Source organism: Prunus dulcis, chromosome 1, assembly GCF_902201215.1.
Source record: "Prunus dulcis chromosome 1, ALMONDv2, whole genome shotgun sequence".
In the NCBI taxonomy this organism is placed as follows: Eukaryota; Viridiplantae; Streptophyta; class Magnoliopsida; order Rosales; family Rosaceae; genus Prunus; species Prunus dulcis.
In genome coordinates, this window is record NC_047650.1 from 33,574,478 (window position 1) to 33,630,841 (window position 56,364).

The 56,364-nt window shown below is 37.4% G+C and overlaps 7 protein-coding genes and 2 long non-coding RNA genes across 10 annotated transcripts in view; 5 read left to right on the forward strand and 4 right to left on the reverse strand.

Annotated features, from left to right (window-relative positions):
- LOC117614227 overlaps nt 1–372 on the reverse strand; it is a 1,966-nt gene extending 1,594 nt beyond the window's left edge. The window contains exon 1 of the long non-coding RNA XR_004583838.1: nt 1–372. This exon is cut by the window's left edge and continues 104 nt beyond it. This is a non-coding gene — a long non-coding RNA (uncharacterized LOC117614227).
- A 9,595-nt stretch (nt 373–9,967) lies between these two features.
- On the forward strand, nt 9,968–12,382 carry LOC117618738 (putative receptor protein kinase ZmPK1). The gene has a single exon (XM_034348451.1). The coding sequence runs from the start codon at nt 9,968–9,970 to the stop codon at nt 12,380–12,382; it is 2,415 nt and encodes an 804-aa protein (XP_034204342.1).
- A 1,607-nt stretch (nt 12,383–13,989) lies between these two features.
- LOC117615342 (putative receptor protein kinase ZmPK1) lies at nt 13,990–16,383 on the forward strand. Its single transcript, XM_034344410.1, has one exon. It carries the CDS (start codon nt 13,990–13,992, stop codon nt 16,381–16,383), a length of 2,394 nt encoding a protein of 797 aa, XP_034200301.1.
- Nucleotides 16,384–18,098: 1,715 nt separating this feature from the next.
- Nucleotides 18,099–19,580, reverse strand: LOC117615343 (transcription factor MYB44-like). The gene has a single exon (XM_034344412.1). It carries the CDS (start codon nt 19,418–19,420, stop codon nt 18,482–18,484), a length of 939 nt encoding a protein of 312 aa, XP_034200303.1. The 5' UTR covers nt 19,421–19,580; the 3' UTR covers nt 18,099–18,481.
- Nucleotides 19,581–24,462: 4,882 nt separating this feature from the next.
- On the forward strand, nt 24,463–26,947 carry LOC117615344 (probable carbohydrate esterase At4g34215). Its single transcript, XM_034344413.1, has 2 exons — nt 24,463–25,214; nt 26,521–26,947. Exons 1-2 carry the CDS (start codon nt 24,573–24,575, stop codon nt 26,821–26,823), a joined length of 945 nt encoding a protein of 314 aa, XP_034200304.1. The 5' UTR covers nt 24,463–24,572; the 3' UTR covers nt 26,824–26,947.
- An 887-nt stretch (nt 26,948–27,834) lies between these two features.
- Nucleotides 27,835–29,508, forward strand: LOC117615345 (probable carbohydrate esterase At4g34215). Of its 2 annotated transcripts, XM_034344415.1 has the most exons (3): nt 27,835–28,517; nt 28,761–28,981; nt 29,095–29,508. In XM_034344415.1, the coding sequence occupies exons 1-2, from the start codon at nt 27,927–27,929 to the stop codon at nt 28,962–28,964; spliced, it is 795 nt and encodes a 264-aa protein (XP_034200306.1). In that variant the 5' UTR covers nt 27,835–27,926; the 3' UTR covers nt 28,965–28,981; nt 29,095–29,508. The 2 variants fall into 2 exon arrangements, with proteins under 2 accessions (XP_034200306.1, XP_034200305.1); XM_034344414.1 differs by lacking the exon at nt 29,095–29,508 and having other exon boundaries at nt 28,761–29,084.
- A 23-nt stretch (nt 29,509–29,531) lies between these two features.
- On the forward strand, nt 29,532–30,052 carry LOC117615346. Its single transcript, XR_004584000.1, has 2 exons — nt 29,532–29,593; nt 29,697–30,052. It is a non-coding gene; the product is annotated as an uncharacterized LOC117615346 (long non-coding RNA).
- Nucleotides 30,053–33,444: 3,392 nt separating this feature from the next.
- LOC117615347 (probable isoaspartyl peptidase/L-asparaginase 2) lies at nt 33,445–35,625 on the reverse strand. The gene is made up of 4 exons (XM_034344416.1): nt 35,310–35,625; nt 34,723–34,956; nt 34,294–34,380; nt 33,445–34,189 (listed from the first exon to the last, which is right to left on the reverse strand). Exons 1-4 carry the CDS (start codon nt 35,469–35,471, stop codon nt 33,692–33,694), a joined length of 981 nt encoding a protein of 326 aa, XP_034200307.1. The 5' UTR covers nt 35,472–35,625; the 3' UTR covers nt 33,445–33,691.
- A 13,887-nt stretch (nt 35,626–49,512) lies between these two features.
- LOC117616376 (cyclin-D3-1-like) lies at nt 49,513–51,613 on the reverse strand. The gene is made up of 4 exons (XM_034345679.1): nt 50,770–51,613; nt 50,478–50,679; nt 50,201–50,331; nt 49,513–50,089 (listed from the first exon to the last, which is right to left on the reverse strand). Exons 1-4 carry the CDS (start codon nt 51,307–51,309, stop codon nt 49,832–49,834), a joined length of 1,131 nt encoding a protein of 376 aa, XP_034201570.1. The 5' UTR covers nt 51,310–51,613; the 3' UTR covers nt 49,513–49,831.
- Nucleotides 51,614–56,364: the final 4,751 nt, after the last annotated feature.

Below are 56,364 nucleotides of genomic sequence, written 5' to 3' on the forward strand. Positions count from 1 at the left end.
GTGGAAGAGGAAATCAAGGTAGATGTATATATTCCATAAAACATGATAAAGGAGCAGTAACAGATAATACAAACAGGAAACATAGAAACAGGATTATAAGGTTTGAAACTGAAAAAAATTTGTTCTTCAAATCAATTCCCATTCCAAAAGTCAAATATGCAGCTCTTATAAGCTCAAAATAGAATAAAACAATGGTACTCCGTAATATTTCTATAGTTATCGTTAAATTACAAAAAGCTCTACCCTAAAATGAATCTCAACAAAACACCCAAAAGATTCAACAATATACTCAGATATTAGAGGGTTTAGGGTTAGAAAACTCATTTTTTTTTTAATTATCAAACAACATAATTGATAAACATTTTTAAGGAAGAAATACCTCATTTCAAAATCTGTAGCTTCCAATCAAATCAGTCATTAGAATACAACACTTCAAATCTCATGAGTAAATAGCAAGTAATTCAACCAAGAAGATATCAATTCCATACTATAGATGCCTATAGTAATACTGTAATGGGATCAGAAGTCAGAACCTAAAAATCAATTCCATATCTAACACTATAACTAACAATCACATCGTGCAAAGAGATCAGAAGTCAGAANCCTAAGAAATCTATTGCATATCTCAAACTATGATATTAATCAGATAGAGAAATTTAAAGTGGTATATCGTTAAACCAAATTGAATTTCAGATACTTCACTGCAGTTTCATGAACCATTAAGAGCAAGTCCAGCAGATGCAATGGACTCGGGCTGGGGAGGGGTTTGGGAAAAAAACGGAGGTCCAGCAGTTGGAAGCAGCCCGGGCGAGGCGTGGGGTCCACCAGACTGGGCAGGCCCGAAGGCAATTTCGGCTCGAGCTTGGGCCCGAGGGTGATGACGTCATTGCTGACGCCAGGCTGGCGTCAGCCCTCCCGAATTCGAATTTTTTTTACCGTTGGCGCGTGCATTGCATGCCCCAACGTTAAAAAAAAATTCGAATTCACAGCTACAGTAGCTGCCAACGGATACTTGACACGTGGCAGCCTCTGGTCGCTCCGATTCAAATTTTTTCTTCAATCCAACGGCAGCCAATTTTTCTGCAATAAAAAATTGATTTTTTGTATAAATACCAACCAATACTCTTCACTTTTAACACCAAATCCTCATATATTTTCTTCTCCTTCTACTATTGTTCACTTTCTCCTCAAAATTTATTCACTTTCTATTCAATATTTTTTCACTTTGAAGTTGTATTTTTTTCTATCATATTATGGGTTCTTCTAATGAAAATGGAGGGGCATGGAGCATGATGGAAGATTACAAAAAAACAGGCTAGATGCGACGCTAGAAACCCGTCGTGAAAGATCAAGCATACGTCGCAAATGCCTTTTTACGACGGTCTTGCCGACGCTTGTTCACGCGTCGCAACCAACTGGTGTCGCAAAAGGTTCTGATGCTTATTACGACGGTTTTATCCGTCGTGAAAACCAATTACAACGGCAAGCCTAGTGTCGCAACCGTTTCTTCGTCGGATTTAAAAATAATTATTACGACACTTTGAACCCGTCGTAAATAGTAATAACGACGGCTATTGAATGTCGTAAATACAAATACATATCCAACAAAAACTAAATTTACGTCATTTGTTTTTTATATTCACAATAAGAGTAAGACACTCACCAAAACTAAAATAACATAGTGTATTATGATACATTCAAGTATTCTTACTAATTACTAACATTAATATAATAAAAAAAAACCATTCATGTATCACTGTTACATTTGATATATTAACTAAATGTAAGTAACAATCGCGGAAAGAATAATTTAAAGTCAAAGGGCGAACAACATTGTCTCTAAAGTGAATAAACACATTTTTGGTTTCAAATGTCCAAACAAAGTTCACAAGATTATACTAAGAGAATTATGATTGTATTTGATCCTTCACCCGAACCTGAAAAAAGAAATTTAAAAACCATTAATAAATTATTTTTAAAAATTACAATTTTTCTTGAGTCATAAATATTTGTGAACACACCTTTTTCATGCTTTTATGCTTCTGGGTCAAATTGATGCTGTTGTTCACCACTCACACTAAGTCTTCGTTGGTGTAGGCTTGATGCATCTGGAATCTGTAACTCACCAATATATATATACACACAAAAAGTTAGATGGAAATCAATATTAATTAACTCTTCACTATAATTTATTCTTTATAATAAAGTAAAAAGAGATCAAAGTTACACTAAAACATATTATACCTGTTCACTTCCACTTTCAGTTGGGTTAGCTTGGAAACCAACATGAGCTTTCATGAGATGGATTTGCGAACTCAGATCCTCATACTTGGATTGGAGATCTCCAAGTTTAGATTCATAATGAGATTTAAGATCATCTATTTGGGATTGGTATTGTCTCTCTAGCTCCTCTCGTATGCTATTCTCATTAATGTCAGGAACTCTTGAACTTTGACCAAACACTTGAGATGGAGTAATACATGTCCCATACATACGAACACGTCCATGTCCATCAGGTCCCATAACTTTAGAAAACACCTCTTCTCTATAATCCTCGTCTTGTTCATGCTCCTCCCTTTCTTCTAAGTATTGATTGAATTGATTCTATAAAATCATAATGCAATATTGAACTTAGTCAAGAGATACAACATATGCACAACCCGACATATTCGTTTTTTCTTCTTTTTTGGGTCAATATTCCACATATACTTTTAGAAGAAAAAAAAACTACATCATACTTACAATAATATTTGCACTCTCATAGTCAAAAACTTCCTCATCATCATTCTTTTTTTTCTTTTTTCGCGTCTGCATAAACAAGCTCAACCGATCTGTTTTCTCTCCTTTCTCTTCCATCTTAATAACAAAGGAAATTAAACCATGTTAGTAATAAAAAATTTCTTTATAATAATGTTGTCAAGTTTGGCCATAGATTTTTTCCTAGATAACTAGATTATACTCACAAATGAATGAATAATGAATTTAAAATCTGGAACCACTGTATGCTAAAAAATAAAAATAAAAAATTCATATTAGTACTCTTACCTTATTTTTCACTTGAGCAAAAGAAGTACGACCGGTCCTATGAGGGGCACTTCCTAGTGCACGATTAGCCTTATTTGCTTCAGAACATTCCTACAATATGCTTAATTCGGTCAACATTCATTGCTACTATTAACTCAGTAATTGTATCTTATGTCTATGTACCTTAACATCAGGCAGACCCCAATACTTTACAAGTATCTTCCATTGGTCTGTAGGGACTTGAGGAGGAGTGATGGCTAAACGCTCTTCATTGGTCTCATATTTGTCATACCATTCTTTCTTAAGCCGACATTTCCAATCTCTCCATCTGTTACCAACAATCTTTAAGCAATGGGGTCTATATGCGTCAGGGACATCCGTGTTATCCTACAATTAATAGATAGCAATCATTAAAAATACTAGCATTTAACCAAAAAAATAATACTAGCATGTTTGAAATTAGTGTTTTGTTGTTTACCTGCACATCTTTCCAAATGTCATCTAATATATGATCAGACATACCACTCCATGAAACTTTTGTCAAAGGGACCTTTCGGACATTTCGTGCTATAACTCCCAGTTGTGTACTAAATTTTTGTGCATTTTCTTTTATTGGCTTCCATTTCCATTTAGTATCAAAATCAATGTGCAATTTTGTTCCAGTCCCCCACTCAGCAATAGAACAAGCAGCACCCCGACCGTTCATGGTAGGCTCAATTTCACCTAGAGTAAAACATTCAATATGATTTTAATGATGAAATAAATCACCAAATAAAGAAAAAAAACAGTGGTTATTTGGCCCTAATAACCTGTTTCATCTGATGGCGTTATCAAAGGCTCGTCCTCAAGACTAGGAGTAGACAAATTGGGGTGACATTGTTGTGTCTCTTGAGACCGTGTCAGTCTCACAGTTGATGCTTGTTGTTGAGATTGAACAGACATAGATGGTGCTTGTCGTTGAGATTGATTCGATGTGGTAGGTTGAGGCCGCCTAGATGCAACAAGTTGAGGCTGACTCGAAATTGATCCATGTAGTTGAGATGATCGTGCTTGTGACCTACTCTTTTTAGCTCTCACAGGAGATGCGGGAATCAATTCCTCCATTGATTGTTCTCTTACTCTCTTGGGGGCCATAATCTGTTGCAATAAGAGAAAAAAAAAATTAATATACATAATGATTCCTCTTAAAAGAATTGACATGTATAACCAATTACCTGTTCAGAAAAAAAAAAAAAAAAAAAAACCAATTACCTGTAAAAGCTAGCACACTTCATATGTAGTTTGCTGTTCTTACATTTTAAATATATATATTTATACATATAGATGAGCTAGCATTATATAGAAGAGTAACTACTAGAATTATTGATGAATAATGTATTATAATAATTAGAAAAATTTAGCAATAACCAATGTCAATAAACTATTTGAAGAAAGGCATTGATAAGCATTTTCAGTCACATTCTTCCATCTCAGCTTCTTCTATCTGAACATTCGTGTCTACTGTCGTTCCATCTACTCCTTCCCTCACCCAACCAACATCTTCATCATTCAAATAAATAGTTTCATCCAATTGCTGGGGTGCATATAACTCAACTTGAGGCACCATTGCCGGACTGTGATAAGAATCTTTTGAATACATATCAAATAGATCTCTAACAGTCATATTAAGAACAACATGCCAATTTGGATCCACTGGGTCCTGTACATAACAAACTTGCTTTGCCTGTTGTGCTAAGATGAAAGGCTCATCCCCTATTGCATTATCTCTGTATAACAAATGATTAAAATTCACTAACGTGAATTTAAACTCATCTTCTTTCACTCCACCAAGACCATTAACCCAATCACACTTGAACAAAACAAATTTCATGGCATTGGTATATCGAATCTCAACCACATCTGTCAACACACCATAAAAGATGACATCACCTAAGCGAGGATTATTGTCCCTAGCACTTGCATAACGGGCAATGAGATTAAAATATGTTTCATCTTACAGTAGGTGGAAAGTTCTTAATAAAGAGTTTGGGAAATGGAGAAATGCCTTAGCAAAAGCGATTGACAACCATCGAAGCGGAGAAAACCTTAGCAGTGAGGTAAATTATTTGTCATTTTCCTTCTATTAATTTCTATGTCATATTAATTTTTATTTAAATGTTTCTTGCAATTTATATATTTTTTTAATATATCTCTAGGTTTTTTTAATACATGTTGCATTTTTTTAAAATTTCTTTAATTTCCATTAGTTTTTTTTGACATGTTGCATTGCCAATATTTTATAAATTTTCTTGCATTTCCATTTAATTTTTTTTATAGATTATGCAAGCACAAATGTGGTTTGGTGCTACTGGGCAAGGGAAAAAAAAGTTTCAACCATACCCATTGTTGGGAGGTGGTGAAGACTTGTAAGAGATTCCAAATTATTCTAACCGGTCCGACGGTAGTCTTGAACGAGACTCCACTTCATGAGACGCCGGCATCAGATTCACCTATGGATTCCCCGATGAGTCAAGACTCACCCATTGCAAATGAGCCAAGGCCTATTGGGAGGAAGGCGGTGAAGGCGAAGAGAGGGAGTAATTCTAGCAAGAATGCATCTCAATTTTTGGAGGAACTTTCAAAGCACTAAGCCATGAGAATTGAAATGGACTTGAAACAACAAGAGCACGATATGGCTATTCAAGTAGAATATGCAAAAGAAAGGGAGTATGTACGCAAAGAAAGGGAGTATGTACGCGAACAAAACATTGAAAAAAAAAGATCGGGAAACCATGGCCATTGATACAAGCCATATGTCCCCTGAAACAAAACAATTTTGGAAGCTAGAACGAAGGGATGTTATGAGACGAAGACTTTTTCGTGACGATGGACCTAGTAACACTGATTGGTTAAATGATGGAAACCATTAAAATAGTTTGTTTGCCTTTCATGTCTTAGTTTACTTGCCTTTGATTTCATGCTGTTTTTTGTTTTGTTTAATTCATGTATTTTATTTTATTATTAGTTGTATTGCTTTTCTTTTAGTCAATAAAGAAAATATTCAACACAAATCCTTTTTATTCAAAACATTCCATACATCAAAAACAAACCACAACCAAAGCATAAAAAAAAAAATAAACAAACCACAACCAAAGCATAAAAAATAAACAACCCACAACCAAAGCATAAAACATAAACAACCCACCCACAACAAAAAATAAACAACATACAACATAAACATAATAAATTAAAAACAACTTCTTCACTTCACTTCATTCACCTTCATTTCCTTCATTGCCTTTCACCGCCCATAAATGCTCCATCAAGTCAACTTGACGGTGTTCATGAATATATGACGATTGCATCTCCATGTAGCGATCAATCATACGGGGCATGAAACTACCGTCTCTAACCAACGGTTCATGCTGCACTGGTTCTCCATTTGGCCCCACTGGTTTTTCATAAATTCGTGTTAGGGCCGTGTCCATGAGATTTGGTTCATACACGTCATCAGCATCGTAATCATATTCATCTTCCACAATCATGTTATGGAGGATGATACAAGTCATCATTATACTCCTAAGCACCTCCTCGTCAAATAGACGTGCCACGCCCCTGATAATAGCCCACTGAGCTTGAAGGATACCAAAGCACCTCTCAACATCTTTTCTGTACCCCTCTTGATAGCGAGCAAAAAAAATTTGCTTATGGAATCGGGGATGTGGAATTGTTTTCACAAATGTTGTCCACCTCGGGTATATGTCATCAGCTAGATAATACCCGTTCTGGTAGATGGTATTGTTAATTTCATATGTGATATTTGGGGCTTCACCTCTCAAAACATCATTGAACACCGGGGATTGACCTAGGACATTCAAATCGTTTTGAAATCCGGCAACTCCGAAGAAGGCGTGCCAAACCCATGTATCAAAACCAGTAACTGCTTCCAGGATGATACTTTTCTGCCCTTTTCTATTTCCGTAGTCCCCTTGCCAAGCAGTTGGACAATTTTTCCACTGCCAGTGCATGCAGCCAATGCTACCAATCATGCCAGGAAATCCTCGAGACTCAGCTTTTTGGAGAAGCCTTTGCAGGTCCCTGGGCGTAGGTCTGACGAGGTAGTCTCTGGTGTACAGAGTTTCCACTGCATCACAAAATCGCACCAAGCTCTCCAAAACAGTGGACTTCCCCATTCGAGCAATCTCATCCACCTGATCAGCAGATGACCCATACGCCAACATTCGTATCACAGCTGTGAACTTCTGCTCTGGAAGAAGTCCCAAATTTCCAGCACAGTTTCTCTTTTGAACAAAATATTCATCATAATTGCAAATATCATGCATGATTTTATTGAACAAATGGGGTTGCATTCTATATCTCCCTCGAAAATGAACATCAGAGTACAGAGATTGTGAGATAAAATAATCTTCCATAAGATTCTTACCCCGGGAATGTCTATGTCTGTCCACATTTGGGCGACGGCCTTCTCGTGAACCACGGCGACCCTGATTTTCTTCCTCCAGCAAAGCAACTTCTATGCCAAGTTGCTCATCTAGTTCTCTCTGCGCCCTTTTGCTTGCAGCTCGTCTACGCATTCTTTCTCTAGTTTCTCGCTCTTGCCTCTACAAAACCTCTTCCATGTCTGCCATTGAGAATGGAGAATGAAATCTAAAATTTGAGAAATGGAAATGTAGAGAAGAACTGGTGTGGGAGGTATGAGCTGAACATCTGGTTTTATAGAAAAATGTACACAGATAGATATGACACGCGGCGCAATCTTAGAGGGTGAAAATCTTATCTGAAATTTGAAATTCAAATGAAATTTTAAATTTCAAATTTATCTGACATTTGAATTTCGAAATGTATCTGAAATTTGACATTTTGAATTTATCTGAAATTTGAATTTTGAAATGTATCTGAAATTTGAAACCGAAAATCTTATCAGATATGAATAGTATTGACACATAGGAATCCAAAAATCTTATCCGAAAATATTATCCAAATTAATTGTTTAAGTAAACAAAGTTGTGAAAAAAACAAAAAAATGAATAGTATTTGCCATGGCAAGCCCCAACTGCTGGAAACACATTTTGTTGGAGGGGGCTAGGGCAGCCACTATTCACGTGAATAGTGGCTGCCCTAGGGCTCCCCTTGCCATGGCAAGGGGCAACTAGTGGAAATGCTCTAAGAGAGTACACAAACAAGGGAAGATGGCACTTTATCAGTATGGTTGCTGGTTAATCATTCCCAATTTCTATTTTGTCAAAACCTGATAAATCTTCACTTCCTTTTTCCTTGTGTTTTATCATTAATTTTTTTCTCCATATTTAGGATACAGTAACCAAAAGCAGATTAAAAAATGAATTTTTTATTTTATTTTTAAAGCACGCTTGGTCTTTGCTTTCCAGTGTTTTATCGGCAACTAAAACAGAAATTGGGAATGATTTCCATTTCTAAAATTTCTCCAAGAGAGCAAAGTCACTGAATCGACAATTGATTAAAAAAAATTAATAATAAGAACGATGGAAATACTTGAGCTAATCTGTGAAGATCAAAGCAATGAAAAAGAAGATGGCAAGGAAGGAAGTCGGTGAACAATAAAAACGCAAACTGATGGTCAGAGCAGATGGCTGTGTAAAACAGTCGAAGCCTCCACATGTAGACGTCGAAGAACCAACCTGGCCCTCCCATCTTTACCCTTGAAACTCTCCAACCAGCCAGTTGAAATCGAACCAGAAACCTCTCCCTAAACAGCCGCTAGTTACATCCGAAGGAAAGAGATGGCAAAACGAGAAAAACACAAAACAATCAACCAAGGGCAAAACCGTGATTTTACTATACAAAGGGAGAGAAAAAGCTGGCTGAACAGTTAAAAATAAAGGTATTTTCGTACATTCACTGTGTTTAGCTACAGTGTTTAATTGCATTGGGTTTTGGTATATATAGAATTTGTGGGTCTGATCCAAAAGAACCTTGGGCTGGATTGAGAAAATAACAAAGACAGAAAAGACCCAAGTTTATATAAAGTCCAAGCATATTGGGCCTAGGTGATAAAGCCTTAATTTTATTTTTATTTATTTTTTAAGTTCTGGTTTTGAACTTTGGCATGTTGAAGTCTGGGCGAAGTTTTGCATTCTGGCGTTCGAGGTCTAAATTTTGACATTTTAGAGCATGAAGAAGTATGAATTCTCAGTCAAATTTCCTTTGAGGGTGCTGCCATGGTGGCTACTGCGTGGTCTCTTGTAGCACCCAAGACCAATTCTTTCTTCTTATTCTTAATCTTATTAGTTTAATAGAAGCAAATGCAATTGGGTAGTTTTCAATCATATCAATGGTAGTTAGTTTGTCCCAACCTTAGTTTTTCTACGCTGGCGGCAACGACCAAGCAGCTATAGAATTTCTTTCGTTAGCAGCTTCGTTATGAGCAGGAGATCAATTATTTTAATGTTTTTTGGATAAAGATGAGTCATGTCACAAATACTATATTTATACGTCTGATTGTGCAATTATGATATCTCATTTTTTATCTAAATCAAACAAAATAGTCCAGTGGACCAAGTCGAACACATCGTGACATACATTATATCATATCATCAGTTCCGATCTCTTGGACCATAGGAGTTCAAGAGATTGTGGTCACATACCGTTGGATATTAATCTAATGGTTCAAAATGATATATATAAATGCAATATGACATAAATGATTATTACCCGATTCAAGTCATAAATGAGTGAATCGTTGAATTTACATCAAACGATGAATTACCATAAATCTCTTGGACTACAGAGGTCCAAGAGATCAGACTGATCATATCATATACACATATAAGTGTTTGACCTTCCAGACCAATCGTCACAAATTCATACAAGTTGTAACCTTCCTTTTTATAAATGCAACTGTCTTTGCTTCTTTGGGGATCAGAATATTTGGCAAAAACTCTGTAGCACCGTTATGTGATCAATCATGGACGCCTATATGGTGTTTTTGTTTCTTTTGTTGACACTATTTTCTCAATTAGGATCATCAGCATCCTATAGTACAATGAGCATGGGCTCATCTCTCTCTGTGGAAAATCCAGCTGATATTTTGATCTCACCAAATGGCATGTTTTCAGCTGGGTTTTTTCAAGTAGGTGAAAATGCATATTGCTTTGCAATATGGTTCACAGAGCCATCCCCAACTCACAACCTCACCGTGGTTTGGATCGCAAACCGTGATGAGCCGGTCAACGGTAGGAGCTCCAAGCTCACCCTCCAAAAAAACGGAAATCTTATTCTCACAGATGCCGGCAAATCCGCCATCTGGTCCTCCAACACTGTTTCAGCTTCATTAGCCCAATTGCGTCTCAACGACACTGGCAATCTTGTTCTACTCACTGTCAAGGGTGTTGCTTTGTGGGAAAGCTTTGCTTCACCAACAGACACCCTTTTACCTCACCAACCACTTACAAGGAACACCAAGCTTCTCTCTTCAAGAAGCCTCACCAACTATTCTTCTGGCTTCTACTCACTCTTTTTCGACAATGACAACACTCTCCGCCTTCTCTACGATGGCCCCGAGGTTTCAAGCATTTACTGGCCTGATCCTTGGCTTCTAAGTATCCAAGCTGGGAGGTCCACTTACAACAACAGTAGAATTGCCAAGTTTGATAACTTGGGCAATTTTAGTGCATCCGATGATTTCACCATTTTGTCATCGGATTATGGTGCAAAGCGGCAGAGAATAGTGAAGATGGATGCTGACGGTAATGTTCGAATGTACAGTCGAAAGCAGCCGGGAGATACTTGGGTTGTTACATGGGAAGCAGTTTTGCAACCATGCAAAATTCATGGAATTTGTGGGGCTAATAGTTGGTGCAACTATGTTCCAAGTTTTGGTAGGAAATGCTCATGTGTTCCAGGCTATGTGATTAGAAATAAAAATGATTGGATTTATGGTTGTCAACCAGAATTTAATCTGTCCCACAACAATAGTATTGCTGCTCGTGATCAGTTTGATTTTATGTTCATTCCTCGCGTTGAGATCTATGGGTTCGATTTCGGGATCTTTTATAATTACACCTGGGAAAAGTGCAAAAATTTCTGCCTGGATTTAGGAAACTGTACAGGGTTCCACTTCAAATATGACTCAGGTGGTGGTGGTTTTTATAATTGCTTCCCAAAGATGCAATTACGAAATGGATACCGTTCGCCTGGTTTTGATGGAGACCTGTATGTGAAACTACCCAAATCAATCCTTTCTGCCTATAATGTCACTGAAGCTGAAGAATCCAACAATATTTGCTCAGACAAACTTACAAGAGAGCTGGACAGAATATACCAAAAAGGCAACACAAATCAGTCTGTCAAGTTTATGCTGGAATTCGCATCTGGGCTAGGAGCACTTGAGGTTGTTTGTGTCTTTCTTGTTTGGTTTTTTCTGACTAGAAGAAACGGTGGAGATCAATTAAATTCAGATGATGTGGTCACACAAGGCTACCTTCATGCTGCCACTGGATTCAGAAGATTTAGTTACTCTGAGTTGAAAAAGGCCACAAGAGGTTTCAAAGAAGAGATTGGAAGGGGAGGGGGAGGAATTGTGTACAAAGGCGTATTGTCTGATCAACGAATCGCGGCAATCAAGCAATTGAATGGGGCTAACCAAGGGGAAGCAGAGTTCCTTGCAGAGGTGAGCCTTATTGGGAAGCTGTACCACATGAACTTAATTGAGATGTGGGGATACTGTATGGAAGGAAAGCATAGGCTTTTGGTGTATGAGTACATGGAGCATGGTTCCTTGGCTGAGAAGTTATCTTCCAATGTGCTTGATTGGAAGACAAGGTTTGAAATTGCAGTGGGCACAGCAAAGGGACTAGCTTATTTACATGAAGAATGTTTGGAATGGGTTTTGCATTGTGATGTGAAGCCTCAGAACATACTCTTGGACTCTAATTACAACCCAAAAGTGGCTGATTTTGGTTTGTCCAAGCTACTAAACAGAAGTGAGTTTAGCAACTCAAACTTCTCAAGAATAAGAGGAACTAGAGGTTACATGGCTCCAGAGTGGGTTCACAATATGCCCATCACCTCCAAAGTGGATGTATACAGCTATGGGATTGTTGTGTTGGAATTGCTCGCAGAAAAAAGCGCAGTGGAAAGTGTTCATGGAGTAGAAGGTGGAGGTGACACACAGAAAAGGATGCTGGCTACATGGGTTTGGGAGAAAATGAATGAAGCATTTGCAGATGCAAAGAGCCCAATAGGAGCTGAATATGAAAAGGGTGAGCTGGAAATTCTTGTAAAAGTTGCTCTTCAATGTATAGAGGAAGACAAAGATGCAAGACCCACCATGAGCCAAGTGGTTCAGATGCTTCTTCATCATGAAAACAATTTACTGTAATTATTAAGGGTGACTTGTTCATAATAATGGTTTGATTTCTTCTTCTGCTCACATCAATCTGACCAGCTGACTGTGATGTTGGTAATAATACATGTATATATCTTGATTTCTTCTTTCTGCCCAAATCTATAAAATTTGCATTATTGAAGTATGATAATCTATAAGCTCTTTGTTCTGGTATAGAACGAATGAGCTCATTCTCCTTGCCTAAATTTTACATGCAGAAGCCTAAGAATATGCATCAACGTGTAATTCAAACAATGAAATGGAGGGCTGTTTGTCACTTTCGTTAAAACTTTTAATTGACACAGTATTGAGGATCAATGAACCTTGAAAGAATAGGAAATTAACATTAAATTTTCCTACACCCACACATATCAAATGTGTGAACAAGTTTGGATCCCCCTCTTCCTTTGCCCTCTTCTAAAAGACACGTAAGGGTAAGGCCCATCACCCTCACCATAAAACAACATAGAACGACTCTATTCATAATAGACGCACAATAAGTTTATGGGCTTTTGTAAACTTTAAATTAGACCACTCTACAAATAAATATTAAAGTTCTTAACCCACAATTAGTTTGATTCGATTTGATTTAGCATATTTGGAAATCGTTTAAACCAACCAAATCACTTATATTAATTTCATTATTTTTTACACTGACAAATTTTTTTTATTCGTTATCACCTATATTAACGTGTGACTTAATCAACTATTTAATACCAAAAACCAAAATTCCTAAACCATTCGAATTTGACTATAAGGTAAGAATGAAGTATTGTTCAATTTGCAGTATCAACTTTGGTTTGATATATGTAAGAGAAGATAAATCTTTGGTTAATTGCTTGCTATAAAGATAAAATAGTTTCGTTTGATTATGCTACTATATAATTTGAAGTCGAAACCCAAATAATTTGAACCATTATGTTTTTCATTATTTCAATTTGTGATTTGAGCCCACCCTTTGTTGTTTGAAGAGTGTATCTGAAAACTTTTTATAGTCAAAGATACTGCTCAATATATTTTAATATTTCAGAGGCGCCATTTAAAAGCACCTTCCCACTGCTTGCCTCCTCATTATTTCCACTACTTGGAAGAACATTAAGTCCAATGGCTACAATGCTCATAATCACGTGTTTCCTTATTTCATGCATGAATAATTATTATTTTTTTCTCTCTTTTTTTTAATTCATTTCAACTGTAGGATATGCAACTTGCATAATCTTTTTTTTGGTTGGATTAGCGGAAAGAAACCTAAGCGCCATGGCCCATGAGGGGCCACTGGTGTTCAATCCTAAGTGCGATGAGGGAAGGGGGAATCCACACGGCTGTGGTGTGGACCCATTGGCGCAATTTGCATGATCTTTAATCCAAGGCAGATGCTTAATTCTCCCCAACGACAACATTTCAACCGCGGCGGCTGCCATTGCAACAACCCAAAACACACAAATGGTCAAAGGACTACATATTAAACCAAAAGCCTTTATATAGTTCAAACGCCTTCATGCAAGTTGCAACCTTAATACTTTTATATGCAAAATCTTTTGCTTCTTTGGGATTAGACTACATTCATTTGCTAATTACCTACTTTGATTTCAATGAAACCCATGGCTGCTACATTTTTGGGCCTTGCTCTTCTTTTTCTGTCACACTTTTCTCTACTGGCATCATCAGCATCCAACAATTTGAGCCTGGGCTCATCTCTGTCAGTGGAAAATGAAGCTGATACTTTGATCTCACCAAATGGTCTATTTTCAGCCGGATTTTTTCCGGTAGGCAAAAATGCGTATTGCTTTGGAATATGGTACACAGAGCCAGCCGCCCCAGCTCAAAACCTCACCGTGGTTTGGATAGCAAATCGTGACAAGCCAGTCAACGGTAAGAGCTCCAAGCTCACCCTGCAAGGAAATGGTAATCTTATTCTAACCGATGCTGGGAAATATACCATTTGGTCTTCCAACACTGTTTCAAATTCATTAGACCGATTAAGTCTCAACGACAATGGCAATCTTGTTCTGCAAACTCTCAAGGGTGTTGCTTTGTGGGAAAGCTTTGCTTCACCAACAGATACCCTTTTGCCTCAACAACAACTTACTAGGAACACAAAGCTCGTCTCATCAAGAAGCCTCACCAACTATTCATCTGGATTTTACTCGCTCTTTTTCGACAATGACAACACTCTTCGCCTTCTCTACGATGGCCCTGAGGTCTCAAGCATTTACTGGCATGACCCGTGGCTTCTAAGTTTGCAAGCTAGAAGGACACCATACAACAACTCTAGAGTTGCAGTTTTAGATGCCATGGGAAACTTTAGTGCATCAGATGGTCTTATTGTTATTGCAGCGGATTATGGCACGAATTTGCAGAGAAGATTGAAGGCAGATGTTGATGGTAATCTCCGATTGTACAGTCGAAAACAGGCCGGAGATACTTGGGTTGTTTCATGGCAAGCCATTCAACAACCGTGCAAAATTCATGGCATTTGTGGGCCTAATGGTTTGTGCACCTATGATCCTAGTTCTGGCAGAAAATGCTCATGCCTTCCAGGCTATGAGATGAGAAACAAATTTGATTGGGCTTATGGATGTCAACCTGCAATTGATGGTTTGAATTTGTCCTGCAAAAGTAGTGATCATCATCAGTTTGATTTTATGTACCTTCCAAGGGTTGAATATTACGGATATGATTACTCGATCTATGTTAATACAACCTTAGAAAAGTGCAAAGCTTTATGCTTGGAGTTGTGCAACTGTCCAGGTTTTCACTACAAGTTTGGTGGTGGTCATCATAATTGTTATCCCAAGACCCAATTTCGAAATGGATACCGTGCCCCAGGCTTTCAAGGAGAGCTGTATCTGAAACTGCCCAAATCAATCCTTTCTTCCTATAATGCTGCCACAAAAGAATCCAATATGTGCTCAAGCAAGCTCACAAGCCAGCTTGACAGAACATATGAAAAAGGCAAACAAAATGGTTCTGTCAAGTTTATGGTGAAATTTGCATCTGGGTTGGGAGGATTTGAGATTGTTTGTATCTTTGTTGTGTGGTACTTTGTGGCTCGAAGAGGCGAAGAGAAAGAAGATTCAGATGTAGTTACACAAGGCTACCTTCAAGCTGCCACTGGATTCCGAAGATTCAGTTACTCAGAGTTGAAAAAGGCCACAAGAGGTTTCAAAGAAGAAATTGGCAGGGGAGGGGGAGGAATTGTGTACAAAGGCGTATTGTCTGATCAACGAATCGTGGCAATCAAGCAATTGAATGGTGCTAACCAAGGGGAAGCAGAGTTCCTTGCAGAGGTGAGCCTTATTGGGAAGCTGTACCACATGAACTTAATTGAGATGTGGGGATATTGTGCGGAAGGAAAGCATAGGCTTTTGATGTATGAGTACATGGAGCATGGTTCCTTGGCGGAGAAGTTATCTTCCGAGGTGCTTGATTTGAAGACAAAGTTTGAAATTGCAGTGGGCACAGCAAAAGGACTAGCTTATTTACATGAAGAATGTTTGGAATGGGTTTTGCATTGTGATGTGAAGCCTCAGAACATACTCTTGGACTCTAATTACAACCCAAAAGTGGCTGATTTTGGTTTGTCCAAGCTACTGAACAGAAGTGAGGTCAGCAACTCAAACTTCTCAAAAATAAGAGGAACCAGAGGTTACATGGCACCAGAGTGGGTTCACAACATGCCCATCACTTCCAAAGTGGATGTTTACAGCTATGGGATTGTTGTGCTGGAAATGCTGACTGGAAAAAGCCCAGCCGAAAGTGTTCAAGCAATAGAAAGTGGAGGGGAGACCCAGAAAAAGATGATGGTTACATGGGTGAAGGAGAAGATGCATGGTGCATTTACAAAGACAGAGAGTCAGATGGGAGCAGATTATGAACAGGGTAGACTTGAAATGCTTGTTAAAGTGGCTCTTCAATGCTTAGAGGAAGACAGAGATGAAAGACCTACCATGAGTCAAGTAGTTGAGATGCTTCTGCATCATGAAAATAATTGATTGGAAAGGTGACATGTTAATAATATATGCTGGGATGTCTGTATGGTCTTCATTTTTCTTAAATCAAAATTTGCATTAGCAGGGAATGAATGTCGAATTTCTCAAAGGGAGATTCACTATTATACCCAATATGGGGGCCCAAATTATAAAAATACCCTATATAAAATGGACTTTAGAAACACACCCAAAGCCCATTTACAACATAACAAAAAAGCTTTTAACTTCTTATAAATTACAAAACTGCCATCAATTTCTTAAAACAAACCCAACCCCAAAATCTCATAAAAATACCCAAAGCACTCAATAGGGCATCAAAGTAATTTAATAATCAATATTAAATTCAATAAGGCTAGCTATCATTTTTTGGGTTTTTTTTTGGTTTGTTTATAGGAATTCAATTGTGTAGGGTTTATTTATAATATTAGTGCTAGAAATGGGTATATCACTAAATATCTCTTTCTCAAAGCCTAACAGAGCAAGTGTGAAATTTAGGGTCTATTCAATTTAGATTTCAAAAGATTTTAAAGAAGTTTCAAAGTTCAGGTGTATTTCATCATAAATTTATAGAAGTCTATACAATTCTTTGTGTATTCAATTTAGACTTTTTAAACTTCATTCAAATTGGATGTATTCAATCACGACTTTAAAAGACTTCATAAAAGTTCGGGTGTATTCAAAAACTCGTTCATTTTAAAGGAAATACAAAAAGTGGTGGATTTGGTTTGATTATAGACTAATTTTAGGTCATAAAATTTTTTTGCTTCCCCAAGAGATTTTGATAGATATATTATTTTTATTCTCAAGATATGATTTCACCATTTCTACTACCACCATCTTATCATCGCTATCACCACCGCCACTGCCGCCTCCACCACCACAGTCATCGCCGTCGCCGCCACCATCACTGCCATCGCCACCACCCCCAGCATCACCACCGCCTCCGCCGCCCCCACTACCAACCCCATCATCACCCCCACTATCACCACCACCGCCGCCAACACCATCACCACCACAGCCACCACCACACCACCATCTTTACTCTCACTGCCACCCCCACTATCAGCCCCACTATCACCACCACCATAGCCATCATCGCCGCCGCCACTCCCACCGCCACCACCTCCACCACCACCTCACTCCCATCACCACCGCCACTACTACTCCCACCTCCTCCCCTACTACCTCCCCCACCATTACCCACAAACGACCATCGCCATCACCACATCGTCATCACCCTTAAACTCTTTGTTTTTTTAGTGCTATAAACTCCATTAAAATCAATAATAAAATTCTAACAAACTCAGTTTAAACCTATACACAAATTCAGTCAAAATCTGTGGTGTTTATAGAATTCAGTCAAACTCAATTAAATTTCAATTAAACTCCATCAACTTTATAACTCTTTTAAAATCATTTAAAATCTAAAATTTATAACTCTTTTAAAATCATTTAAAATCTAAAATTGTATAGATTGAATCTCTCAAAAGTATTTCCCAAATCTCTCAACAATATAGAATACGTCAACGGCGCGACAAATTGTATTTATAGTCGACATACCCACCCAGCCCAGTGGCTGAGAATTCCCCTTGTGATTCAAATCCAAATCAACAAGATTTGAAAACAAGATGACCTGACTGGGCCACAGCCACATTAAACCGTTGACAACTGCGTTTACTTGAGCTGTCACCATTTCATCTCCATAAGACTACAAAGACTTCACAGCTTCGAATTTTCTTTCAATTAAGATTATTATTATTTCTTCAATTTTTCCATTTTTAATTAGAAATTTAATTTTCCAATTGAAGTGAAACAAGATTCCCAGATAGCCCAATTTCCATCCACCCAGTTGGCCTCCATTTTATCATATGAGAAAAGCCCCATCATAATCCGCAGTTCGTCCCTCTGTACACTACCAAAATTATTTTCACTACAATTTAAAAAGGCCCCAAATAAAAAACGGAAATTGACGGAAATTTAATTAACAGAGTTCATGCTGCTTTTGGGCTAATTCCAAGCACTTTTGGTTCCGGGTCGGACTCTGGATCATCTCGATGATCTCATACTTGGACTACTACGTCATTCTATTCGGTTGCTGCCGCTACTCGATTTTGCTAATCCCAATACGCTTTACGACGGCGTTTCTAATGGCTTCGGTGTGCATGCACAGCCCCGTCTGCTCAACCCCAGACATGTAGTTCCTCACTTCCTTTCTGATCATCTCCTGCATCACATCCAAGAATTCTGAGCTGAAGAACTGCTGATCGTACCCCATCTCACTGTTTTGGTTGCTCTGACGTGGCAGCTGGGCTCCGACCACGGCTGCTGCTGCCTCTTGCGGTTGTTGTACCATCGAGGTCGGGCTCACCCCCGGGTTGGATCCGAACCCGGACGCCAAGTGATTCGACCCGTCACTCGAGTCAGATCCGGGCAGCGAGAGGCTGAGCGAGGTCGGTGGATCGACAGCCGAAGACGAGGCCTCCATCGGCGGAGCAATGAGGGTTCCGGTTCTCACAAGCGGCCTGAAAACTTGAGTCGGCGACACAATACCGGGCAGACTAGAATCGCTCATATCTGATCCGGACGGGCTACCCGGGTTCAAATAAAGACCCGAAACAGCCGTAACCGCACCGACACTGGCGGATCGTTTGTGAGCCGGATGGGAATGGACGTCCGGGGTCAAATCTTCGGACATGGATGAGCATTTGCGCTTGAGCGTGGAGTTCCAGTGGTTCTTTATGGCGTTATCGGTGCGACCATTGAGCAAGCGAGCGATGGTGGCCCACTTGTTCCCGAACCGGGCGTGGGCCCGGATTATAGTATCATCCTCATCAGGACTGAAAGGGCGGTGCTCCACCTCCGGTGAGAGCTGGTTGCACCACCGTAGACGGCAAGACTTGCCAGATCGACCAGGGATCGATTTGCTGATCAGAGACCAGTTTCTGGGGCCATAGTTCTTCACCAGTTTCTGTAACGCTTCGTCTTCTTCGGGGCTCCACGGACCCTTTATCCGATCGGCTAGTTTCTTTGTGGAAGCCATAGAAAGTCCTTAACCTTCTTCTTCTTCTAAATTATTTAAGCTAAAAAAATGAAAACAAATCTAAGAAAATTAATAAAAAGGATAATTTAATTTCAGTTGAAAGTTTTGTACAAGAGAGAGAAGGGTTTAAGAAGGAGGTGGTGGAGGCGGAGCCTCACCTTGTTCTGAGAGAGAAGGGCGTGTTACAGGTAGGGTATATATACGGAAGGATAGAGGTGACCGATTATAGCCGGTGCGAATGACCGGTCTTAGCCGTTGCGCGTGGGGATTCTTCCAGGCAAGGCAGTTACTAGCATACAGCTGTCAAACTAACACGCGTCGCTTCCTACCCCCTCCAACTTACACGTAGAAAATATAATCACTCCATCTGTTTTCGCTTTTTTTATTTTTTATTTTATTTTTAAAATAAGAAAAACAAACAAACAAAAAAGTGAAAACCAAAATTAGCTTTGCCTAATTGCCCACTCTCTCCCCCCACTGTTCTAACTATTTCTTTTCCACACACTAGAATCTTGTAAAGTCATCTCAAAGCTGAACAAGAGGCTCCTAGACGATGATGATGATCAAAGGTAGGCCCACATGCACATCCTCAAGTTGAATGCATCTTGACTAGCCTCAATCATCAACGTCCATTTCATTTTTTTTTTTTCCCCGTATAATTTCTTATTAATTTGAATATTTACCGTTTAACAATGTTCATTAAATTCAGTAACTATAACTGAGAAGTGAGGGGTTCCCACCACGTCTCTAAAACCGCGGGATTTAAATGTTGAATGACCGTTTTGGAAGTTAAACGGTGATTGGGGAGCGGACGTTAACTTTTTTTTTTTTTCCTTAAATGCTTGATTTGAAAACAAACGTGGGTTTTAAGATAAAGAGAGTGATCTTATCGGAAATTTTTTAATTTTTTGAGAATTAAAATTAAGATTAAAGCTTAATCAAAAGAAGAGTACGGTTCGGTTTAGTTGGGAGGTGGGGTTGGAATTGGACGGGAGCGTAACCGGATGGATGACTTTGACCAAAAGCCAGGCTGGCGAGCATTTTGGCGGGGAGGGGGGGGATATTTTTTAATGGGAATGGGAAACGGACGCACGGAAGTGTCGAGCTGGATCACAAAACGACAAAGTTGAGTAGCAGAATCGGGGGAGGAACGGTACTGAAATTCTGTCAGCCCAGCCTGTAAAACCCGGGCCCACACTCCAGTGGACAGTGGCCCCTCCCCAGCCCTAACTGCATATTTCCCCCCACCGACACGTGTCAGTCACGCTCCCTGAACTGCCAAAACCGACTCCACCGTCTAACCAGCTTAATTTATTGCTATGCTGTTTGCTCCCTTCCTGGTTGCTTCGTCCGTTTGGACTTTGTTATATTTATCTGGAAATTAAATTTGAATCTGGTGGAGGTCGTCTTAGGAATATTATAGTAACGTGTTACAACTTACAACCAATCTCATCATTAATAGAAATGTAATCTTTCTATATATAAAGTAATGCCTCAAAGTCTGGTGTGACGTATTATAGCCAGTCTGTATTTTCATTTAACCATAAACAAACAATATGTTAGTTGTCACTAACCTACTATCTACAAAATAATTGAATTTAGGTACATTGGATTGTTGAAGCGGTTATTTGGATAAAATTTTCAATATCATCTCAACACCGTCATATTATACTTTAAAGTAGTAATGCTTCTTCAATTGTTCTATTTTATTTTACTTTATTTTCAATAAAAGATAATTTCGAGGAATACTTATCTCTGTGGACTACCTCCCAAATCCACTCTAAGTCTTCAATTTTTTATTACAAAATATTTATCCTACACTATAACACTTAAATTTCATCTTCAATTATCATTCAACTCAATTATGTTCAATTAAATTATAAAATTGAACTCAATAACTCAAAATAATCTCATAATTGTAACATATTTGATGAAATAGGGCACATTCACACGTTTTGAAAACTAACATAAAATAGTAACATACCTGATGGACGGGTGCGAGGGCATTAACACTTTTTTAAATATTAGGATGAGTGAAAAACCGAATTGAAAGTTTAGAGAACAAAGTGTAATATGTATATATAATAATATATGTTAAAATTTAAACGGGAGTATTGCTAAAATTTAATATATGTTAAAGTAAAATTGTAACGTATATATTTGCCAAATTATTAGTTGCGTGTAAGGGACATGAAGGCAGGAGCGTGGAAGTGAATTTGGGAAAAGAGAAACAGAAAAAACGGAAAAGCAAAGAGAGGAAAGCAACAAAAACAAGAAAGTAAAGAAAAAGAGGGAGGGAGGGGGGAGGAGGAGGGTGACTAGTCCCCTATCTTCAACAGTTTCTCTCAACTTCAACATGCAAAATTCGTTGCGCGGAAAACAGCTGTCTATAGTGGCGGACACAAAAATTTTTTAGCAAAAATACAAAATTGATTAAGTATGAAAAATGATTTTTTGGAATAATTATTTTTTCAAGATAATTTTTGACGGCTTTTATTCCTTACACATCAAATAAGAAAACTTGATTTTATGGGATTTTAGTATGAAGTATATATTAACTTAATGAGCCATTATTTTTAGCCTAAATCGTATTTTGCACTAAAACCGATTTTTCATATTTTGATTTGGTAGGAATTTGATTTTCTAATATTTTTATTTGAATCCAAATATGGGGTACTTCTTTATTTACATTGTAAACTTAAGTAAATGGAGTAATATAAAAATAAATTAAAGTAAAAGGATAAAGACATTTACTTAAATGTTAAAAATGGAAATAAGGTAATCTGTACACCAGTTGAGCAAAGAGGCAATTTGAAGCAACTACAATGATTTTTTCGGCGAGGGAATGTGCAGCTGCACCTCCTTACGCCTTAATGAATCCGCTTCTGGCTGTCTATAATTTTTTTATCCAAGTATGCACGCACACTGTTACAGTTACCCACGCTCTCTCACGTGCCAACCCGCACCGGTCTTTTCCCACGCACCTACCTAACCCTGTCCTTTACCCGTACTCCTCACGTGACCTCGTCTGCCACACGAGTGCACCGCACGTGAGGACCGCACCTCCACACCCCACGGCCACCACTTGATGAATATAAAAGTCCAAAGTAACGGTCAAGTCCTCACCTGCCCAAGGTACTGATGGCCGCCTAGTGTTGGAGGAGAAACTGATTTATAATGCAAATTGCAATGTGAATGCGTTTTGTTAATTGAACGTCCGTCGTTTTATAGTTAGCCAAGGGCCCAAAGTGCACGCCTCACTTAAGTAGTGGATTTTGATTTGCTGCGGTTTTTTCTTTATTTTTTTTAAAGACAAGTTGGCAACAAAATATCCCAATTAAAAATCATAATAATAACGAGGGATATTGTTTCATTAATTTTGGTATGCTCATACATGCGATCCATGTGATTTGTTAATTAATTTATGGGTACGAATATTATTCCAGAATGTGGGGGCACTGCACTGGTGGATAGATATATATATATATATATATATATAATTCATTGACATTGAATTGCACAGCTTTTTTGCAACACCATATGCTTTGGATTCTTAACAAGCAATAGCTTCTCCATTGGGTTTAATATCTGCGGGACAATTGTACTGTGTCTTTTAGGTTTTAACTGCAACTAGACTCGGCTCAATGTTCGGTCTTTTTTCTCTTTTAGGCAGAAAAAAAGTTGAGTCTTATAATAATAGTCAGAGAGTACGTGATCCAAAAATAACATGTCACAGAATAGAAAGACCAGCTATATATGTACATGTTGTCGTAACAGTTTATACAACACCGATTTCGAATCACAATAGATTACTCGAAAATTGGATAAAATCATAGAAAGATATTTATTTTTGCCGTAGCCGTATGTTAGAACACATTGTTTTTTATTGATTAACCTCCTTCCATGATATAGGTATTTGGGTTAATTCGATCTTCTCCACTATTTTCATATACGTACGTACAGTCATCACATCAAGTTGATGGATAATATATCCCACTTGTGTTTTTAGGCGTCGGATGGTTTTGGATTTTTGGTGTTTGGCGTTGAGCAAGCTCACATGTATTGTCCCTTAAAGTGTTGGATGCCATTTTTAAGCAGCGATTCCAGGGGAGACTCATTTTTTCTGTTATGTCCTCACCTTTGTATTTCTAGCACTCATATTTGTCTAACAAGTGCCTCTCTCTATATACGAATTGGATCCATCGGCGGTGATAGGTAGGCTTGTATTAATTTGCTGTGAACTTCAGGGTCTTCTTCGATAAACATAAACCCTAGTAAATGATGTAGAACACTCGTCGCTCCTCAGGTTCCTTTGCTTTGATATGGTTAATTGCTATATCCAGGCCCTTGTAGAGCTGGATTTTGTCACAAATTAATGATTTCGCCTGAGTAGTTAAGTCCATATAAAGTTTTGTTCGATGGAAAATAAGAGGGAAGATAGTTAACGTTCCTCTTATTTCTTATGACATTATCAAGATTTAGTTTGCAAATCAGGTAGTAGGTTGATTAACTGAGATTGCGTGTTTTGATCTTACTAACTATATAGCATGTCATAATATCCAACGGTTGAAGAGTCTTCATGCACAATTATTCCAATAAGACGTTTTAAAGAAACAAAAATATTGAGAACCTCAAACAAACTTAATAATATTATACACCTCTCCTCGTGGGGGGAAAATAGAAAAGATTGTTGTATGCACTCTCAGAAGACTTATTTGCAGTCCAGTAAACAAGTGCATGGGCCTAGTTTTGCTTCACCTTCAAATGGGCTCACACCCAGCAGGCCAAGAAGAGATAAATGTTCCTAAATGCTGCTAAGGTACCATTCAACAGTGTTGCCATGAACAGGGCGGCATCATTCTGGCTAGGCATTATTTGAGCATTGACTTAGACCTTGTGCAGGCTTCGGGTCAGCTCAAATTCCAAATTCAATGATCCATTTATTTTTGTTTTCTTTAATCGGGAGTTAAGATTTAAAAAGAATCAAGAGAAGAAAGGTTTATTGGATGTGGACTAAGATTCCTTCCTCCAATGAAGAATCATATGACCTTATCAGAAGCAAAGCCTTTTGCTTTCAAAAATGGGAGGAGCTTCCAACTTTTGAGAGAAAGAGAGAGAGAAAGAGCCCACACCACACCACTCTGTCCCCACGATGCTGCTTTTCGCCTTGCTCTTCTTCTCCCTTGTGGCCCAAGCCTGCTCGGCATCTCAACCAACTACCCACCCACACCAACCACAACAACAAAAAACAGAGCAATACACGAAAAACATATTCATTCTGGCCGGGCAGAGCAACATGGCGGGACGGGGGGGAGTCGTAAACGACACTGTCACAGGCATCGCCACCTGGGACGGCGTCGTTCCACCAGAGTGCCGCCCCAACCCGTCCATCCTCCGGCTCAGCGCTGACCTCACGTGGATCGAGGCACGTGAGCCTCTCCACGCCGACATCGATGCGAAAAAGACCAATGGGATTGGACCCGGCATGGCCTTTGCCAAGGCGATCTTGGTGGCTAACCGCTCTGGCGCCAGTGGCGTGATTGGTTTAGTGCCCTGTGCAGTGGGTGGGACCAACATAACCCAGTGGGCACGTGGTTCTTTCTTGTACAATCAGATGATCAGGAGAGCCAAGGCTGCGTTGAACAATGGCGGTACGATCAGAGCACTGCTCTGGTATCAGGGTGAGAGCGATACGGCTAACAGAGAAGACGCCAAGTCTTACAAAAACAGAGTGGAAACTTTCTTTGGGGACGTCCGCTTGGATCTGCAATCTCCGGCTCTCCCAATAATCCAGGTACCATTAATTAATTACTTAATTTAATTCACTCCTTTTCTTATCTAAAAATTCTGTTACTTGGGTTTTGGATCTTAGTTTCAATCTTGGATCAAAAAGCTTCATATCACATGCCATTTGGTACTTCAATCAAAATTTACATAATTTATTAATTTTATATGCTTCTTTCTTATGTCCGCAGTAGGTAAGGTATATTTAAGTTGGACCATTCCTATGAAAACCTAGTACAACTTGGTATTCTTAATTTCGACCATTCATATTTGAGGGACATTCTTGTATGATCTATGACGCATTGTATTTTAATAATCTAAACTGTCTAATTTTCATGTATAATTTTAGTCGTTATTTAAAATCAAAGCATTTCCAAGCATAATTGAAATGGACAGAAAGAATTGATCATATCATGGGCTAGGCAAGCATTGGTTTTATGAAACAAAATATTCAATTACATTCATTAAAAATATTCAATCACAAGTTATGGGTATTGTAAACACGAATTTCCTGCGACAAATAGGACAAGAACACGTGTACAAAATAATATTGTATTGATGAAATTTAGGGTTACAATCTCTGTATTGAATCCTCTGATTCGATCTCCAAAGTGTTTAAAGAAAATTTGTGTTTGATACAAGGGTCGTAGAGACTTGATCTTGATTAAACGGGTAGCACGAAGCTTATTTGGTGTTTGAGATTTTTTATGGTGAAGGAACCGGCACGTATTTGTTGTGCTTGGTGGCTCTTCCAAGGTAGGGTGAAAAATGCGGAGAGTTTTCTGTTTCTTCTGAGTGCTAGGTTTTTTCCCTCTATCCCTTCTTTCGTCTTGAGGCCTCCTATTTATAAGCTATTGTAGGATGCTTGACCTAAATAACTTTCCCTATTTAAAACCCTGTTTTATGGGATTTTGATTTGATTTAAATCAATTCTCATAATCTGGCAATTTAAACAGATTATCTTCAATTGATTGACCTGATTAATATTTGATTTAAATCAAAGTCAATCACAGAAGATTCTTTCCCTTAATTTTGTCTTCATCTTGAACCGTTTGATGCACTCCGTCGGATGTCGCCACGTGTCAATTTTTTGACAACTAATTCGATTTTGATGAGTCATACGCCACATGTGCGAATTATGAGGCCCACAATTCAATCCACCGAACCCTAATTATTTTCTGATCCAATAGAATTTATTTCACCAAAATTTCTTTGTCTACAAATATCTGCATGCATGCAACCTAGCTAGCAAGCATTGGTTTTATGAAACAAAATAAATCAAATAATGTCGTTCATTTTTGTGACATATTATGTAGGTGGCTCTAGCATCTGGGGAAGAAGCAGCTTTCATAGAGATAGTTAGGGAAGCCCAATTGGGAGTTGACTTTCTAAACGTGCGAACCGTTGACGCCAAGGGTTTGCCATTGGAACCTGATGGCTTGCACCTCACCACCCCAGCCCAGGTTCGGCTTGGCCAAATGCTGGCTGCTGCATATCTTCAATTTCTGCCAAGCTCCTCCACTACCGATGCCAGTGATGCTCCTAGAACACTTTCTAATTTTGTTTCCAATTTGGTAATTTTTCTGCTTCTGAAAATTTGTAGCATAACCATTAGCTAACTTGTTAGTTCCTTCCTTCGTGGTAGGGTCCAAAATTCAAATTGTTTGGCTTTAGGGTAAAGGCCAAACTAATGCCCTGTACTCCATGCCATATATATCAATTTTTGGAGATGTGATAGCATTAGTGATAAGAGTCATGCACCCGTAACGGGTGCCACACTCAATAATTTCCATGCGCAATTTGACGATAGCATATTCCAAATTCTAATGGAACCAGATCCGAATAATTTCAATTTAATAATTATATCTAGATATTATGACAGTTTTAAGGAAGGGCTACTACATATATAGATCAAGATTATGACAGTTTTTTTGAAGTAAGTAGGAAGCTATGGCCTATTTATACATATGTGTGTCAATCAGATTTCATTGGAATGTTAAGACAGCTGCTTAGCTCACCTAACAAGCTGAAATGAGCTTTCTCAGTGCCCTTCTTAGAGCCCAATCCACATGCTCTTGCTTTGTCTTTTTGGGTCACAATCTTGAATCTACCGACCGGTTGTTGAATAAACATCAATCTGGTCAAACACCGTGAATTTTGGAGGAAATTAATGCTAATCAAATCATTGCTTGGGTTCAAAAAAAATCTAACAATACTCTGCAGTCCACTTTCCCACCTAAGATATTAATTCAAGCTGCCAATCCAAATTTATGATTTTTCTTTTTCCCAAAATCCATATTTATGATGCTAAAATTAGTTAATATACCCTTTTATCAATAAATTAGTATATTCAACCTAAAATCAATTGATAATACGGAAAATTACTAAAACCATAATATTGCTTGTTTAAATAAATATGGGATATTACTCTACACACATCATTCCTTTTTTTTTTTTTTTGGTAATGTGCCGGCCATTCTCCATTCGGTAAACGTTGTGATCACTTGAGCTTCACTGCCATGCCAAATGTAATTACCGCCCCATTTGGAAAAGTTGTGCTCAAATTTTCATCATTTACTCCACGTGAACTGCGACCCAATATAAAATCACAAAAAAAGAAAGACAGCACGAGCAATAATTTCTGTGCGAGGCATGAAGAAAAAGAACTCTGCCGCCTCTGCTCACACAGAGTAAGCAGAGTGAGACAAAACCCACATAGAAAATGGCCATGGTTTTATTGGCTACTCTATTTTCTCTATTGCTAGCAGCAACCCAATTCAATGTAGGGGCTTGTGCTGGCAGCAAGAACATCTTCATCCTCGCAGGCCAGAGCAACATGGCAGGACGAGGAGGCGTCAGTGGAGGCAAATGGCACGGCAATGTCCCGCCCGAGTGCCAGCCCAGATCGTCAATCGTACGACTCAGTGCTCAACTCAGATGGGAACAAGCACATGAGCCGCTCCACGCTGACATTGATGTGGGCAAGACATGTGGGGTTGGGCCAGGCATGGCTTTTGCCAATGAGGTTCTCAGAGCCAGGGGCTCAAGATTTGGGGTCTTGGGTCTGGTTCCCTGCGCTGTGGGTGGGACGAGAATCGGTGAGTGGGCTCGAGGGACTCGGTTGTATAACGAGTTGGTGAGACGAGCCACCGAGTCAGTCAGGGACGGTGGAGTTATCAGAGCGGTTTTGTGGTACCAGGGAGAGAGTGACACCGTGAACAGAGTGGATGCTGAGGGGTATAAAGGGAATTTCGAAAGGCTTGTTATGGACCTGCGTAGTGATCTTAAGAATCCAAATCTTCCTTTCATCCAGGTTTGCATCATTTGCCCTGTTTTTTTTTTCACTAGTGCAAACTACTTTAGGGCGGAATTACTCTCTATACGTCCAACTGACCTAACTCACGCCTACACTTTGTTCTTGATTTTTTTTTATTTTAAAAGGTTTATGCAGGAAATAATACTTGTGCCAAGAATTTTTATTTTCGGTAAAATTTGAAGTGCCAAAATCATCGCGGAAATGTATTGTTGTGACATGCATGGTGATTGTGGATTGCAGGTGGCATTGGCATCAGGAGAAGGGCGGTTTGTAGATGTAGTGAGGAAAGGTCAGCTTGATGTCAAGTTAGGCAATGTCAAATGTGTTGATGCAAAAGGCCTGCGTCTGAAAGAAGATGACCTCCACCTCACTACCATATCTGAGGTCCACCTGGGGATCAAGTTAGCTCGTTCTTTTCTTAATTCTTTTGGGCATCACCTTTAATCTGATGTGCCAAAATGGTAACACTCTTGAGAAATGTACCCATATTAGAAACTTCTTAAAATTTGCACTTCCTAATTTGTAGAATATTTATTTCTAATATACAACTAATATTTTTGTTTGAGGACGCTAGTAGCGCAAGTGGTTAAGGCACTCCCTTCATTACCCAGTCATCCTAGATTCGAAGCCCCCACCGCTTGTAACTTTGTGAATACAATTTGGGTGTCCAAAAACAATTATTGGGTTGGGTCTCCATAAAATCATTAGTGACCTATTGGGCCCATTTGAACCTTCATATGGGTATGGGCTTTTGAGTTCATTTATCCATTAGCAGAAAGTTAACGTCGGCAGAAGAATCAAAGTCCCATATTATATAGCAGGTGCAAGATTGCCATTGGCTCAACGATGTACAAAATCTTGTGGTGAATTAGCCACCGTCACAAATTCACATGCTTGTGCTGATAGACGATTCAGATGCGTGGACACAAAACGGACAGCTCACAGGGCACCTGTCAGCACCTGGTAGTCTTGAGGTCGACGAACTAAAACTATATGTATGTGCCTTTGCCCGCTGATTTCATTTCATATAACTAACAGTCAAAGTTGAATTTTGCAACATGAGTACCCCGAAAGTATAGAAATTTAACCAATAGTTTTCTTTTATGCCATATGTTTTTTTATTTGTATTTGGATTCATTGTAGTTTTGTTGTGATTAATTTGGTTGGGTTTTGCAGGTAACTGAAGAGAAAAAGGAGCAAGGTGGAGTGGAAATCAAGGTAGTGGACACGGTTGATTATCGATCACCGGCAGGGGAAGACAAAAAACCCACAAAGGAGGAGGTGGAGGTGGTTCATGAGACTAAAGATGGGGCCAATTCAGGGACTGGAGCCGGCGGTGTCCTTGCTGGTGCAGCAGCTGCAGTTTCAAGTGCCTTTCAATCCGCCAAGGATGCAGTTTCTGGCAGTGCCAAAGATCAGAAGACCACTAAATGACTGAGACCATCTGATCATATCATTATATTAATGTAACATCTGCTTCTTGGATTGGAATTTTTATGGAGAATAAAGACTGTTGATTTGAATGTTTCCAACCAGGCACTCAATTGTTTCCTTAATTGGTCAAAATGGCTTTCATAAACCAACCTGAAATGTACAACACAACACCGTCATTTGAGAAGACATTGTCTTCTTGGAGCACCTGGATTACACTTAAGAGCATCATATTCCAATAGGATAGAGGATTAGACATTTTTATTTGGCCCAATATAAAAGACAATTAGACCTGAGCCAGGACACGGCCTAGAGTCCCTCTCAAGTTTAAATTCCTTCAACCACAACCAAAGGGAGAAAGGGGAAAAGGGACAAGCGAAAATAAAACAAAAGGAAGTTTGGACATGGCATTGGCAACCATTAAATTCCCATTTTCTCTTTACTTATCACAACTCTCACCCCCTCCTCCTAGAACAGAAGAACCACTATCAACAGTTCCATCAATATTCATCTTATGCTGCATGATGATGGGCGCACTGTACTAAACTCTTCGGTACCTACGTGCCTTCTTTCGTATGGCTTGTTTATCCACTATATACAGTCAATTTGCAAAGCTTATTCAAACCCTTTATATGCCCCTTCTCGTCTTCTTCTAGGTACACCGGTTTGTGTCCAATGCAACCCACTTTCTTAATAAGTTGATACAAACACAACCCGGTAAATTAAATAGTGAAATAATTCAAATATTAACTTAACTCATAAGATTAATGAGTAACACAACACAACTCGTTTCATATGTTTAGAATTCTAATTAGAGCCGGCCTTGGTCCAGGGCGACCAAGGCTTCAACTCGGAGTCTAAAGCTGAGGAGGGCCCAAATTATTTTTGTGTATCTAAATAAAATTTAAAAATAAAAGAGAGAAGCCAAACAGCCTACAAGGAGCCGCGTGAACTAAAGAGGAAGCCAAATCAATCACTTTCTATTTTCTCAAGAAACTTACTGAGAAAAATCAATTATTAATTATATAATATAATATAAAACAAAATAAACAAAACATAGGGAAATCAACACATCTTCTTAGCCCCCAAAAATTAAAAACCGAAAAACCCTTGCTAACCTACGAGACCTTCTCAGAAGTTAATAACACAAGCAATTTTTTGTTGTTGTGATTCTTGTCTCCATCACAAAATTGGAAAGCAAATCATCCACAAGTTAGAACAGTGCCTTTCTTTGAAGGTAATTTTTTTTTATAGATAGATATAGATGTATAAATTTTGTAAATTGCAATTTGTAATACATATCTTTATTAACTTTTTTTCTTTATTATTTGATTCAACAGAAAACTTGGATGAGATTCTTGTTCTTTATACTTAAAAGTTTCTTTATTATTTGTTATTTTTATTTTGTAGGTAAATGTGATGATTGTTTGCTTTGATTAATTGTGGAGGATGAAAAGAAGAATGATCAAATCAAGAAATGCTTACGGAGATTGGGGGGAGGAAGCATGTAGACTCAAATGTGTGATTTTTGTTTTTGAATGCAATGTTTACAATGCGGGGTACTCTTTTTTCTTTCGTTTGGGGTTTTGTCTCATTGGGTTTTCTCCAAATAAGATTTTAATGATGTCCCAAAGTGTTCTTCCTTGTCTTTTGTAAATTCTTTTAATTTTAACAAAATTAATTAGTTAATATATTTTTTAAAAATAATAGTGTTTCATTTGTATAAAGGGGCACACTTGGGAAAATTTGTCCTGCCCTAAGAAACCCAGGGCTGTCTCTGATTCTAATTAGCATAAATAATTGTGTTTTCAATAACAACATAAGTAGAATGCATTTTGCAAATAAGTTCATTATTCAAACATATACAAGAAAATGTTGAAATTACATAGTTCATAACTTAATTTCTTAACAAGTTACTGACGAATTTCGTGGATTAACACTAACATGATCTATTTTCATAAAAGGTCACACACTCGTTATCAACACGACCTTTTAATACTTAATATGAATACTAAATCTTTACGTGTTGCTAGAGAAATTAGCTAAAAGTGACAAAATGTTAATCATTAAAGTGTATTGACTCAAAAGAAATCAACAAGATTAACTTATATATTGAAAAAAATCTGCTTCCAAAAGTGAATTTCAAGAGATGATAATCATCGGACTCGATTCACCTCTTATGAAATAAGTACGGGCGTCAGAGGGTATGAAGAAGTTGTTGGGTTGTAAATTGTGAGGTGGATAGTAATAGCTTATTATAAAAGGCCAAGAAAGATCCAGCCAAGTTACGGCCTACTACCACTGTCAAAATCAATCCTAAGTTGTCCAGAACTTATGTGTGGATGGTGTATCTTCACAATCAATATGGGGCCAACTCAGTTCATACTCATATGCTTTTCTGCTGTTTACTTTTTCCTTTTGCATTTGTCATGAGAATAAAAGGGAAAACATTTAATTTAGTAGGTCAACTCGCTTTCAGGTCCTCCGATCCTCTGGCTTTATCAGGCTGTGGCATCAAACAATTGGAAAAAGATAAATTACTATTAACAATTTGACAAATACAAAGCCCTACAACTTTTCAAAATTTCTTCCGTGCATTGATGATAAATTCATTTGGCAACTTGTGAGAACAAGAATTTTCTGGATACCCTACCAAAAATAATGCACATTTCTTTCCATCACCAAATCTTGTTTCTCATAGATTGCCCCAAAGAATTCAAATTTATTATCTCAACAAATAGTTCTTTTCATTTCATTCAATAATGTCTCCATGGAATTAGCGGTGAAAATGATGCAAGGTGTTTTAAAATCATAGACACATGTATGTGTTTATAAAGACTAAAATGTAGCAATGGTCTCTAAACTAAAACCCGACTTTACTTTTCATCTTTAATCTCCAAAAATAGTAATAATCGTCCTCTAACACCACTCGACATATGATACACATTTTAGGGACAAACAAGACTTTTATCTAACCATCACTTTTTCTACCCAATGACATGCATGTACTACATATTTTAGGGGCAAATAAGACTTGTATCTAACCCACCACCTTTTCAACCGCACGCCAACGCCACCACCCCCTATAAATGGTGATGAGTCTTTTGGTGATTTATGGTGTTATGCTAATACTAGGATTTCAGCAAACAAGTCGTGGTGTGGGGGTGATGGGAAAAAATTATTTCTAATATTTGATATGAATTTCTTAAAATGCCCTTAATTTTGATAGAAAAATTAAACAAAATTTACGGAAAGACCATAATCCAACACAATATCTAATTGAAGGACCATAACAATTTTTAAAAGTGAGAGACGAAAAGTAAAATTGAGTCTTAATTCAAGACCATTGCTACATTTTACCCGTTTATAAATGCTCAATAGTTGGTGTATTCCAATTTGCATATACCCTATAGTTTGGTGTTTCCTGTAGTTGACCATTTATAAAATTACAAATAAGATGGTAATAAGTTAATAATAAAGGAACTAATAAATCAAAGTTTACGAAAATGCTTTGGGCTTTTATTTCAAGATTATCAGTAAAGTGCATGGCCCACTTAAACTACAACTTACACCTAATGTGGCATGCCTTTCCTGATGGTGGAGAGCCTCCTCTTCGGATACAAGCAATGCAGTATCCAGAACGCCACCAACAACAACAAAGCAAATCCAGAAAGAGAAGCCTAGATACAACTATTTCAGTATCCAAGCAAACCCAGAAAGCTTTTCACTTTCAAAGTCCCTCACTGCTCCCAAATCCCAACCTCCATGAACCCATCCTCAGTTGCACAGCCCCTAAACATCCCAGTACAATTAAACCCGCATGCCACTTCCCCTTTGTTGGACACCGCTATCAGCCCGGCCTTCCCATCATCAAGCCTCTCTTTGATCACAAAGTCCACAGCCTCCTGTAGGCCCAGGCCCTTGTATTCCATCACAGCTGCCACCTCACGCGCCAATGTACCGCGAATGATGGCCTCGCCCTCTCCCGTGCACGAGACCCCGCACAAGTCACCCGCATACGTGCCAGCACCAATCAGGGGTGAGTCGCCAATGCGGCCCGTCATTTTGTTCATCAGCCCACCAGTGGATGTGGCCGCAGCGCAGCGCCCCTGGTTGTCCACCACCACGCAACCGACGGTTTCAGGGGCATACACGCTAATGGGGAGCCCGTTCATGTGCAACGGACTCTCCACACCCGAGCTGCAACTCTCCATTCCAAGTGGGATCCTGTAATCAAACTGCACGTGACCAAAATTAAGAGTGGTTTAGTGTCACTCATGGACCACACAACCATAGTATTAAACTAATTTAATGAAACATTAATCAAAAGATAAATAGATACCAAGATGGTGTTGGCTTCCTTTGCTAGCTTGAGCATGCCGACATTTTCCTCAGTGATGAAATATTCATTTTCCACAAGCTCAACTCCCTGACAAGTGACACCAAATCCCATAAAGATTCCACAGAGGAAAAAAAAAAGGAAGATCTTTGTCCAGAAAAATATGTATTAAAAATAGTAATATTATTATTAAATTGTTTTTTACATCCAATATTATTAAATTGTCAGATTAGGAGATCTAGTAAAATAATTATTTAAACAGACGTGTGGCACTGGAAAGAATACGTGGAATCTTCGCACTAGATTCCTACACCTGCTGAAAAAGACAGGAGTATTTTTTTTCTTTTTTTACTTTTTATAGAATCAAAAGAAGACTTTGGTTCTTCGATTTGGTATTGATAACTATAGGGACCAAAGTGTAAATATACAAACCTGTTGCCGGGCGAAGTCTTCGGCGCCGGAGAAGGCGAGGTAGGAATGAGGGGATTTGTCCATGACGAGACGTGCCAGCGAGATCGGGTTCTTAACGGTGGTCAAGCCCGATACGGCGCCGCATCGTCTCTTGGGCCCATCCATGATGCTGGCTTCCATCTCCACCGTACCTTTCTCAGTGAGGGCAGATCCACGGCCGGAGTTGAAAAAGGGGTCGGTTTCCAATTCCCTCACCTATGTTACACAACAAAAATAGTCAGTAATGTACACTGGCACATTTAAAAAAAACAATAATAATAATTTAAAAAGTCCAGCATGCATGATTGAGCGCCAGCTAGCAGAGTAAAATAAGGAGTGGACAAAGTAAGCATGCAAACTAAGACAAAACTAAAAACTCGGAAACATAAATGGAAGGTTTTTTTCGTTATGTCCGGGAAAATTCTCGGGACATGTTTGGTTACAGAGAAAACCCACAACGTAAACACAAGAAATGAGATTTTTTTAAAAATCAAATGGATTAAAGAATAGCAAAAAAAAAAAAAAGTAAGGGATTTGATGAGAATTGAAATGTGGAGAGAGGGACGTACAACAAGCTCAACAACATCAATGGCGGCGAGATCGGAACGAAGAGCAGAGATGCCGAGATTGAGGCAGCGAGTGAGGAGTTGTTTGGCCTGTTCCTGACGCTCCATCGGGAGATTGGGATCCACACCAGCGCCGCCGTGCACAGCGATTGCCCACCCGCCCATTTTCTTTCTCTCTCTCTCTCTCTCTCTCTCTGACTGCCTGTCTCTCGCTCTCTCTGTGTCCTCTTTCTGGACTTGCTTTGCTGTCTCTCCGTTTCACTCTCTAGCTCTCTCTCTCTCTCTCTCTCTCTCTCTCTCTCTCTCTATATATGTTGTGGCTGCGAGTATGAAGGGGGCTGAGGGAGGTTTATATAGGCGCTGGCGGACTCCAAATGCCCTTTGAACCCGGATCTTAAAATTTAATTAAATTAGGTGGGGAATCTTCTGTTGGGCCCAAAAAATAAAATTGGAAAAATGAAAATTAGGATTCTTTGTTACAAAAACCGAGATAAATAAATAAATCGGGATTCCCTGCATCGCATTTGTGTCTGTGCCTCTGCCTACCACTTGTTGCGGGAGGTCCTGATCTGTCCCACACATTCAAAAGGCGTCTTTTCGTGTCCTAGTTTTGGAAAGACCATATTTTTACGTAAATGCACGAGCTCAATTTAATTTGGTGTTTCTCTACAATTCTCTCTTTTCACTTACTATACTAGTTGTATAAATTCACCTATTTTTCAACTTTAAAAAAAAAGATTGGTACATTTACCCTATATTAGATAGGTAAACTATTTGCCTATATGCACTTATATTTTCCATTTCTCTAATTTAGATTATATAAGTAAATTTACCTATAATTCTTTATGTTCTTCGTTAAGACTATGTATATTAATTTACCTATATTTTTAAGTACAATGATTTTCTTATCTTTTAAAATACAATTTAAAATAGATACATAATAATTTTGAATTTAAAAGAATGGGTACATTACTCTATAAGCGAAATTTGAATTAAAGAGAATTGGTAACAATTGATGGAATGAAAATTGAATACATTGCCACACAAAAATTCCCACACCAAAAGAACACAGAGAAACTAAATTGATTGTAAAAGAAACAAATAAGAACATTGAATGTCTCCAATTTTTTTTTTAAAAAAAACATTAAACTACACCAAATCAGTTGAAAAATATAATCAAGAGTATAAAAATAAATCAACGCAATTAATTGAGGAAATGTACTGTAATGAGGGGTATTTTTGGAATCTAAAAAGTTTAATAAATTAAATTTGTAGTTTAATTAGGTAACTAGCTTAATTTGATCCTAGTTATTGAGTTTTTCTTATAGAAGTCAGGGTTTTATTTGTAGAGAAAATAACGTGATGGGTTGTAGACAATAAAAAATGAATTTCAAGAGGAAAAGATAAATTTACTATAAACAAGAAGAACACTTACTATACTAATTGTCACTAGAATCAGAAATATTGAACATGCAAAGGTAGGGTTGGCCGTGAGGTAAAAGTTGAGCGAGTATGGAGTAAATTTTTACATGTTTCAGAATATGTTAAATTTATAGAAAATTTGTTAAAAGTAATCGTATGTATCTATAATTTATTAATGATGGTTTGTCGTGAGATTTCATTCCATAAAATAAGATATCATGATTTAAGGTTTAATTAACCGATATGCTTTCATGTGTTGACGAATTTCAAACCCATCAACTTCCCTAATCTGGTTTAACAGCAGCTTAATCGGGTACTTAGGTCTAGTCATGAACAACGCAACACCTGCAGGTGGAGTTATTGTATTATAAGGAAAAAAATATTTGAGCCCCGACAATCGTGCAAATAAATACAAAGAGCTCTTCCCGTAATCTTACATTGAACATGGGCTAATAATTTAAGGACAAAATTAAAGCCTCGGTCGACTAACCATTTTGTTGCTTTCTCCTTCTTGTGATATTTGTTTAGGCTTCCCCCTTTGCCCTTTCTTTATCGAAGAAGAGTTATTCTAATGCCTTTTTATTTTCCATCTCTAGAGCTATTAAATATGAAAAAATAATTAATTTCTCATTTCAAAGATTCTTTTTTTATGAATCAAACGGAATCTTGGTATCTTGATATGTTTTCATGCCTAACTTTAATTGAATATATAAATGTCATTATATTAGATATTAGGGAGATTCACTATTATACCCAATATGGGGGTCCAAATTATAAAAATACCCTATATAAAATGGACTTTAGAAACACACCCAAAGCCCATTTACAACATAATAAAAAAGCTTTTAACTTCTTATAAATTACAAAATTGCCATCAATTTCTTAAAACAAGCCCAACCCCAAAATCTCATAAAAATACCCAAAGCACTCAATAGGGCATCAAAGTAATTTAATAATCAATATTAAATTCAATAAGGCTAGCTATCATTTTTTGAGTTTTTTTTGGGTTTGTTTATAGGAATTCAATTGTGTAGGATTTATTTATAATATTAGTGCTAGAAATGGATATATCACTAAATATCTCTAGATATTAATTGCCCAAACCTAAATATGCATGGTGCAGTTGTTATTTAAAATAAAGTGACTTGTAAAATTTCTAATTTCAAGTGACCTATGAACTTCTAATTTCACGTGACTTTCTTTCTTTCTACATATTTCTTTATAGCAAGTTAGGTGGGGCGGGCCTGGCGGCGGACCAAAATTAATTTCAAAGGCGGTGGTCCCTCCGATGCTGGATTTTTATATTCCCCACATGGCCATTGTCAATTTAATTATTATTTAATTTTCATGTGATAATGAAATGGTAAGAATGGTGATGATTGGCTAATCTTGCTTAGGCTGGTGACAAAGTGAGGATGTAGCTCTCAGATATGCATAAGGCTCGTTCAAACATTTCAGCCAATAAGCGTAAAGACTAAATCAAATTGAAATCCTACACATATGTTATTTCGCAAAGTCATATGTATGCAACTTTGATTTAATCTATGATTAGGATCTCAAGTTTCATTTCTATACAAATTTATTTTCAAAAAATTCCTGACCATAAGATTAAACAAATACTAATTGACGAAGATAGATGCACTCCCAAAGTTGGGGGACGAGACAGGGCACGTCAGCAACACATTTTAGTGTTCATGTACATTGCACCCACTAATTCCACTTTTGTACGTCGTTTGTCTTTTTAATCTTTGGTGGTACATCAACAAATTGTGCTAATTGTAGAAATATCACCTCAATTTATACCTCAATTTTAAGTTGTTACTTTTAAAAAAAAAAAATTAAGTGAAATTTTACCTAAAATTTTCAAAATTTATTATTTGTCATATGACTTAACATCATCTAATTTTCCATCTATTTTTAAGGATATTTTAGTCTTTCTATTTTCAAGGAAAAAAAAATTGAGAAAAAGAGACCTCTCTTCCCCCCCCCACCCTCTCTCTCTCTCTCTCTCTCTTTCTTGGGCATGTATAATAAAAAATTATAATGATTTTTTCATTTTTAAAAAACCATTGAAACTAGAAAGACTAAATATCTTTAAAATAAATGGTGTTAAAGTCAAATGACAAATCACGGATTTTGAAAAATCAAAGTGACATTTCACTTAATTTTTTTTTTAAATATGACAAATTGAAACTGATTTATAAGTTCATGTGACATATCTATAAAAATCCCAAACAAATTCACTAACTCTTTTTTTATAATAATTATTGTTCCCAAATTAAGCTAATTCCAGACCCCAAAAAATCTTGAAATGTAGAATCTTTGGTAAATATTAATTTGTCATGAATATGTTAATGAGATAATTTGACATGCATACATACCTGCCATCAAACTTGCATGCCTTTGGGACGAAATCACCATTTAACATGAAATTTATGATTGGGCAATGCTGTGTGAGACAATGCTGTGTGTGTACAAACAACCCAAGTATTTTACCAAGCTTTTTTTTCTTTCTGCCGACCTGTGTCCTAAGGGGTGAGACGATCATGTGGTCTAGATGTAGTTTTTAGTTTTGAAATGTGAGGGTGTGGTGTGGCCACGTCATCCGCAGTGTACCTATGTTGTATCTATGGTTTATATTTCATATTGACTCACTGGCGGACCCATGAATTTTTGAGCGGATGTGCAATTTTGAAAAGCTAAAAACTCTTTATAGATTGAACATTTAAGGCTTTTATCTAAATTGACTTTAGATTCCTTCATGCATTCATATCATACATGAAAAATTATTTTATGTAAAAATATTGACTAAGTATGAAAATGATTTTTCAAAATAATCATTTTCTTAAGATAATTTGTGGCGGCTTTTATTCCTTACACATCAAATAAGAAAATTTGATTTTATGGGATTTTAATATGAAATATATATTAACTTAATGAGCCATCATTTTTAGCATAAATGTATTTTGCACTAAAACTAATTTTTCATATTTTGATTTGGTGGGAATTTGATTTTTTTAGTATTTTTATTTGAATCCAAATAAGAGGTACTTCCTTATTTACATTATAAACTTAAGTAAATGGGATAACATAAAAATAAATGAAAGTAAAAGAACAAAGACATTTACTTAAATATTGAAAATAGAAATAAAGTAATATGTACACCAGCTGAGCAAATTGACAATTTAAAACCCTTACAATGATTTTTCTAGCGAGAAAAAATACAACTACGCCTTAATAAATCCGCTACTGTCTTGGCCTAACTTTGGTATAGGTGGTGGGGTGAGAGCTTGAAAATTTTATATCCTCATTCATTCATATATTTGGTAAATTCCTTTTGTCCGTAGTTAGAAATTGATGCATGCATCCCCATTGGAGCACGTAAACATCCATTTTTGAGATAACTTGTACCTGCTTCTTACTGTCCTGAAAGAGCTTTCTTTTTACTTAATTAACTAATGCAAATCAATCAATGATCTGCCTCTAACAACTTCGAGTCATATGCCATCTCAAGTTTCAACTTACTTGTTATCACTAGATTAATTATGGTGCAATTGGGATCCACATGTTCTCTTTAGTGCTTATGAATTTTCCACTATATTCAAGTATGACTCTGTATGCGTCATTTCTTGCTAACTCACCTCACTAAGGTCATTTTTTGAGAATGACACTCATATTTGGATATGGGTTTAAAACCCTCATCATCTCAAAAGGCAGAGTGCCCGTTTGACACCTCTCTCTATACACACAACACACACCACACACTACACACCACTCACACAAAAGAGTAAACTTATTGTGCGTAGCATTCAAATATTTAACGATATATGAGGCATATTAATGCATGTTATTATCACATTAATATGCATGCACATGGAGAGGTTTTTCAAAGAGAATGACATCGTCTTAATCATTGACGCAAAAATGGTGGAAGCACATATAACACACCAAACAATTTGGGGAAAAGATTAGGTATCGACATCATGCAATATTAAACAATATAACAATAAAGATTGAAACTATCAACATCAAGTAGCTAAGGCAGGCAGCTAGCTGGTTGTAACTTGTTAATGGTAATGGAGGAGTATGCAGAACGCATTTCCAAACAGAAACACTTTTGAGAATCGAGATGCACTGCAAGTAGGCATATTAAAACACAAACAAAATATAATAAACTGCAAAAATACTTTTGATTGGTTTGATGAGAGATGCATTGTAAATTGGAAAACGCCACGTCGTTCATGGGCAGTGGGTGGGTGGATCCTACGACTGCAGTTTAGAGTGTAGAGCCACGGAATCTTCAAATATGATACCTCTCTCTCCCTCCTCCTACAATCGCTTTCTGGGGTCCACTGCTGAATTGGCAAAGGCTCCCTAAAGGACCCCACTGTGCTTTGTTGTGCGCTTCAAAAGATTCGCATCACATGTTCTGTCCTATTGTCGTGCAGTATCTCCCAACTTTCCGCTACTCATTCTTAAAAAGACAAAAGGACCCCCTTCTCCTCCCAACAACAAAGTGGCTTCTCTGCCTCCGCGGCCCCCCCGTTAAATTATTTACTTAATTAATATAATTTAACTAAAAATGGGTTTTGTCCCGTGTTTTTTGGCCCCTAATCCTCTACAGTTGGCCCTTTCGGCTATTGTGGGGCGCAAGTAAAGTTTCTTTTTTCTTTTAAACTCAGTGTTGTTAGAGACAATATTATTTTAACCACACCATGATTAGGAAAATCAAAAGCTCATAATGAAATGGATCCATAGATCTTTGTCAATCATTTAACCTTTTGTCGGCATTTTTTTTCTAGGGTAAATTCGGAGGTACACAATAATAAAAGATCTCAGCAGTAAAAGGAACAATAAAAGAATCTATACTATATATAAGCTTTTTAGGTAAAAATGTCAAAACAAATCAAAGACTAATTTGTTTATATTTATTTTAATACAAGCGATAGTCTAAACTATAAGAAGATGAGGTTTTTCTCACACACATAAAACAAAGATGTCATCAAGGTTCGAACCTAAGACCTCTGATTTGCAAGGTAAAGTCATTTTCCACTGAACTTGACATCAAAGGCTAATCATCTTTAATGAAGATATTACAAGTGCATTAGGAATATACGACATGTGAAACACCTACTAGATATACAAAGTAAACATGAAATTAGCTACATTGATTTAGGAAACTAAGATTTTGTTTTTTTGGATCAAATAGAAACTTCATTAGATAAACTTCAACGATACAATCAAAGACATCAACAAGACATAAAATACCAATCCCAAGTGGGCAACAAACTAACTTGCTAAAAGCAAAACTAACGCGAACAAAAGCCGCGCCAAAACTATTAGCCAACATCACCACAATTAATCATAAGCCCAAACAAAGCCCAAAACCCAACATAACCAAAACTCTAATCAACCCATGAGTCTAAACAAAGCCTACTACCACCACCTGAAGAAGTGCCGTTGCGGCCACACCCACCACCGCATCCGTAATAGATCTGGAAAAAATATGACTTCCAGTGATCTACCTGCGCATAAGAGCTGACAAATAAACGAAAACTAAGATGTTTCTTAGTCAACACATGTTATACATAAAGAGAGCTATCCACAAACCCTAGTGCATTTTGGCTCCCATAGCCATGACGATTGTGCGCAGTCAATATTTATATGGGAGATTCATTATCATACCAAATATAGGGGCCCAAATTATAAAAATACTATATATAAAATGGACTTTAGAAATACACCCAAAGCTTGTTTACAACATAACAAATGGGCTTTTAACTTCTTATAAATTACAAAACTGACATCAATTTCTTAAAATAAGCCCAACCCCAAAATCTCATAAAAATACTCAAAACACTCAATAGGGCATTAAAGTAATTTAATAATCAATATTAAATTCAATAAGGCCAGTTGATATTTTTTGAATTTGTTTTGAATTTGTTTATAGAAATTCAATGGTGTATGGTTTATCTATAATATTAATGCTAAGAATAGATATATCACTAAATATCTCTATTTATAATTACAACCAATTAAAGATGAATTTAAGATGGCGAGATGCGAGACCACATAAGTGGTAGATGTAAAAAGGACCACTTAACTTGCACCTCATAGGAAACAGAGACAAAGAAGAAAACAAAAGGTTAAGTACCATGTCAAAATTATATACAAATAACCTTTGAAGTCTTTTTCAATCAACCTACCACTCACCAGATATATATATATATATATATATGTCTTTCTTCATAGATTATTTTTACAAAAAATTAAATTAATCGAAAATCGTTTTGACATCTAATTGTGTCATACAAAATCAATGAACACGGTACTTTAAGAAAGTACTAAAATTTTAATAACTCAATTGAGTGGTCAAATGATATCGGATTCAAGTGATTTTTTGCCCCACAAATGGTGTCCTTTAAATAAAATTATTTGAGGGATCCCACAAACCGTCTATTTTTTTAAGTCTACATTCATAGATTATCCTTGCAAAGAATTAGACAAATCAGAAACCGTTTCGACATCCAACTGTGTCCTACAAAATCAATGAACACAGTATTTCAATAAAGTACTAAAATTTCAATAACTCAATTGAGTGGTCAAATGATATCAGATTCAAGTGATTTTTTTTTATTTTTATAGAGATAATCTTTGAATGATTACCTACAAAATAGATATTTTGAATTAATGAAATACAATGTGGAGTACGCCCACAAGAGAACAGACTTTTGCAAGATGGCAGACTATATTAAGTATATTTGATTTCGATATTGAATATTTGAAAGGCAATGAAAATAGTATTCTCGATTTTCTTACCAGAGAATTTCTACAGGAACAGAGGAATGGCGAATAAAAAATCGGTCAAAGATGAAACCCTCAACAACCAGAAAGCTTCCCTCCTCATTAACTACAGCAAAAAATACACCACCCCAAATCATCGATTTCCCAGGATATCCACCACTCCAAGTCATCAATCGATTTTCATCCCTTGGTTCTACAATCAGTCATCCTCGCCCCAATTATTAGTCAGCTCTAGTGTCTAGCTATGATCCATTTCAAGTCACAACTCATTCTGACACCCAATCGCCAGTAAATTACACAAAAACATCCCCATACCTTCACAGAAGTAATACCCGTCTTTTTATGATTGACCTTGTTACAATCATCTTGCAGATCCAGTCAAAATCGCGAAAGCCTATTTGCCTCCCAATCGTCATTTCATCCCTCCTCATCCAGAAAATTATCACCACTAGTATAGTATTGGTGTGCGAAGAACATGGCATGGCACTTAGGTTTGTTCCCTCCCTGTATAAAAGTAAATATCAACGGACGAACCAATAGAACGTGAAACACTTGGATTTGTCCCAATGTGGTGCACCGATATCACATATTCAGATAGGACATAAAGCCCACGTGCTTTTTATATGTCCTATCAAAATGATCAAATATGCAAAATAAATAAGCTGTAACAAAACAATATTACTGTTCAAATTTAATCCGTACAATATGATAATGCAAGTGGGCGTGTGGGTGCGACGAGCCAAAATGACCAATTCGATCTGATTGACAAGAGGCCAAATTTCCATGCTAATCAATGTCACCAATTTGGGTCTTTATGATATTTGAGTGGTTGGAGGACCTCATAACATTTAGATTTTGAAAGAGATGGAACAACCAGCTAGCAACAGAAAAATGGCCAACTCTCTCTCTCTCTCTCTCTCTCTCTCTCTCTCTCTCTCTCTCTCTCTCTCTCCCACACTGGGCACTGAGCTACTAGCTACTCGACTGAGACGAACATGGACCTTCCAGAACAGCTATAACCACACAGTACAAGTTTGGCCTTATTACTTGAGCACTCTTCTGTTTGGTTTGGTGTGTGGTGCCTTTGTCGCCCGATGAGTCGACAAGTATTCTTGACTCTTCGACCCTTCGTTGAGGCAATTCAACACACACACACACAGGTGGACAAGTGGGAGGCAGAAGAGAACGAGCCCAACATATTCCTCGCCATATCTAATTTCATGCACACTAAATGCTTAAATTTACTAGCACCCAATATTTTGTCTTAGAAATATTGCATATTTTGAAATGGTTTAAGAACTTTTGGCACTTTCTCCTTATCATTGGTACTATACTTTGCGGAATGGGCGAACTATAGACCGGATTAAGATGATATATAGAAATGTTATCGAGTCGTTTAATACTTTAATATGAAGCATTGTGGAGTGTTGAGACCCACTATCCGCATTGCAAAAATAACGTAACTTGGGATTGTTTGAGAACTTGTGGAGTATCATTTGTTAAATTTCGGAGAGATGGGCTAGCGGCTCAATACTAGCAATACCGATATTGTCCCCAATTTAACCACCCACGAAGTCCAGTAAGTATGAAGTTTTATTACAAAGGGCATCGGTGATATTAATTGTGGAACAATTCATTATATATTGTATTTTATTCAGTCGAGTTTTCGATGTGAGACTTATATTCTTTAACACGCCCCTTCAAGTGGAACCACCACATAGTGGGCCAAGTCTACATCAGAGTCAATCATTTAAGCCCGACACGTGAACACCACGTATTAGGTAGGGGGTATTAGTAAACATTCAAGCCCAACATGTGATACCATATTAAGGTAGGGGATATTGGGTTAAGGTAAATGCCCAATTCAAGCTCAGCCAATCAACCCACTCTGATACCATATTAAATTTCAGAGAGATGGGCCAGCGGCCCACTATTAGCAATACCGATAATCAAGTTTTATCCATGGCTCTTATAATTAAAAAAAAATGATTGTAGGCTTTGTCTCGACCCAAAAAAAAATAAAATGATTGTAGGGTCGCTTCTTAATTTTCATGTGAAAGCCCAAGTTCTGTTGTCCAACTCTCTAACTGATTCCAATGGGCTTGATCATGACGCCCAACTCCCCTAACTCTATGTATGAAGCTTGGATTGGTCAAGTGTGTAGTCAAAGCCGTACATTCTAACAAAGCCCAATTCATGCAGAGACTTGAAAGTAAATCTCAACAGTTGTTATTTGACCAATTAGTTATCAAAAGTACATTTCTTCTTTCATGCGGGCCTTCACTTCAATTCTGTAGGGCTCATATTGATGGACAATTCCCGTGTTGGACCCCAGAAAGGTGAACAAAGAACAAAACTGGTTTCCTGAAAAAACAGAGCTAAAGCCTCTTTCAAATTTCAATAACAAGAGATCGGGAATCCGAATGTAAAACCTCCTTTATTATATTAGAAAGAGAAAAATTGCTAGATTAATAGTTAGTTGGTATTTAATTAATTACGTTCAACCTTCAATGATATTTAAGTTTGTTTATCTTTAGTAATCAAGTTTTGTCCAAGTCAAATTGCCAATTAACATTCATGATTCATCCATATATAGTCGCCTGTTTTCTGTAAAAATAATATGTAAAATGTAAAATATATGCAAAGGGTAGGGTAATTACAGGAACTGTAATTCATCCATCCAAGACGAAGGAAAGACAACAGATAAGTTCAACAAGCATAAATGCTATATTGTCCCTATCTCTCAAGTCAAAACAAAAAAAAAAAAAACAAAAGATTTACATCTCTGCTAAATTAAGTATACACAGAAACCTTGTCAGGGCAAAGCCAAATGGTTGAGTTATTGGTTGCCACCAATATTAATTAACTAATCCAAACGCCTGCAGAGGTGGATCTACACAGCTAAAATCTAGTAATATTGCTTTCTTTTTTCCCAGCATAGCTGGACACTTGAGGAGGCCTAAAGGTCATTTGCAGACTATCATTTCATGTATCTCATCTCAAGACGTAACCACTGTCCTCAAGAAACACTTTTGTGCAACGAGGATAATATTATTTCGTTATTTTCATTTTATACGAGTTTTTCTGTCCAAAAACACTCTTGATTGGATAATGTACTTGTAAGTAATTATATTTTTTGACCTTTTGAATTTCACTGTAAAAAAATGTTAACACAGCAAAATGTTAAAAAAACAGAATGATGAACAAAAGGCAAATAGAAAACAGAAAATTACCTACCAAACCAAACCAAGAAACAAGTTTAATTTAAAAGATTGGACCACTGCTGCTGCTGCTGCTGCTGCCACGGCTGCTGAAAGCTAACCAATACTCTATCATAATCATATTGTGGACCACTTTTGTACGGCCATGGCATTGGCCGCATGGTTTGGCCAAAAATAATGGACCCTTGTTTAATTTTGTTTTCAAACAGATTATGTAAGAATACTTTCAAAGCATATGACCCAGCCAGCTCCATGCATCTTCCGTAAAAACAAATAGGGAAGAACCAAAGGCAGTGCAGGGCTGTCTCGACTTGTTAAAAAGTCTGAGAGAGCCTCTGAAATCTGAATAGTACGTTTGGCATTTCATGGGAAAGTGACACATTATATACCAGAGACAATAAGCAGCCCAGATCAGTCCAGTTCAGACCAGCCCAGCCAAGCCCATTGGATGCCAATCCTGTGGTTTAGATCATACAGGATAAAATAATCCAACTGTACTGCTGCTACACTCTGCAACAACTGCAACCAAACCTGGGATTGATATGAATGATGATAAAGATGTTGCCAATTTAAACCAATTATTTGGATACATATTGCGATTTATGGTATATATATATATATATATAAGGGTCGCCTTATCATTAATTAAGCCACTCACGAGCAGAATGTGTGATTTTTCATGAATTAATTCGCCAAAACTGTATGCCAGGGATTAATGATAATCTCTCTGACCCAACTATAGTTGCGCCGAATCAAAGGTAAAGTGAGGCCCCCCATAATAGCTTCTCGCATTGAAAACCTCCAATATTGATTGAAATTTGAAATTTTTGTTCGCATTCTCAATAACGGAACGGTTGTAAATGATTGACAAAATTATTAATATGAAGGTATAAATATTACATACTTGAGCAACTAGTCAATTCAATTGATATACAATTGTTGGAATTTGGAAATAAAAAAATAAAAAAAGAAAAGGGGTGAGCTTTCAGGAGTTGAAAGAAAGAGGGCAGCAACCAAGAAAGATGAGGAAATGTGAAATGCTGGAACCCATTGCTCTCTCTTTCTTTCTGGACTTTTTATCAAACAATCCGTATGTTATCATTGTCTTTCTCCCTTTTTCTTTTTAGGTTGAAAATACGCCTACAGTATTAAATAGTCTTATGCCCAAAAAGCAAGCAAAGTGTAAGGAACAACAAAGACATCTCACACAAAATCAAAAGATATTGTTCCCCGATTTCAGCATTCCCCCCACCCCCTTTCACCTTTTCTTTATTTTTTTTTTCCTTTGTACGCATGTTTTTCTTTTTCTTCAAAAAAAACTTGTATCAAACGGAAATAGTATTGTTTATTATCAAACTAATTTCTTCTTAATCTTCTAAATTCTCCACTTCCTTTTTTGGTGTCTCTTTTCCATAATTCCACCTTTCATCCACATGCTCTTCTTCTTCTACATAGACTAGGCCAAGAGATTTCTACACAAGTGCGACACTTCAATGCAATATTTATATGTATTATTATAGTGGCAATTACCAAATCTAGGAATAGATTACTTATATAGTATATGAGAAGGGTCAATATATATCAACGGAAATTTGAGCCAGCTTCTTATTTTATATTTACTCCGCCAATCGCGGTGCATTAGAAAATAATTAGGAGATTGAATAAATTGTACCTAAGTAAGCTCTAACAGTAGGCATGCATTAAATTGTTTCTTGTGGGAGCTAGTAGAAAGCACATGTAGTGCTTATTGTGGGTGTCTTTTGTGAATGATTAACCACTATTAAGTGAGATCGATTGGTCCAATTCTTGCCTACAAATGTGGTGGGAGCAATCTAAATCTCATTTGCTAAGCAACGCATATCTAGATACATAGTACAAAGGTCTTTCGTTATTATTTGTAGCTCTAGTTTATAATAGAGACATTCATGCAACGGGGTAGCACTTTTTGTTATCCCTAATCAATAGCGTAATGATATGCAAAATAACTTTTTCACGTATTACTGCATTATTTCCCGTTACCAAATAAAAAAATAAAAAATTTCTGCTATTTGACCTAGCCTTGTTTGGTGGGGGATGCCATGCCACTGTTAATAAGATACTAAAGCTAATAAATGTATAATTACAAGAAATGCACTTTGGAAATATTGAATGGTCCATTTTATATCAATGTTAATATTGATATAAAATGGTCCATTAATTACTACAAATAAAATTAGTAAATATTACAGGAGCATATAGGTGGGGAGAGAGGCAAGGCTTAGGCATGCATTGAAAGTCGAGGTGGACGGTGTTAGAGATTTGGTGGGTTACACCTGTTGGTCTTGTTCAAGTGATTAGGGCAAATTTCAAACCCAAAGTCATACAAGATTTAGCTCATCCATCGAGGTCAAAACTCCAACTTATACTCGCAATATTTTCCAACACCTAAAATGCTTGTGGCCGACAGCATGTTCCTCTAACCACATGCATAACAGGCCTTTCCTCCCAAAATTTTCATTTTAATTCTTCAAGAAATCAGACCACATGTGTTATTTTCATGTTTCAATTATGCAGAAATTTTTTGGGGTTTCTTTTGTTTTGTATTTTGGATTGCCGACTGCTATTTGCTACTAACCAAATGTTAACGTTGGGTACGTATTTATACAAATTAATAATGATGGGCAATGAGAAGCTTATAATAATGTGGAAGAAAAAGCCACATAGATATTATTGTTTTCTTTTTGTTTTTTTCTTTAGAAAGGCCATGCAAGAGAGGCTTATGAGTAGAGATATATAATAATACTGCCTGCTGCAAGTACACTCTTCATTGCTATGTTCATGTTCTTAAAAAACTTTCCTCCGGATAAAATGCAAACCATCTCTGTTTCCTAATCCCATATATCCACCATCCACAGAACAGTCCAGAGATCATTGAGTATGTGGATTGAATTTGGTTGGGAAAATTAGGATGAAAGTTTCAGAGATGGTATGCAATTTAACAAATCGCATAAGAACATAAGTACTTATTAGACATGGAAAGACTTTTTTTTTTTTTTTTTTTGGGTCCTTAATGAAAAAAGGTGGGAACCATTTGAGTAACTAGCGAGGGATGAAGCTGAGAATCTCTGCATTTGGGTTGTGGCTGAGCTTCCTCTTCTTTGACAGAGGCTCTGGTGAAGATGAGACTGATGAGGCCACGGCCCACGAATCATTTGAACTATCAGAGCTAAATGACATGTCTATAACTCCATTTGGACTGCCAGGAATTGAACCAAACTTGCGCTTGTTGGATGGTTTGCCATGGCCTCCTGATGATGACAATTCCAGGACAAGCTTGTAGCAATCATCCACTTTGTCCTGTTTAAGATTCAATCAGAATTTGAGAACTTCGATAAAAAATTCAAACTTTCCATGTTTTAGTATAGGAAAGATTGGTACTTGGAGATTCGGGTTAAAGGATGAACAAACCTTGTCAATTCCGAGAATGCCCAAGAGCTGGTTTTGATATTCGACATGTAAACAGGGTTCTATATTGTTGACAACGTGCAGCATTGTAGCAGTGGCCACTACAGATGGAAGGAAAGACATGAACCTAGAATCTGCAATTTTAAAATTCAAAGAAAAGGCCAAGAATATTGTAAGAAAGGATTAAAGATTTGAACTTACTTTGTTTGTTGTTTATGTTATTGCAGAAAAGGGATCAAGTTTGAGAGTAAGGGAAGGGCAAGATTAGTGATGGCTTTACCTGAAATGAGATTCAGAAGGATGAGCTCACATCTCTTGAGAAATTCCCAACAGAGATGGTGTTTTAGCCCAAGCCTCCTTGTGATGTAATCGACAAATGAAAGTGGAGTGACAGGGTTCATCTTCCATTGAAGTGTGGAGAGCACCAAAATCTCCATTCTCTTAATAGTTCTAGCTTCAAAAAAATACTTACTGTCTTCCACCTTAAAAAAGTCAGAAAAACCCAGATTGGTTTAGCAAATCAGGACATGGACACAAAATCACAAGCTTTAAACAATCAAACATGAACGTACTTGGAAGTCCAGTAAAAGGGGAACTTGGGTCTCCTCCACTTTGGCAGCAAGAGAGAGACAAGCCACAGCAGCAAGCTGGGTCGTCCATGGCTTCTCAATCTGAAACTGGAGGCTGAAGAAGAACCTATCAAAGTAATCCACAGCAAGAACGGCAGTGAGAGCAGAGAAAGAGAAGTGGGTAATCACTCTCAGCATCCAATCCACTGCCTCTTTACGAGCCCCAGACACAGATGAGCTGATTTGGAGAGGTTTTTGAAGCTCACCATTTTGTTCTGCTTCTTTGGATAACAGTGAGATTAGCTCCTCGTTGTCCCAAAACAAGTCTTGCTCTAGCAAGATTGGAACTTTTATTGGCTTATACGATGAAATATTGCTGTAACAACAACTGTCTCCTACAAATTCATCTTCCTCTTGGAAATACTCCACTATACTCGCTTGCTCCTCCAAATGCTCTTCTGAGCAATACAGAGCATCCAAAAGGAAAACTGGGTTTTGTTCTTCACTTGATTCTACTTCTTGCTGATGATGATGTTGATCCATCTTCTTCTGAGAAGAAGAGGTTTGGTTCTGGGCTCATTCCTTCATGAACAGGCCAGAGGCAGAGAGTATGAAGAAGAAAGAGAGGCCTGAAGACTCAGCCTTAGGCATCTTCTCTCTCTCTCTCTCTCTCTCTCTCTCTCTCTCTCAGTATTCTATCTGTCTCTGATTGAAAGAGCAGAGCAGTAGGGAAGAGGAGGGGAGGGGGACTGAGCAGCGACCACAACCCACTCTCAAAGATGCTGTTTTATATATAACTTGTGGGTTGTTTGTTTGGTTTTGTTTTTCCCTTCCTACTGTCACTGTAAAACTCTGCTCTTTTCAATTGGGGAGCTCGCGTGCCTAAATCCACCGGACCTTAATACATAATGGGCCATGCAGCACAACAAGTTGACACGTGACATTTGTATCTTCCTCACCTTGCATTTCGGGGCCCACCCCCTATCAACCCCCTCTGATCAAAGTCGTCTGATGCCATGAGCCGTCTGATCAGATGACCATGTGATGAACATGCACATCCACACCAAATATGAATAAAAAAGAATGCTTTGAGCTGGTAGAAGGGGGGGGTATGAGTGGCAAGACACGAGAGGATCTTCTGCTCTGCGCTTGTGTTATTTGTGGGTGTTTATTTAATTATTTTTATATCATTTGTATTTTGTTTTTCTATTTGTTTTTATTATCAGAGGATAAATCTGGCCTTATATTTTAGTCTTGGATACAGCAAGAGTGGGTGAAATTGGCGCGAGCGGGAGCCCTTCGCGCGAAAAACAATTTACCCTCTAAATCCGGTGCACATTGCAACGACCAAAATCGGTGCTAATAAATTTGTTTTGAAATTTTCTTTCCCAATTCAAATATTATAAAATATTATTTGCAACGATAACAAATGAGCTGGCAGCTTTGTGTTGTGTAGGTTAGACACAAGATTGCATCGCCATTTTTGTATTGTGCTCTGTTTTCACACCTTTTATTATTTTACACATAAAATTTGTGGTGCAAAACCAACTTTGTGTATGATTTAAGACCGTTGTGCATGAATCGGTGTCAGACTACGTGCTTTTGGGATGAAGCTCTCATCTCATATGATTCATACATAACGTTATGTATAAATTTATCTCATCTTACTTATTTAAAATATAAAAGAAAATTAAAAGAAAAGAGTTGTCTCTCTCAGATGCCTTTGCTTCTGCAGCTCATATATACAAATTATCTCCATATATTATTAGACATTCAAAAGACATGGGAGTGGGGCTAGGTGAGATATTGATATGGTTAGGGTGTCAAGTGTCAAGTATTTAAAACCATGTTGTAGATGCCTATCTCTATGTTGGGTGCCATCAGCCATGACAATTGTTTTGTTTTTATCAACTATGTACATCTTAATTTTTAGGTATCGTTACATTTTAGCCGAACAAATAGAAGAAGATCGTTATAGGTGGTACATTGTAATAAAATTTGCTTATATACTTGTCTATAGGTGAATAAAGAGCTTTTTATCATTGACTATGTATGTTTTTAATTTATACTGATAAATTCGTAATAAAGATTTTTGTTTGATTGGTTCTGGTAAAAGGAAAAGTGAAACTTTATACAAATAATTTTAAGCTTTAACCTAGAGAAGAAGTAAAGGCATCCGGGAGCCAACTCTTTTCTTTTTCTTTATTTGTTTCTTTAAATATTGATGATCCTATTTGTTGCAGGGCTATTTTCCCCGGTTTGCTATCGTATTTGAGACATTTTATTGTATCAACTAGCTCTTAATCTAGTGTTACTTCTCTTCACAATGTTATCAAATGTCTCAAGTTTGAATCTCCCTCTTATATTAACACATAACGCATAAGGCAGGTTATAGTCACATAACTGAACTGTTTTGCATGTAATGAGTTTTGAATAATCCAATTAAGTTTTAAGAAGATTATAAGATTTTTGAAGGCTCATTATTTGTATTTATATAATTTTGTTTGCTTTCTGGTATTAAGCATTCTTTAAAATTTCAGAGATCAACAAGCCAAGTTTAAAATGAATATTTCTTGGAATTATAAACTCTCCAGCAGAAGGACAACTCAATTCCTCTTTTGTACGAAAAGGTGGTCTCTCTCTGCACTGCTGCACTCAACCATTATGTTTACAACAGCCAGCAACAATTACAGATGAGAGAGAACACACTATGTATCTATCACTGTATGTCTTCAAGCTCCTCAGACTTTATCTTCCCTCCCTCTATGCCATGTAACACTAATAAAAGATTAAAAAGCAACCCTTTGCTGAGTGTTTGCTGTATATGCTGCTAATTCAGTACTCTACTCTACGTGTTTCTTAACAATAGGGACGCGACCGTTTATCCCACATACATGTTCTACTACCCCCTAATTACATCCACACATGTTATAATCATGTTTCCGTTACTAATATCCTTATAAAATGTTGATTAACTGACAATGAGCTTGTAACTCAAGTGTATAAGAGTAGTTGAGGTCATGTGCTCGAATCATTCCTCTCGTAATATTATCCTTATAACATGTTGATCAACCTATAAGAGGCTTGTAGCTCAAGTGTTTAAAAGCAGTTACCATGCATATGAGATCATGTGCTCGAATTCTCCTCTCATAATATCGCTTATATAAAAAAAAAATGATAATTAACCTTATAACATGTTGATTAATAAGACTACAAGAAATTTTTTCTCCCTTTACTATTTTTGGTGTCGAGGTTTTCTAGGGCTGAGAGTCTAATAAGACTGAGATGTTGCTTTAATTTTTTTTTCTTCTTTTCTTGGTCCTTTTATAGGGTACATTCTCCAAGAAATGAAGCTAGAGAGCGAAAGAAGATAGTGTGAGGACAAAAAGTGTGGGTGCTATAGCAGGTTATAGACTCAGACTCAGACTCCATCAATGAGATTGTGATTTATGCATTTGTGGTGGTGGTGGTGGTGAAGGTTTCCAAATACCAACCCCAACGCACTCAAATATCCCCCCTCTAAAATCAAAACTAAAACTGAACAAAGGTTGGCCCTGTTTTACTGTTACAAAGCCTCCAAAAGCAATCTCCTTTTTTTTTTTTTTTTCTTTTCCTAATTTACCTTTTACTTTTTTTATACGATCATTATTAGCATTTTTTTTCTTTCCTAAAACAACACCACCTCTTTCATCATTCTGGTCAAAGTCAGATATGCCCACTCTCTGAAGATTCAGAAAGTTGGTTCATTTCCTCACATTTCAATCACAGCAACGGAAAGCAAGCAAGCAAGCAAGCAAGCAAAGCCCTTTATTGGAACTCATCAAACCATCGTCATAGCTCGCAGTCTATAGCTGATAAGACCATCACAAGAATCACAGCCCTTGTTTGTTCGTTCAAGATCGTAGAGGTCTTTTAAGCCCCATGTGTATTAGGCTATTAGCAAGCAAGAGAAAACTCATCATGCCTATCATATGGGCTCTGGGGGTGAGGGCCCACATGGATCTTCTCCGTCCAGCTGTGGCCACTCTCCATGTAGAGGAGGGGCCCACCCAGAATAATGTCCCCACCTAATCATAATGCTTGTCTCATAATTATGGCACCACCCTACCAAGTTACTCTTATTGATTGTAACTACTGAGATGATGATAGACGAGAGTTGACTTGTGATTACTCAAGAGGCTAAGATCAGCCACTTTTCCCTAATTTACCTTTTCTCAAACTTCACACACCATGCATGCATTAAATAATAAGAATCATTACAGGTAAACAGTCATTACTCTAAACTAATCTAATTTACCGGCTAATTAGCCTAACCAACATATGCAGTCAAAGTTTGCATACGTGTGAAACTGTGATTTGTTTGTGAGAAAAACACGCATAAAGAGACTCAAGTATTTTCCCATTGTTGGTTCCCCAATAGCTTCTACAGTGAGTCTTTTTTAGCCACCCTTTAAACCGCTAGCCATATGCATAGATTGTTATGCTAAACAAGTAATCGACAGAGAAAGAGTCGTTCAATCCCTATTTAATGCGCAGCACCTGTTTACTGCCATGAAACTTGATAATTTATCTACCCACCTGCAGCAAGGGACAATCACAAACCAACAATAATACAACATGCTTCTACAGAAACACACCCTCCCCTTTCCCTTATGGAATTGCTTCTTTACAAGCATAAAGATACAGAGAGTTTTTTTTTATTTATAGCATGGCAGAGAAAATTTCGAGCTTTATTTGCTGTTATTCACTCTTTTGTAATTGAATAGTACAAAGCAATAAAAGAGGGGGGAAACAACTGGTTTTTACCATCTTTCTGTTGTTCAAAAATTAATGCAAAGTAAAGCTCATGGGTGGGGAAACTTTAAAGTTGAGAATATTCTACCAGTTTTAGACCACAAAGCATTAAACAACTTTACCAAAACAAGCGAATAGCCACAAGATCATTATACCAATAGTACCATCGAATAAATGGGTAAAAATGTTTTAAAAAATTTACACAATTACCTGGTCATTTTCTCTAACGACTAGATTCATGCCTTCTTGTTTATACGTTTGTTCACACAAATTCTTGTTTATATTGCATTATGTGTGTTCTGACATTTCGGATAATTTATATAATTTGCAATTACCCGACTGGTCTAGCAATGACTTATTTGTGAATGGTGTAAGTTCTATTTCATCCAAAACTTCACTCTGCAAAAGTTATCTTCATACTAAAAGTATTTAATTAAAATAATTATCTTTTTTCCCATATGTTTAGACTTTAGAGAATATATTGAAGCATAAGTTTTTAATTTGATTCTGGGTCTGGCTAGTCTAGAATTTTCCAAGAAGAAATGATGTTTTGTCTTCAATACTAACCACATTTCTGCAGACACAAAACAGTTGTACACTTGCCCTGTTTTGACTTGTAAAAAGCCAAGTACCAGCTTACACAGCGTGCCCATCTGATCTGCGCTTGACTCTTTTGATTCATAGTACCAGTTTCAACTACTCAATATCTAGTAGTCAGTCAAAGAATGGGACCACTTAGGTAAATAATTTCAAATAATCAGACTTCTAACTAAACTTATTTGAACCAGTCCTCTTGTGTGGTCC

Excerpts from the sequence above, each read along its gene's own strand:
- LOC117615343 (XM_034344412.1), bottom strand. The coding sequence starts at position 19,420 with ATGGCTTCCACAAAGAAACTAGCCGATCGGATAAAGGGTCCGTGGAGC.
- LOC117618738 (XM_034348451.1), top strand. The coding sequence starts at position 9,968 with ATGGACGCCTATATGGTGTTTTTGTTTCTTTTGTTGACACTATTTTCT.
- LOC117616376 (XM_034345679.1), bottom strand. The coding sequence starts at position 51,309 with ATGGATCAACATCATCATCAGCAAGAAGTAGAATCAAGTGAAGAACAA. Across the intron at positions 50,680-50,769 it reads CCCTTTTACTGGACTTCCAA|GTGGAAGACAGTAAGTATTT; the intron begins GTACGTTCATGT and ends GACTTTTTTAAG. Across the intron at positions 50,090-50,200 it reads GCATTCTCGGAATTGACAAG|GACAAAGTGGATGATTGCTA; the intron begins GTTTGTTCATCC and ends AATCTTAAACAG.
- LOC117615344 (XM_034344413.1), top strand. The coding sequence starts at position 24,573 with ATGCTGCTTTTCGCCTTGCTCTTCTTCTCCCTTGTGGCCCAAGCCTGC. Across the intron at positions 25,215-26,520 it reads CGGCTCTCCCAATAATCCAG|GTGGCTCTAGCATCTGGGGA; the intron begins GTACCATTAATT and ends CATATTATGTAG.
- LOC117615345 (XM_034344415.1), top strand. The coding sequence starts at position 27,927 with ATGGCCATGGTTTTATTGGCTACTCTATTTTCTCTATTGCTAGCAGCA. Across the intron at positions 28,518-28,760 it reads CAAATCTTCCTTTCATCCAG|GTGGCATTGGCATCAGGAGA; the intron begins GTTTGCATCATT and ends TGTGGATTGCAG.
- LOC117615347 (XM_034344416.1), bottom strand. The coding sequence starts at position 35,471 with ATGGGCGGGTGGGCAATCGCTGTGCACGGCGGCGCTGGTGTGGATCCC. Across the intron at positions 34,957-35,309 it reads TTGATGTTGTTGAGCTTGTT|GTGAGGGAATTGGAAACCGA; the intron begins GTACGTCCCTCT and ends TGTGTAACATAG. Across the intron at positions 34,190-34,293 it reads AGGAAGCCAACACCATCTTG|TTTGATTACAGGATCCCACT; the intron begins GTATCTATTTAT and ends GGTCACGTGCAG.
- LOC117615342 (XM_034344410.1), top strand. The coding sequence starts at position 13,990 with ATGGCTGCTACATTTTTGGGCCTTGCTCTTCTTTTTCTGTCACACTTT.